General features: G+C 26.1%; 1 protein-coding gene across 1 annotated transcript; it reads left to right on the top strand.

Moving 5' to 3' along the window:
- The first annotated feature begins 8,549 nt into the window (after positions 1-8,549).
- On the top strand, positions 8,550-38,625 carry LOC145839423 (alpha-1,3/1,6-mannosyltransferase ALG2-like). Its single transcript, XM_082946996.1, has 8 exons — positions 8,550-8,715; positions 8,846-9,035; positions 20,450-20,613; positions 21,827-22,033; positions 22,894-23,016; positions 23,447-23,595; positions 23,722-23,825; positions 38,099-38,625. The coding sequence occupies exons 1-8, from the start codon at positions 8,574-8,576 to the stop codon at positions 38,262-38,264; spliced, it is 1,245 nt and encodes a 414-aa protein (XP_082803122.1). The 5' UTR covers positions 8,550-8,573; the 3' UTR covers positions 38,265-38,625.
- Positions 38,626-72,089: the final 33,464 nt, after the last annotated feature.

Genomic DNA, 72,089 nt, shown 5'->3' on the forward strand with positions numbered 1-72,089 from the left:
AGGGTTCCCCCTCAAAATTTGCAATATTCTAAAAAATCCCTATAATTCCCTAGAAAAAATTGAAAAATATGTAAAAATCCCTATTAATCCATAGAAATTTGTAATATTCTGAAAAATCCCTTTAAACCCCAAGAAAAAATAAAAAAATATGTGAAAATACCTATAAATTACATTTTGCTTGGTGATTGAAATTTTTGTGATAATATAACAAATATTATTTTTTGGTTTTGTTTTATAAATTTATTTGTATTTCAGAGTTACATGCACTTCTTTTCAGAGTGCAAAACATAAAGTGCATTTTAAAGTTTTAGCATCACTTTCTTTATGAATTTATGAGTGGAAAAGTACTAAAGTATTCACATTTTTTTGTATGATTTTATGAGTAGAAAAGTACATTTTTGCATTAATATTGTTTAGTGACGTAACATGCTTAAGGTAAGGCTTAACTTACCAAGGCTGGCAGTGGCATTTTTTGTCTCAAAAAGTTTCAACTCTGTTTTTAGTATAAATTTTTATTTAATAGGAAATAAAGATTAAGAAATTATACAAACAGTTGATAACTAAAGAAAAATATTAAAATGACAACAGCACATATTTCATTACACTCGTTTTTAAACATTGTTTAGCAGTTTAGGAATTTTGGTTTACCCCATATATATTTTTTTTTTAAAGATTAAGCTTTAAAAAAAAATCAAGTGTTATTAGATTTTGTTCAGTAGCTACAACAAGCATCACAAAAGCTGTGTTGACAAACTGAAGAGAAAGTAAGTTCAATTCTTTGTTGCTGGCATAGATGTTATTAGGATATATGTTTATTTCTTAGGTTTTGTTAACATTCAAGTAGTTTTTAGTTTAAATTATATTTTAGTTTAAGGTTGTATCAGGTGATGCGTAATCAAAAGATTATTGTAGTGCTATTTAAAGTTTATTATTTTTAATACCTTTTAGTGTACTTATCTAGTATATTGTTATTCAGAAATAAAAAAATGAAGTCTTTTTAACTTTTTAATCTGCTATATAAAATAAATTTGGCCTTTTACAAACTTTTTAAAATGCTTCTTATATCTTAGTATTTTATTGATCTACTAGAATACTACTCCTGCATGTAGTTTAAAACTGTCTATAGAATAAAGTTTTTGTTACATGCTATAAGCTAAAATAGACATAAAGACTATGAAACATGAAACTCTATTCTATAATAAAAGTTCAGGGCATAGGGGGGAGGGGGGTAAAACACTTTTTTTACAATTTGATCTTATTTTATATAGTTTTAACTAAACTACATGAAGCATTTTACATATTTAAAAAAATTCACAACAACTTTTGAGATAAATTTAATTTAAAACGGCTAAAGTAGACTATTTAACTAAAATTCTATTTTCTACTACGTTTTTTGAGATAACTACTTCAAAATTTCAGGAAGTGTTCTTTGATACATTTAGAAAATTCTGTATGAATGATTTTTTTTAAATTTTGTTCCAACAGTATTCTTTAAATATTGCAAGGAACATTTGACAGGGTTCAAGCGTCAGGCTAAGTCAGGCTAAATCAGTTTTTTTGAATAAAGTTGAAAAACGTCAGGCTAAATCAGTTTTTTATTTAAAAGTTTGAGAATCTCAGTTTTTCTCAGTTCAAATGCTTGAAAATTTTTGATAAAAAAAAATTGAGAAATCTTTTTAAGATCAAATTGAAATGTGAATTTATTTCTAAATAAAGATTTAGTTATTAAAGACAAAATCAGTCAGTATTTGTAAATATAAATGCTTAAGACCTTTTTTTGAATCTCTAAAAAAATTTAAGAATCTTCATCATTTTGTTTTGAGTAGATTATATACGTCATAATTATGAAACTTCATAAAAAAATACAGCTTAAACATTACAGTTTAGTTCAACAACTTAGCTGTTTGTTTGAATTTGTTTACGTCAGCTATGTTCAGGGTTGCCACACACTCAGGGAATTTTGGAATTTTTCTTTTAACTCAGGGAAACTCAGGGAAGTTTTGATTTTTTCTCTAAATTTCAGGGAAGTTTTTGAAAATCTCAGGGAAATTTTTTTCTAGATCTAGAATGAGGTTTAGTTAATCCAGTTTCAATATTTTGTTCAAAAGTAGTAATTTTTATTATTTAAGTGGTTATTTAGAATTTTTTTAGCCTTGCGGCTAGTTCTTCAATATTCTTAGTATTAACATTGTAGTTTTTTTAAGTTTTAAATTTATATTTACTTATGTAAAATCAAACAGTTTAGAGAAATGAAAGTTGTTGTTAACTATTCATTGAAAAGTTCTAATAAACTTTTTATTTTTAGTTACTTATTTAGTTTAAAAAACACTATGTTGTACTATTAGTTCTTATTTTTTAAATAATAAAGTTATTTGTTATTTGTTTACAACTACTTGTTTTCAGTAAAAAAAATTAAAATGAATACAGATTAGTGTTGTATTACTTTTGTTAAAAAAATAGAGGTTAAATTTTTGTTTATAAATAATAATTTCAAAAGTAGTAGCAGTAATGGTAATTAATTTTTTAGTGTGAATGTTTTAATATACTTTACAACTTTTTTGCAGATTTAATTTAATTCATGTGAAATTATTATTATAGTATAATTAAATTTTGTCAATTAAAATGTCAAACAAATTAAACTTTATTCTTTTATGTAGAAAGTTAACTAACAAGTTTACACAAAGTTGTGCAAAAATTTAGTTTTTAATTTTTAATTGGTTTAAACCTTTTAAGATTGAGTTTTTGAAAACAGTTTTTTTCATAAATTTAATGCAGAAGCATATACATACAACCTTCCTTTTATTATTAAAGAAGAAAAATGAGAATGAGGTATTAATAATTTGTGTTAGATGAGAATTTTTTTTTTTAAGATTTGAAAAATACTCTGGGAAACTCAGGGAAATTTAAGGTTACTCAGGGAAATTTTTGGTCACTCAGGGAAGATTTTTTGGCTCAAAGAGTGGCAACCCTGTATGTTTTTCAGAGCTTAGTTGAACTGTTTTAATTTCTAATTTAAAGGCTTTATACCAAATCCTTTTTAGATTAAAACTCCTAGCAGTTTATTCATATATTTTACTGTTTGTTTAAAGTTATTAGAGACCTTCACAACACTAAAACTTAGTTTTAAGATATAAGTACTAAGTTTTGTGGGAGTACAAATTTTAGGTACAATTCATTTTTCTTTGCAAGAACAAAACATTAAAGATTTTTTTTATTTAAATGTAAGCTTTTTAAATCTGATACGACGTCAACAATCACTGTATTTATTTAGAGTTTAGGATTTATAATTATGTATCAATTTTAAGTATTAGTCAAAATACTATAATAAACATTTTTGCTTATTTTAATACTTTATACTCATGTAAGCGTTTCATTTTAAATTTTATTAAAACACAACAATACACGTCAATTTATTATAAATCTTCTGGTTATAATGTTTTTACTTAGTGCTTAATTAAATTGAACAATTGTGTTTAGTAATATATATTAAATTTTTTCACTAGTAATAGATTAGATATAACACTTATTTTAAAACTTATCACTGAATTTGATATGTTAAGGGCATAGGGGGGGGGAGGGGGGGGGTAAATCACCTTTTTCACAATTTAGTCTTATTTTATTGAGTTGTAACTAAGCTATGAGTTGCTTTTTGCAAATTTTTAATGCTCAAAATATTTTTGAGATAATGCTTGTTGAAGTCACAGACTACAGTAGTACTAATCAAGACCCCCCAATACCTAAATTGACTTCTAAAGGGGATTTTCCTTACTTTGAAAAAATGTCAGGCTAAATTGGTCTCAGTCAGGCTAAATGAAAAAAAAATTCGCGCACGAACCCTTATTTGAGGTAGTTATCTCAAAAAATGTAGGAGGTAGATTTTTACAGATTTATGGTTATTTGCTGTTTAAGTTTTTTTAGCATGTTTTTAAAGTAAAATTTTTACAGTTTTGTTTTGTAAAAATATGATACTAAGTTTAATAAAAATTTTGTAAAACATACCTTTTGCGGGCAGGCCATTTTCATTTGTGGGCCTTATGTTGCCCACCCTATTCTAGTTTGTTTTACAACTTTTATGCTAAGTCTGACTTTAGTTTCTTTTTTAGTTAGATAAATAGGCTTATCACTGATAGAGATTAAATTTATATTTCGTATTAAGGTGTTAGATTAGAATTATTTGTACAGAAAACTATTACTTTATGTATTGGGTTTTCAAACTCAGACTAACCATTGTTATTTTTACAGATCAATATTTCAGATCGTTTATTTAGATACATTTATGCTAGGAAGTTCAAAAAGTTGTGTTCTTTATTGTGTTAAGGTTTCAACTGTCAAAGCTCTTTATTGTTTAGATTTTAGTTGTGAAAGCTCGTTATTGATTGAAGGTTTTAATTGTAAAAGTTCCTTGTATGTTGTTTTGTTTCTTTAGATACATTTATGCTAGAAAATGGTAAAAAATGGTGTCTTTTTTCAGACAAGCTGTGTTTATAAGGTAATAATACAAGTATTTTGCTGATATGCCACTTAATGGGTTCCCTATGGGAAGGGAAACCTAAAACAGCGAAAAAAGACTATTCTATTTAAAATCTATCTCCTACATTTTCAAGCAATCTTCTTCAAACTTTGACAGTCTAATCTTTATACAATAAAAAAAACAGTACTTTGGAAATTTGAAAAAATATTGTAAAAATATTTTTTTTTTGAAAAAAAAAACTTTTTTTTTAAAACTTTTGTGATAAAATTTTTATTTTTTCAAATTTTTAAAATTCATAAGTAATGTTTTTTTTCTTTTAATCTACTGAAAATTTGAAGATGATTGCTTGAAAAATAAAGGAGGAGATAAATTTTTAGTAAGTTTTAAAATTTCTGAGAAAATTGACCTCAAAATATTTGCGGTCGATATGTTTGTATCAGAAACTTTTTACAAAAAATAAAATATCTCAAAAGTTAAATGATATTTTTGAATTCTGTAAAATCTGGCTTGTATTTTGTATTTAAAGCCTTCATATAAAAGCCAAAGTTAATTTTTGTAAAAACAAGTGTTGGACCCCCTATGGCCTTAACCTGTATTAAATCTAGATTGAAAGCATTATATAGTTTCAAGGGTTAGATTATGTATTTTAGAATAAGTTTAAATTAAGAGTTTGATTTAGAAAAGTCAAGAAAATTTTGGTAAAAAGTCAGGAAAAGTCAGGAAATTTTTCTCAGCTTGATCTGTGGCAACCATGCACATGATAACTCAGGATATTTTAAAACTTATGAAAATCTCAGGATGAGTCAGAATATTATGAATTAAAAAAACTCAAAATGACTCAGCCAGTTTAGTTGTTCTTATAAAAAACTTATAATAATTTTAAGATTACCAAAAATCTTAGGCCATACTCTGCAAATTTAAACTCAGTGTTGCCATGAAAAGTTTGAACAAAAATGACTAAAAACACAAACAGAGTAGTATTACAATACCTTTTTAATACCTGAAGTTCTAACAATATCTTGAATTTGAAAAAATCCTTATAACACATATAAGTACAATTACAATATCTTTTCAATACCTTTTTATACTTATACTATTTAAGACATTTTTTTCCTGTAATTTAAACTTTATACTAAAAATGGACAAAAAATCTTGTATTTTTAAAAACCTGTAAGAAATTTAAAAAATCTAGAAAAATAATCTAAAACTTATGGAAACTCAATAAATAGTGATTTTAAAAGGACAAAAATAATGCACAAGAATTGATGAAATTAACATTAACTACAAAAACACTATTTTAAATATATTTTTGCCTTTTCAAAGATTATTCAAATACTTACTAGTTATTGTGTAAAAATATACTATTTATCACAAGTAATATACTATTTTCAATAGAGCTTCAAATGAAAAAATTACAATAAAATCTTATTGACTTGAATAAAGTATAAAACTTACAAAAAAAAAAGAAAACAATTATTTAATTGTAAACATATCATAAAGTTTTTGTCATATTTTGCTTATGTTTTATGTAAATTAAAATACATTACTAATAATAAAGCTTGGTTAGATCACCACAGCGGTTTCTTGAGACTATTCCTGCCTGATGAGTCTTAATTATGACAAAACCGGTTGTAGGATTGTCTCGGATGCTGTTGTTGTTGATTGTGCGGTGAAGTTCATTGTTTATTATAATAATAAAGCTCAAGTTATAATGATGAAAATATGAAACAATGAGTAACAAAATATGAGTAACAAAATGTATTCAAAAGTAGTTAAATTTTTTTTACTAAAAAATATAAGTATTTTTGTTCTATTTATAAATTAATTTTGTGTTTAATACTTGATATTCTCTCTGAATATTATCATATTTAATTTAAGTTTGTACTTAAAGGGACAAAGATTTAACTTGGTAATGATTAATTAATTTTTTTATGCAGAAATTAAAAAGAAAAAAAAAACTAGAAAACCTGGAATTCTGAACAAAAATCACAAATAAATCTGTAATTTTAAACCATTTTTACTGGGAAGGGTCAGAAAAGCGTGGCGTCACTTTAGCACAGAGTGATACTTTAGCACAGAGTGATACTTTAGCACAGAGTGATACTTTAGCACAGAAGGACAATTTAGCACAGAAAGTTACTTTTGCATTGCGTCACTTTAGCATGGAGTGACATTTTTGCACATAATTTATTTTGTAATTTTTTTTCTATGCTTAAATAACATTTGTACTTAAATGTTTAAAAATCTAAAAACGAACTATGAATCATGTGAACTATAAGTTAGCAAACTTCAAATGAGTTTGAAGTTTAAGCTTTAATTAAGACTAAAGCAAAAGTAAATTTGCAAGTCATTTTATTTACTATATAATTTTAAAGGAAAATAGTTTTATACTTCTACTTGAAAGTTTTTGACAGAAAACAATTTTTATAAAGCTAGCAATATATACAAGCTTACAAGCTCTAATATTCTTAAATCTTTTTAAAAAGGCTTTAATTAATTTTGATAAGGTTAAACTTAAAGCTTAAATTTTAAATAAAAAGTGAGATATATAAAGGTTAAAAACTTTTTTTTTCTTTTTTAAAATGCATATAGCTTTGAACATCACCATACATAAAAATTTTAAGTTCCTCTTATTTCTACATGTTCGCATCTGGCAACTTTTTTTACGTTTATTTATGTGTTATAAAATATATATATAGACTACTACAAGGGTAAATAAACTTAAGGCATAGGGGGGGTAAACACCTTTTTTTTTTAAATTTGATCTTATTTAATATAGTTTTTACTATGCTACAAGATGCTTTTTACAGATTTAAAAAGTTCAAAATAGTTTTGAGATATAACCGGTCAAAGTTATTGTTTGTTTGAATTTTAATACTCGTATAAGAGTTTTATTAAAATTTTAACAAAACATGACAATGCACGTTGTTTTAATATAAATCTTCTGGTCATAATGTTTTTACTTAGTACTTAATTAAATTGAACAATTGCGATTAGTAATATACATTAAATTTTTAAACTAGTAATAGTTTAGGTATAACATTTGTTTTAAAACTTATTGCTGAATTTGTTATGTTAAGGGCATAGGGAAGTCAATCACCTTTTTCACAATTTAGTCTTATTTTATTTAGTTGTTACTAAGCTATGAGTTGCTTTTTGCAGATTTTTAAAGCTCAAAATATTTTTGAGATAAAGCTGATTGAAGTCTGAGACTACAATAGTACTAATCAAGACCCCCAATAACTAAAATGACTTCTAAAGGGGATTTTCCTTACTTTGAAAAAATGTCAGGATAAATTGGTCTCAGTCAGGCTAAATGAAAAAAAATTTGGCACAAACCCTGATAAAGGCTTAAAACCTTTTGGTGAATCTCTAAGATTTTTTAAGAATTTTCATCATTTTGTTTTGAGTAGATTATATACGTCATAGTTATGAAGATTCATTAAACAAATACAGTTTAAACACTACAGTTTAGTTTAATAACTTAGCTGTTTGTTTGAATTTTAATACTCGTGTGTAAGCGTTTCATTTTGTATTTTAATAAAACACGACAATGCACGTCATTTTAATATAAATCTTCTGGTTATAATGTTTTTACTTAGTGATTAATTAAATTGAACTATTGTGTTTAGTAATATATATTAAATTTTTACACTAGTAATAGATTAGATATAACACTTATTTTAAAACTTATTACTGAATTTGTTATGTTAAGGGCATAGGGGGGAGTCAATCACCTTTTTCACAAATTAGTCTTATTTTATTAACTTATAACTAAGCTATGAGTTGCTTTTTGCAGATTTTTAAAGCTCAAAATATTTTTGAGATAAAGCTGGTTGAAGTCTGAGACTACAGTAGTACTAATCTAGACCCCCAATAACTAAAATGATATCTAAAGGGGATTTTCCTTACTTTGAAAAAATGTCAGGATAAATTGGTCTCAGTCAAGCTAAATGAAAAAAAAATTCGAGCAAAACCCTGAGTGTTGCACCTTAAATTTGTTTTTTATGATTATTTTATATTAAACACAACATTTTATAATATAAAAAATTATTTCAGAAACTATATATCATTGAAATATTATTATTGTAGATTTTTAACAATGAAAATAAATTTTATTCATCCTGACCTTGGAATTGGTGGAGCTGAGAGGTTAATAGTAGATGCGGCTGTTGCTCTTACAAAAAAGAAACACCGTGTAAATGTTTATACCGGTTATCATAATAGAAATCATTGTTTTGAGGGTTTGTTTGTTTTACTTTAAGCTTAACTAGACTGTAATCAATTTTTACAACTGAAAATCTTTAAAGTTTGTGTTTTTTTTTATATAGTTGTATGTATTGTTGATTTATATGTAACTAATTTTATTTAAAGAAACAAAAGATGGTACATTTTATGTGAAAGTACTTGGTAGCTTTATTCCTAGGAGTTTGTTTGGTTATGGACATGCCTTTTTTGCTTATATTAAAATGATTTGGATTGCATTCTACCTTTGTTTTTTTCACCATAGAAAGGCTGATCTAATCATTTGTGATCAAGTTTCTGCTCCTATTCTTGTTCTCAAGTTAGTTTTATTTAGAAAAAATACTTTATTTCTTTATTATCGTTTTCAGTTTTATTTCAATGAATTTAAAATAATTACTGTAATGTAAGTAATGTGTAAACATGTTTGCACCTACTTTATTCTATGCTTCTATTCTTACATTACAGTAATTATTTTTTACGGAACCCAGTTGAAGTGTGTTGATTAATTAACACATAGAAACAAATGTTGGTACAATAAAGGAAGATTACTGTATAATTTCAAAAAAAAAAATAATTAATATAAAAAAAACTATTTTAGGTAATTATATGTTATTAACGGTTAGAATATAATTTTATAATCTAGTATTTATTTTTATTTATATTATAACCCTCAGCTGTTATAGTTGGATCTGATTGCACACTGTGCTGGTCAGAGACTGTATTGAGCTCAGGATTACTTTGTTTGGTGCGACTACTAGAGCTTGCTGCCTTATCAGCCGAATGTGCACGCTTAGCGTGCTTTGTAACCAGCTTAGTGAGGCTCGTGGCTGAAAGGGTTTTAGGTTTCTTGCTGGTAGTACTCATCGCTTACCAAGGTTAAAATATCGATTACGGTGTCAACTAAACCGTAGTTGGTTTTAAATGTATTCTTGAAGTAGGTTGAAACGTAGTTAGTTAATTTAGTTCTTGATAACTTTACTATTTATTTGAAATGTAGTATTAATTATGACTAGAAGTAAACAAGTAGCTTAATTAAACTAATCGTAATATATTGTACTATACCGAGGTTAAGATCTCGGTTACGGTGTCAACTAAACCCTAGTTGATTTTAAATGTAATAAACCGTAATATATCAAAGTTAAGATCTCGGTTATGGTGTCAACTAAACCGTAGTTGACTAGAAGGTAAATAAGTAGCTTAATTTAACTAATCGTAATATATTGTAATATACAGTAATATACCGAGGTTAAGATCTCGGTTACGGTGTCAACTAAACCGTCATCTAATATAATCTAGTCTATAAATAATTGCTAGATATATAATTTAAGCAACTAGGTTAAATTCTAGTTAGTAAACAAACACGAATTAACACTCAATGTTTATTGTACAATATAAGAAGAGTCTACGATCTTAAAAAAGAAACTAAGTGACTCGCTAAACGAATATTAATGATATTAGCAAGAATTTGAGTCAATGCCCAATAACAAATAATGCTTAGTTAATGATTCAAAAGTACGTCTTAAACATAGTCAAAAGTAGTGCTCGAAAACTAAACACATACGCCTTCCCCTATAAAAAACACATTACGCTACCACTACTACAACTGCGCTACCACTACTACGACTCAACACCAACTACGACAACTAACCACGCTTGATCTCTCTCGCGGTGATTTTTATACTGTTTTCGCTTTTTTTGCGTTTTTTATACTCTCTTCAGAGCGATATGTGGAGATATCGTTGCAATATAATTTTTTTTGATTGATTTTTTGTTTAATTATTTAATTTATTCATTTTGACTGTTTTAATTATTACTATTTCTTTTAAATTTATTTAGTTTTTTAATTTATTTATTTTATTGATTTAAAAAAAAAATATTTATTATTTAGTTACTTGATTTTTTTAATTCTGAATTTTATTATTATTTTGTTTTAATCTATTTAACATTTAATTTAATATTTTTTACTTAAATTTCTATATTTATTTATTTAGTTAATATTATTATTAATTAATTAATTAATTTATTATTAGATTTGATTTTTTTTTACTTAACTTTTTTTATAACTTTTGTATTATTTAGTTATTAGATTTTTAAATTCTGATTTTTAATACTTTTTTAAATATTATATAAAGTTTTTACGCGCAAAATTTTCTTTGTGCGAAAGAGTCTTCTCGTGCAATTTTGTCCCCTCGTGCAAAAATGTCTATGTGCAATTCTGACCCGTCCCTGGGTAAGAAACAAAACCCATGCAAATTGACCCACTGTGCAAAATTGTCACTCGTGCAAAAAAGACCTTTCGTGCAAAATTGTCTGATCGTGCAAAAATATCCCCTTGTGCAAAAGTTAACCTTCGTGCAATTTTGTCTACGTGCAATTTTGTGCTCTTGTGCAAAAGTATCTTCGTGCAATTTTGTAATTTCGTGCAATTTTGTAAGCTCACGCAATTTAGACAGCTACCCAATATAAAGACATAAATTTTCATGCAGTAAAGTTATAAAATATAAAATGACATAATTATAAAATTAATCTCAAACAAAAAATGAAGGTTTTGACTTCAATACCATTTTTTATCAAAGGACCTCAAAATTGCTTCATAAAATTCAAGTTAAAAATTGTAACTTTAATGTATTTAGAAATTTTTTGAATGTTATACCTTTAAAAACTTTCAGAATCATGAGAATAATGAAGGTTATTTTGGTTATAGTTTTAAGCCTAAAAAATAAAATAAAAGCAATTAAAAGGAACTAAACAAAATTTAGGTTGAATGATTTTTGCTTAAAAAATAATATTTTTCAAAAATAAGCAGAAAAATTTTGTCTGAACATTTTTATTTTTTGTATGTTAACTTTGTTACAACAGATTTTATAAGTTTTTCAAGTAAAATTTCCTGAAAACTTAGTATTTATCTAGAAAAACCTAAAATTACATCGATTTTTATTGATTTTCTATATTAGTTTCCTCCTCCCACAAGGAATTATTTGTACTCTACAACATTAACAGACTATATTTTGAAAATAATTTGAATGTTAAAAATCTATTGAAAATGTGATAAATAAATTTAATAATATATACACCATTTGCAACTAAGAATATATGAATTCAGGTTACTCACTTTATTTTTTCACAAACGTTTTCGAAACTACACAAAATTTCTTTTTCAAGTTAAAATTAATTTGAAAAATATTTAGTTAGTAGACGGTGTAAAAAATAAGTTTAAAGTATTATGAAGTATTAGTATAGGCTTTAAATAGATATGAATTTTAGAATGTAGTAAGCAAAACTTAAGTAAACGTATGTTAACTAGTAAATTATTAATAATTTTGCTTTGTAATAGAATATCAGTTTCACTTTCATTTGAACTCAGTTAAGTTATTAATTATATAAAATAAATTATAAATAGTAAAAGAAAATAAATAGTCTGAAGCAACAAAAAGAAAGTTACAGTTTTAAGAAAATGAGTATGGTGTAACTTTTCGTATGGGTCATATATGCACGAAGACACTTTTTGACGAAGAGTCAAATATGCACGAAAAGACACTTTTGCACGGAGACTTTTTTTCACGGAGGACCACTTTTACACGAAAGTAAAAGAAAAAAAAACAAGTAAAAAAAAATAAAAAAAAGTTACCAACCGAGGGTGAATAAAAGAGCCTAGGGGTAAGAGTGATAATAGTAAAATAGATAACAAAAAAAAACTAATAAAAAAACAATTTCTAATCGAAGGTAATGGTTAGGGGTAACAGTAATAAAAAAAACCTAATAAAAACTATTTACAGGGTCGTCACTTTACTTGGAAAAACCTGGAATTTGACAATTTAGGCAAAAAAAAAACCTGGAATTTTAACAATTTACACATATTCAGTTGTAATATTTGGATTTGACTCAAAAATATATCATACAATTAAAAAAAAATTTGTCATCAAATTTTTTTTTTATCAAAAAATATTAAAGTAGCTTTACAGTATCTTTTCAATGTTTTTATGCTAATTAACACAGTTTTTTACCTTAAACTGACTTTAAACTAAAAATAGACCCAAAAATGAGCACTTTTAAAAACCTGGAGGAAATTTTGAAAACCTTGAAACATTTTTGAAAAAACGAGTTGCAACTCTGAATTAATTCTCATTCTATTTCAAACAATTCTTAAAACATCTGTCTTTGAAATATAGTTGTGTAAAGGTTTTAATTCCATTTTAAGCATAAAGTTTTTGATATTATTTACAGGGTTCCTTTTCCCTATAAATTTGCAGTATTCTGAAAAGTCCCTATAAATCCCTAGAAAAAATTGAAAAATGTATTAGAATCTATATAAAGCCCTAGAAATTACGTTTTTTCCTTGGTGATTGAATTTTTTGTGATAATATAACCAATATTCATCACATTAGGTAAATAAAATTATATGTACAATGCGATGCTATTATAAAGTTATTTAACAAAATTTAAAGTATAAAGCTGAAGTACTAGAAATTGAAAGCATTAATAGCAATTTTTATAAGAGGAAACAAACTTATTTAAACTTTTTTTGAAAATAAAATTAAACAACAAAAACGAAACTTAGTAAAAAATTACAATAGTTTAAACAAATTTGAATTATAAACAATTTTTTGTTTGCTTTAACTTGGCTAATTTGTTTTTATAAAAAAAAGATTCTAAAACACTTCAATGATACATATTACGTTCTTTACAAACAATGGAAAGCATATTATCGTTATAGATTTTGAGCTTTCTTAGTTATTTAACAAATGTTCACCTATTACTGATTGAATTTTTATTGGCTTGTTTGAACCATAGGTCATCCAGTTTCTTAAGGCGTTGGTAACATGCTAATCCCTTCTTATGTGGAATCGTTGATAGTGTGTATATAGGGAGAAGGCATGTTTTTTAGAAATTGATCTTATTTGAAAGATTTTTTTTAAGCTTTAACATGCTTTTTATTGTTTTAAAAAATTCGAATTATTTTTTGAGATATGACCAGTCAAAGTCGGGCCGCATAATAGGTTCCCTATGGAAAGGGAAAACTAAAACAGCGAAAAAAAGACTATTTTATTTAAAATCTATCTCCTACATTTTTAAAGCAATCTTCTTTAAACTTTCACTGTCTAATATTTATACAACAACAAAAAAATGTTACTTTGGACTTAAAAAAATTTATTTAAATTTTTTTTAAAATTTTTGTCATAAAATTTTTATTTTTTAAAATTATTAAAGTTTATAGGTAATGTTTTTTTCTTTTAGTATAAGGAACATTTCCCGAAAATTTATTTTAAGAGGATTGCTTGTAAAATGAAGGAGGAGATAGATTTTTAGTAAATTTTAAAATTTCTGAGAAAATTGACTCCAAAATATTTGCGGTCCATACGTTTGTATCGGAAATTTTTTATAAAAAATAAAATATCTCAAAAGTTAAATAATATTTTTGAATTCTATAAAAACTGGCTTGTAGTTTGTACTTATAGCTTTCATATAAACGCCAAAGTTAATTTTGTAAAAAAAAGTGTTGGACCACCCTATGGCCTTAAAATGACAACATTAAATATTTCATTACACTCGTTTTTAAACATTGTTTAGCAGTTTAGGAATTTTAGTTTACCCGAAATAATTTTTTTAGAACAAGTTAAATAATTATAAAGATAAAGTGTTAGATTTAGTACAGTAATTACAACAAGCATCAGAAAACTTAAGTTAACAAACTGAAGAGACAGTAAGTTCAATACTTTGTTAAAGGGATAGATGTTATTAGGATATATGTTTATTTCTTAGGTTTTGTTAACATTCAAGTAGTTTATAGTTTAGTTTATATTTTAGTTTAAGGTTGTATCAGGTGATGCATAATTAAAAGATTATTGTAGTTGTCAAAGTGTTATTTAAAGTTTATTATTTTAAGAATCTTTTAGTGTACTTATCTACTTTATTGTTATTCAGAAATGAAAAAAATGAAGTGCTTAATTTTTATACTTGCTATATAAAATAAATTAGGCCTTTTACAAACTATTCAAAATGCTTCTTATATCTTAGTATCATATTGATCTACTAGTTAACTACTTCTGCACGTAGTTTAAATCTGTCTGTAGCACAAAGTTTTCATTATATGCTATAAGCTAAAATAGACATAAAGACTATCAAACATCAAACTCTATACTATAATAAATGTTAACTTAATAACTTTGATGAGAAAAATATAGTAATATTAAAATATAAATTGATACTAGGATTAAATTAAAGAAAAATATTAACAGTAGCTTAATATAGTTTTCTCTAACACTATCTATCACGCATAACATTTTCGATAATTTCCCTATAAACTAACTATATTTTATGAACTTCCTTATAAATTAAAAAAAAAATTTAATTGGGAACCCTGTATTTTTTCTGCACGGATCTTAATTATTGTTAGAATGTGTATTTGTTCTAAAATATAATATAAACAAAAACTTTCATTCTTAGTTTATATAGAGAAGAATATAATTGGCTTCTTAAGAACTATTTAGTTTTAATTTCGTTTAAGTTTTATTGTGGACAATAGTGTGGATGTAAAACATACTGCAACCATACAATTCTCATAATCGAAATAGCCTAAAATCTTCATAGGTTAAAGATTTTCCCTTTTTGTTATTTGGGTGTTTAACCTGGCTCTTTTTTCCTCAACCAATATTTATTTAAAGCGGTAGAGTTCATACTGCTTATATTGTTTCAAAATGTTAAAGTTTTATACGTCAGAGTTTCGTCAGTGTGTGCAACTATATAGATCAGGGTTTCCCATCTATTTTTCAAAAGGCTCCTTTAAAAAAAAACCTCCATAAAAATTCCCTAAGACTTTTTTTTTGCTCCTCATCATCAACTCAAAAATATCTAGTGTATGTTTCAAATAATGAACTTAAGCCCCCTCCCCACTTGCAGCTTATGGCCCCCTAATTTTCTTAAATGGCTTACTTTGGAAAGCCCTGGTTAAGTTAAAATTTCAAATATTCCTGTAATTTCTAGTATAAGTTTTCAAAACTACCCTTTAATACGCATAAGACCCTTTTTTGCTTTTTTATCATCAACTCCAGATTTATCTAGTGTAAGTCTCAAATTATGGCTTTATGGCAACTTTAATAGTTTTGGCCCCCACTTTGGCCCCTTTGCAGCTTATGGTCTCAAGGGAGCCATATGCAGGGCTGCCGCAAGGCCAGGAAAAGTCAGGATAAACTAAAAAAAAAAGACAAAAGTCAGGAAAAAAAAAGGGGTATCTGAAAAAAAAATCAGGAGATTTGATAAAATTTGAAAAAACATCAGATTTTGTCAGTTCAAATTTACAAAATTCCTTTTTTTCCAAAGCCTTCACATGGTAGAAAATTGATTAAAAATCCTTCAAAGTCAGGCTAAAATTGCAAAATTTACCTAGAAATTCACAAAATTACTTAATTTCCAACTCCTTTATCTGGTAAAAATTGATAAAATAACCATTATAAAATTGCTAAGTTTTTCTATTAACATATTGATCAACTACCCTACTTAAACAAGCAGTCTTTGTATGCTTTTTAGTATTTATTATCTGTGGCAAGGACACTTCCATAGTGAGACTGTGATATATACACAGAAGTTTATCTTGCAGAATTTCAGGATCAAAGTAATTTTGTTTAAGTAAATAATTAAGTTCTTTATAGTTAAGCACTAAGTTTAGTATTTTATGTTACAAGTTTATGTGAATACTTTACCTTATTATATTTATTTAAAGTTGTTTAAGTTTGAAAAATGACTAAAAGCAGATTATGTTATTAAATTGTAACGAATCTACTGCATTTTAATTTTTGTTATATAGTTTGAATATGTAGAGCGAGACAACAATGATTATATATGGAAGTGAACTGTTATAGCATCCAAATGAGCCAATGAGAAACTAGGGTTAGTCAGGCGTAAAATACTGAAGAAATATTTCACAAAAAACATAACAAATATATTTTATGTTTGCAGTTAGTTGTGTTTTGTGTAGTGGAGAGAAGGATCTACTGAAAGAATTCTATTTGAACTTGATTTGATTGTATTTTGTTGATAGACCTGTTTATTGCAAATACATCAATTATTTACAGATGATTCAAGTGATGTAATGGAAGTTAGATGATTAAATTTAGCAAAATTACTGTTAATTTAACCTGTATAAAAGATTGAAAGCTTAATATAGTTTTAAATGTTTGTTTATGCATTTTAGAATAAGTTTAAATTAAGAGTTTGATTTAGAAAAGCCAGGAAAATTTTAGTAATAAGTCAGGAAATGTCAAAAAAAAATTTTAGCTGGATCTGTGGCAACCCTGCATATGGTCCTAATTTGGAAATCCTGATTATGCTGGTTGCTGAAAATTATATTTACCATTCAAAAAATATTTATATAAATACTTTGATTTCGTAAACTAGACTTCCGCACTAAAATCACCATACATTTATCCATTACATATATGTCATAAATTAACCAGATAAGGTTAAGGCCATAGGGGGGGGGTCCACTTTGTTTTTTACAACTTGATCTTATTTTGTAGAATTTAATCTGAGCTATCAGACACTTTTAACCGCTTAAAAAAACTCAAAGTAACTTTTGAGATATAAGCGATCAAAGAAAGGGCGTTGAATAGGTTCCTTATGGAAGGCGAAAACTAAAAATGCGAAAAAAGACTATTTCACTAAAAATCTATCTCCTCCTTCATTTTTTGAGTAATCTTTCTCAAATTTTTACAGAATGTGTATCATTAAACTTTAAAGAGATCTATTGTAGGAATTTTTTTAATTTTGAGTAAAAAAAAATTATTGTCAAAAAACTACCCTTTTTTTTAGTTTTTTGTGGATAAAATTTTTATTTTTCAAAATTTCAAAAATTCCAACATTCAGATTCTTCAAAATATTAAAAGGAACATTTCCTGAAAATTTGAAGTCTCTAGGTCAAAAAATGAAGGAGGAGATAGGTTTTTAGTGAATTTTTAAATTTCCGAGAAAATTGACCCCAAAAAATTTGCGGTCCATACGTTTGTATCGGAAACTTTTTACAAAAAATAAAATATCTCAAAAGTTAAATTATATTTTTGAATTCTATAAAAACAGGCTTGTAGTTTGTATTTAAAGCTTTCATATAAAAGCCAAAGTTATTTTTTGTAAAAAAAAAAGTCAGACCCCCCTATGGCCTTAATATAGTTGGTTAGAAAAAATTCTTGTTGAGGCCTGAGCTTTCTAGATAAAATTTCAAGCTGAATTGAGGTGACCTGACGGTGATCTTACCCAAATGAAAACAGTTACACCAATGATATTTATCTTTTAAATTCTCATAGGACAAAAACTAGAATGCTAATCAAACTGAAATAAGTTCACATGCAAAGATAAAAAACTGTAGTTATAAACTAAATGTATGATAAATAAATAAGAACGCTTATGCAAAGGGCTAAGATTAAACCCTTAAATCAAGTACCTAATTTTAATTTGAGAGTCTAATAAAAATAATTTATCACAGTTTTATACCGTGTGCAAAACTCAAAACCAAAGGTCGGAAGGCTTTTATAAAAGGTTTATAAGTGACTGCGAGCCTAGAAATTTTCGGAAAAGTTGACCTCGGACCGCAGTTATTAGAAGAAATAATAATATATTACTAAATAATAATATAATTTAATTTTTGACATACTGCATTTAAAAAACATTTCAGTTAATTATTTCTAAACTTTCATATTATTTCTTTCTAATAAAATCATAAGTTAAAAACTATTACAAAACTTAAATCTGAACTTAAAACTTAAAAGGAATTTAAAAAATATTTTAGTTAATTATTTCTAAGCTTTCATATTATTTCTTTCTAATATGATCTTAAGTTAAAAAATATTACAAAACTTAACATTTTATAAAGTTTTTAAACTACATAAAGTATATAATGTTTAATTTTGTACCTTCTTTATTTCCTATTTATATTAAGTTTTTAATTTTGTTTTCATATTGTATATGCATTATTCTATTAAACAAGTAAAACTTTAAACTAACTTTAAAACTGTAAGAAACAATAAGCAAAGTGATTTTTTTTCAAATACTAAGGCAATAAAGAGATGTAGCACTTTTACACTCTGGAGTTTTCTAAGCTATAAACTAGTATTTTGGGTATATAATTTAAAATTGGTAATTAAGTATTGATCTACTGGATCCGGTTACTTTTTCTAATTAATATCCGACGGGGTTCGTATAATATTTTCATACTAGGATCTAGACCCATAAAGCCTTTACTGTTCGGATACCTAGATCCAGTAGATCACTAGTGGCAATACATTTATGTAAATTTAACTTCCGTATATTGTAAATTGTATTGTTGACATCAACTCTGCACCATATTCCTTACACTCATCAACAGACTTATCACACCAAAAGAAGATCACACCTTTCCTTTAATTGAGCCTCAACAGTTATTTTGAAAGAATAAATTGTTTATTTATTGAATTGAGCTTTGTCAGATCCAAATCTTAAATCCCATTTAAAATTTAAAAATCAAGCCTTGACCAGAATCGATTTTTTTCAATTTTTTATCTGGTTGGATTTGGATCTAATTTCAAATACTTATGATTAAAAGTAAAAAGACATTAGTATCAAAAGTATCATTACATAGTGTTTAAAACACTATTTTATTACAGAATGACTAGCAATTGTATGTACAGTATTATACAATAACTAATACTTTTGTATATATATAAATAATTTTAGTCTAATTAGTTTCATAGATTTTTATACAATAAATGTTGTGATTAAGTGTTTTGTTTTGAGTGTGTTTACTATGTATTAATAATAAAGTTTTAGTTAAAATACCATTAAATAGCTGTCTCAATTCTTAAAACAAATACTCCAGTAGAAATATTTTGTTGATTAAAACATTTTCAATTCTTGTTAAAATACTATGTATGATTGTAAAACTGAATTGTTTATACAGCTTTTTTCCGGTGCATAACTTATTTAAAAAATAGAAGAAAACATATTTAATTTTTTCCTTAAATTTATTAGAGATCTTTCGTAGTAAGTCTTATCAAAAATTGTATCTTATTAAATTAAACTGAATTGAAATTGAAATAAGATTTTACTGTAGTTAAAGTTTTAAAATATGAAGTATAAAATGACGTAATAATTGAATGTAAAAAGTAACTAAGTGCTTATACTGTTGAACTTTGCTGTACTAATAAAACTCGTTAGATTAAAATCAAACTAAAATAAACTAGCGATAAAAATGATTTAAAACAACACTTAAAAAAAAAAGAATTTAAAGTAACTAATTTCTTGTATTTTTTATCTTTAAAGTGTAGTTTTGTTTTCATGTTTATTGCTAGTTTATTTTAGTTTGGTTTTAATCTAACGAGTTTTTAATCTGTACAGCAAAGTTCTACAGTATAAGCACTTACTTACTTTTTACATTCAACTATTACGTCATTTTATATTTCATATTTTAAAACTTTAACTACAGTACAATCTTATTTCAGTTTCAATTCACTTTAATTTAGTAAGATACAATTTTTGATAAGACTTAGTACAAAAAATCTCAAATAAATTTAAGGAAAAAATAAAATGTGATTTTTTATATTTTTTAAATGATTTGTTTGTTTATGTAAAAATATGAGTTCATTAATTTAAAAGTGTAATAATGATATTTTTTGTTTACAACCAAAATAAAAACCTGAAAAATAAGTAATTTGTTGAAGATTTTAAATTTTTTTATTTAAGCTTTATAAAGTTTTGATTTTATGATTTTAGGTGGTTTTCGTCTGCAAAAGTAATTTTTTATTGTCATTATCCAGACAAACTTTTAACTGGACGAAAGACTTTAGTAAAAAAGGTCTACAGATATTTTTTTGATTGGCTTGAAGAACTTTCAACTGGAAAAGCAGATTTGGTGTTTGTCAATAGTCATTTTACAGGTGAGATTTGTTTATAAAATAACAAGTTATATTGACAACAAATTCTATTCGAAAATTGAATTATTGTAAAAGTATGTTATACTCAAAAATGTTAAAATTCGACCATGTTTCAGAACTAAAATACATGTTTTTTGATTAGTTATAGTTAACTTCAATATATTAAATTAGTTAATTTTTTTTTTTTTTAAGTGATAAGTAGTTATAGAATAATATATAGATAGATGCCGTATATTGTATTTTAAATTAATTGTGTACTCAGTTTTTAAGTTGAAAATTTTAGCAAATTAAAGAAATATAACTTAAATATTTTTCAACTTTTTAATAAGTCAAAAAATTTTGTTTCTCAAAGCTTGTAGATTCTTAACTAATTAAGTCTCTGTTTAATTATACACCACTTCTTTAATTTTAAGGTAAATACTTTAAGCAAGTGTTCAAACACTTTAAAAAATCTGCATTGTTAAAAAAATATTTACATGAAACATTTACTATTCTGGTTTTGTATATATTTCTCTATAACTAACTTGTTAGATAAATAAAATCCAATGCTGTATTCAAGAATCACTGCAAACTTTTCTAAAGTAAATATAAACTACATTATCCTTTTCTTATATGTGCCTAATTTTTTTTACTTACATTATTTTAATATCCACTCAACTATTTTATAAAATTTATTAAAGAAAAAAAAATATAGGTTTAAAGTTCTATAAATTTTTGACTGAGGCGTCATTATTTATGTTAAGATTAATTTTATATAGAATGATAAAAAAATAGATATAATTAAATTTTTTATTTAACTAAATTAATGGTTTAAAAATTCCTAAAAAACTAAACCTAAGTATTGAATATTGTTATTAATATTTTTTTAAAGTTTGTAGCATCGATAAAATTATATTGTTTGATTGCAAGTGGATGATTTTGTAAGGTATTTTAACTAATCAAATAAAACCTTAAACTTTATATCAACTAAATGCGATTATTTATTGTAAGAGTAATTGACAAGTTCACTTAATAGAACTTTGCTAGACTTAATTTTATAAAGTTTTATAAAGACCTTGAAAAGTTGGTACTAATAAAATATTTTATTTAAAAACAATTAAAACTAAGTTATTAAAGCTTCCAAATGTCGCCTTCAACAAAAAAAGTGTAAATAAACATTTATAAAAACTTGAGTTTTATAAATTTTTTCATTAATATTCTTTATTTTTTCGTTTAGAAAGCAAAGTCTATGAAGCTTTCCCTTCATTGAGAGACCGTGAATTTCAAGTTTTGTATCCGAGTATGAACACTGAAAAATTTATACGAAATGAAAAAAAATCAAGGTCTATTGAACCAAAAGATGAAAATGATCCAAAACGAATTTTTCTTTCGATAAACAGATATGAAAGAAAAAAAAATTTGAATCTTGCTATCGAAGCGTTCGGTATGTTATTTTCTTATACTTTTATTAAAAAGTTTAATCACAAAAAAACTGATTTTTTGTAATTTTTGAAGTTTATTGATTAATTTCACTTAGCGCATAGTCGGAATAAGCTTGCTAAAAACTGATAAGAATATGGTATAAATCTAATATCCAAATGATTTTTAAATATCTAGCTAAGAATAGTTAAGTCATAAAGATTTAAATATAAAAATTTGTTGAAAGGTTTAAGTTATAATTAAGTTATATTTCACTGATTTGAAGTTGTTTTTAAGATAAAATTGTTAGAATAAAACTAAATTATAAAGTAAATAACAAAGTTCATTACAATTAATTTACTTTTTAGTTCAGTTTAAAGTAAAATTTTTACAGTCTTAAATGTTTTATTCTAACAGTTTTATCTTGTATATGACTTCAAATCAGTGAAAAATTAAGTTAATTCTAATTTAAACCTTGAAATATTTTTCAAATTTAACTTTTTATCACGTAACTATTTTTATCTTGATATTTAAAAATCATTATGTATAACTAAATTTTATGCCATATTCTTATCAGTTTTTAGCAATTTATTTTGACGATGTGCTAAATGAAATTAATCAATAAACTTCCGAACTTTTACAAAATGAGAAATTTGTGTTTAAACTTTTTAAAAACAACCAGTACCAAAACAAAACCTTTATACATATTTTTTATAAACAATAGAAACTATTTTATGTGATTTTTAAATTCAATAATAAAATTTTTACTCAGTAGACCTCTGAGTATCTTGATAAAATATTAAGACTAATTTAGTGTTTAGATTTATATTGTACACAATTATGTATAATAACTAATAGTTTATAAGTCTAGTTATATATTTACAGCTCAACTACGAAGTAAAGTTACCGCTGAGAATTTTTATAATTGCTCTCTTGTAATGGCTGGTGGTTATGACAAACGAGTGAAAGAAAATGTTGAGCACCTTGAAGAGTTAGAAAAACTTACAAGTTAATAAAAAGAGTGTTGGAAAGTTTTATGCTATAAAACTCCTATGTTTAAAACTTATACTTAATGTTTTGTCATTTTAAAATTAAACTTGAAATTTCAGCAAGCTAGAATATTTAAAACTAACGAATAAAAAGTATATGTAAGTAAAGTATACAAAAAGTTAGTGTTTTGTATCTTTTGTGTTAGACTAATTTATAGCATACTGTACTTTTTGCATATTTATTAAAGTGAAAAGATCTTGTTTTTAAATATTTAAGTAAATCCTATTTATCATCTTTTAGATTTGTTTATGTAAGTTGTATGAGTCGTAACTTTTAAAGTTTACTAAATGTTTTCTTGATCATAATTTTATTCTCAACAATCTGTAGTTTAAGAAGCTGACAATTTTTTTGTAAAGCTTTAACTTATTTTGATTTTTTAAATTTTTAGAAAAACTTAATCTAGTCGACAAAGTGAAGTTCTTTCGGTCAATTTCCGATGAGCATAAGGTTATGTTGTTGCAAGGTGCGTCTTGTGTTTTGTACACTCCCTCACATGAGCACTTCGGCATTGTTCCTCTCGAAGCAATGTTTGCAAATGTAAGTAAACTTTGATAAATAAATTAAAGTTTTGAGTTTCTGCTGATTTTGTATTTTTAAGTATTTCAAATATTTTATATTTTAAGAAATTTTGTTCTGGTTTTTAAATGTAATTTGCTTAAACAGAATCCAGTTATAGCGGTAAACAATGGTGGGCCTTGTGAAACTGTTGAACATAAGGTTACTGGGTTTCTATGTGATGCTGACAAGAACAGTTTTTCGGATGCTATGTTGGTTTTTAATCTTATATATCATTAACACTATTTAAATGAATAAGTAAAGTATTCCAATTTTGATAATTTTACTTAAGAAGTAGTACGATTCATAAAAGATAAATCCTTTCAAACAGTATAAATATGACTCAAATTTTTAGAACAATATATATTTCATGCTTATTTCGTCAGTTGTATACTAAGCAATAAAAAATCAAGTTTCAAATCTAGCTTATATAGTGAAAGTGCAACCAACGTAAAAGTAATAATGATAAAGCATAGGGTTATTAACAATACATAAGTACTTCTAATTACAATGCAACTAAAAAAATTAATACAACAGAGCAACATTACTACTTATAAAACAATTTAAGAAAACAACGAAACAGTATAATCAAAATCTTTATGTTTACACAACTTAGGTTTTCTTAACAAAATACAAATAGCCTCAAGTTTAACTAAATCAGAAATGTTAAAACAATTTTTAACAATTTTAAATCTTTTTAAATTATAATTACTTGCACAATCAAGGTTATTTATTTTGTGTTCAGCATTAGCAGATCTTTTTGAAGCATTTATTACTCTAATAGATTTAGTTTTCTTATTACTGATACAAAATTCGTCGATACTTTTTGGAATATGTTCCTTTATTCTTTTGCCAAATTGTCTTGAGGTCATCCCGACATAACTAGCTTCACAGAAGTAGTTAAACTGATAAACTATCATACTTTGTTTAAATTCTGCTATCGGATCTTTGCCCCAGGTCTAAACATTGGTTTGGATACGAAAATAACGATCGGCTTTGCCAAATGATAAGTCCTACTAACTAATTGACAGATATTTCTTTTTAAAACTCTTGAGTTCTTATTGACATAAGGCAGACAAAAGATAAATCATAAGTTTTAAAGTTATGAATTACTATAGTTGTCATCTATAGGTATTTATATAGCTCTAGTGCATATTCTGTTGACAGGCTACATATTACCTTGCATATAAAAAAACGTTTGTAAAATTAATTTTATGCTGGAGTATAATTACTGTTGCATTATTACATACAATTTATTTTTAAGTTGTCACTTTAAAATTTTTATCTAGTATTTAAGATAGTTTTAATAATTTCTTTGATTAAATTTTAGCTTTCAAGTAGATTTAAATTATAAGTTTTTAAAGTGTTATTTTTAAACATTAAATATATTTTGAGTGTTTTAAGTGCTAAAAATGTTCTACAAAAATGTTAAGTATTGTTATAAATAATGCTTAGTTATCATAAACAAAGAAGTTTATTTTTCCTTGTTTTTGTATTTTTTTCTTAATAGTTTTAATAATTTAATAACAAATACTAATGTTGTAAAGAGCATTTTAAATATGTTTTTTAGTTAGTCTTTATAACAGGGTGGTCACTAAACCTGCAGTCCTTAAAAACCTGGAATTTGACAATTTAGGCTGAAAAGACCTGAAATTTGAGAAATTGTAAAAAAAAACTGGAAAATCTGGAATTTTAAACAATTTTTACATGTTCATTAGTAAAATTTCGATACAACACAAAAATATATCATATATAAATAAATATTTTGTCAGATATATTAAAAAGGGGTAGTTGTCTAAATTGCGCGAGCGTACAAAATTGCACGAGGGGACAACATTGCACGAAAACACAAAATTGCACGAAGATACTTTTGCACGAAGACTAATTTGCACGAAAGCACAAAATTGCACGAAGATAAAATTGCACGTAGACAAAATTGCACGAAGGTTCACTTTTGCACGAAGAAACTTTTGCACAAGGGGATATTTTTGCACGAGCAGACAATTTTGCACGCAGACACTTTTGCACGAAAGGTCTTTTTTGCACGAGTGACAATTTTGCACGGAGGGTCAATTTTGCACAGGTTTGTTTCCTTCCCAGGGGCGGGTCAGAATTGCGCGTAGACATTTTTGCACGAAAGGACAAAATTGCACAAGAAGACTCTTTTGCACAAAGATAATTTTGCACAATTTTTTTTTTTTTTTAATAAAAAAAAATAAAAAATCAGAATTAAAAAAATTATTAGCTAAATAATAGAAAATTACAAAAAAAATTTGATAAATACTTAAAAAAAAAGTTTGTATTAAAATATTAAATAACTTAAAAATAAAAAAATTAAAGTAATAAATAACAAATCAATAAAAAAAAATATTAACTAAAAAATAACAAATCAATTAAAAAAAAACTAATTAAATATTAAAAAAAAAAATTTAGGTAAAAGAAAAAAAGTATTTTTTAGTAAAAAATAATAAACTAACTGTTAAATAGATTAAAACAAATAATAAAAAAAGTCAGAATATAAAAAATCAAAAAACTAAATAATAAATAAATTTTAAAATAATCAAAAAATAAATAAGATTTATAAAAATTAAAAAAAAAAAAAAAAATACTTTACATAAAAGTCCAAAATAAAAATTAATAAAGTTAATAAAAAAATTAAAAATAAATGAATTAATAATTAAATAAATTAAAAATAAATTTAATGATTAAAAAAGTCAAAATGAATAAATTAAATAATTAAACAAAAAATCAATCAAAAAAAATTTATATAAATAAAAATAGAAACTAGATTATAAAATAAGATTCTAACCGTTATTAAAATATAATTACCAAAAATAGTTTTGTTTATATTAGTGAAAATTTTTTTGTTAAAAATAGAAATTAACTAATTGTAGTTATTGTATTATTTTGTTTGTTTCATTTTAGTCAAAAGCTTGTATCTCCTTTATCTTCTAAAAAAAAAGTAAGAAGAAAATAGCTTTTGACAGTGCTTTTTCGCAAGTCTGAGTTAGATAAAGAGAAAAACAGAGCAGGAGAAACTTAAGAGCTAATTAGAGGAAAACGCGTGCAAGTAGTGATGCAACTAAGATAAAGTTTAGACAAATAGAAAATCATGATATATAAATTAGGTTTAAAACTTTCATATAAAACAAAAAAACTATTTTAAGTACAATTTATAGAAGTACACAGCCATAAGAGAACTTTCTGTACAATGCACAATAACAATTTCATCAGACGGATTTTCTCCTTTCTAAATTTATCTAATTGTCTCACTATTTTGCATGCTCGTTTTTTTCTGTGCAAAAATATTTTCGTGCAATTTTGTCCCCTCGTGCAATTTTGTAAGCTCGTGCCATTTTAACACCTACCCATGTAAATATTATTTATAATTTTTTTTATCTTGTTTTGTTTCATATTGAAGTATAGTATAATTTTAATTTAATTTAAGTTTACATCAATGCATGTTTATTTTTTGATGAGGGTTATTTTTATTAAAATGAAATTTTAGTTTAATGTTTATTAAAAACTTTTCTAATTTATATTAGTTTTTAAACACAATAATTTAGTTTCAATTAAAAAAAGCTTAAAAAATAAAAAAATAGATGAAATTAATATTAACTTATTTAAATAGAAATTAATTACACTAATACGTGCTTTATTTTGAATAAAATATAAAGGTTTTAATATATGTTTTATTTAGTTATTTTAAATTAGCATTTTTTGTTCAAAATTGACCCTCCGTGCAAAACTGTCTGTCGTGCAAAGTTGAGCTTCCGTGCAAAATAGTCGCGTGCAAAATCATCTTCGTGCAATTTTGTACACTCGTCAATTTAGTCCCTACGTGCAATTTAGTAACCTCGTGCAATTTTGTCTTTGCGCAATTTAGACCTGTTCCCATTAAAAACAGATATAAAGTAGCTTTACGGTATTTTTTCATTGTTGTAAAACTATTTAACAAAGTTTTTACCTTAAACTTAGTTTTTAACCAATATTTATTTTCACAGTTTATTACAAACAAAACAATGTTTCACTCCTATACTTGCATATAGGAGATCCTCAGTTGTTGAAACAAGTTACATTATTATTACTTGGTTTTTAATTAAAATAGACCCAAAAACAAATACTTTAAAAACCTGAAAAAAATTTCTCAAAAACAGTTTGCCTCCCTGATAATAGTAATAGTCTATCAGTATAAGTAATTTAAATCTATGAAAAAACACTTTTTTTAAGTTAAGATTAATTGGCTACTAAAAATGGTCAAAAAAGATGTCTTTTCAAAAACCTGGAAGAAGTTTTGAAAACCTATTTTAAAACCTTATAAAAAGCTAAAATATCCTAATAAACTTTATTGCAAACTTTTATTTTATTTAAAAGTTTGAAGATTATTAAAGTTAGGCTTAGTAAATAAACTACTGTCTAACTTTATTTGAATACAACTGTACACTTTAATACTCAGTATTATGTGAAGTAGATTTTAACTAATAGTTATAGTTTGTAACTTTTGTTACTTCTTGTAATAAAAAACAAATTACAACTTTAAATTTTACGAAAGCTTAGATTTAGACCATTCAAACCTAATTATTAAAATTTTGGAACATAAGTGACCAGTTAATTACAATAAGATACACAAGACACACACTTTCAAAAGCACTAAATTATTTCAAGCAATTCTCTTCAGTAGAGTACAATGCTAACAAAAAAAAAGATTTTACACACTTATATAATCACCAAGTAATCAAGAGATAAATAAAAGACAAAAGCAATTAGTAAAAGTTAAAACCAAATAAGTCCATTTTCGTTATAATTAATCTACAGTAAAACCAAACATAAATAAATGAACAATTCTTATAAATTGTTACCAAAATAAAGAAACAGTATAGTCAAAATCTTTTTGCTTACATAAAACAGGTTTCCTTAACAAAATACAAATGGCTTCTAATTTGGTCAAATCAAAAACATTACTACAAATTTTAATAATTTTAAATCTATCTATATTATAAATGTTTGCACAAGTTGGATTATTAATTAAATGTTCTGAAATAGATGACCGTTTAGATGCGTTTAAAACCTTAACCGGAATATCATCTTTCTTATCTGACAGGCAAAAATTCTCTACACACTTTGGTATGTGTTCTTTTATTCTCTTCCTTAGATGTCTAGTTAACTAGTTAAAAGTTTATTTTTTATATAAAATTTTTATTTTTAATTTTAAAGATTCTTTCCGACAGAATTTTATAAATATGTCAAGGAATATTTCCTGAAAGTTTGAGGTAGTTATCTCAAAAAACGTAGGAGAAGATAGATTTTTAGTGAAATAGTCTATTTTTGCCGTTTTAGTTTGCACCTCCCATAAGGAACCTATTGTTGCCTCCAACTTTGACCGACTATATCTCAAAAATTGTTTTGAATTTTTAAAATCTTTAAAAAGCATTTTGTAGCTTAGTAAAAACTATATAAAAAAGATAAAATTTCAAAAAAGGTTTTTAACCCCCCTATGCCCATAAACTACTATTTTTCAAATAACAACTTATACCTTTTCAATATATAATAATGTTGACAAAGTAACTAAAGTAGTATACTTGCCCTTTTTTATTACATTTCTCCTTATATACTTGATAAACAAAACCAATTTTTCTAAGTATATTTTCTTGGTCACATTTATTTTTTTTTCTATTACCAATAATTAGATAGCCATTGTATCTAAAATAGTAGACGATATTTTCTAACCCACCATCATTTCAAAATCAATAATTTTAAGCTTAAACTATTTTAAGCTTGATCATAAAAGACTCAGTTGTTTTAAACTGTCAGTCGTTATAGGCATAACGAAAGCCACAAGTTCCTTTATAAATATCACACCTTTTTTGTGTTCAAGTTCAAAAGTAATTATAGTGAAATTTAGGTTTACTTTATTTATTTTACTGTTAAATCTGCACACTTTGAAACTGTTTATACCCAATTGAACAGCTTCTTACTCAAGTAAAATAAACTGGCTGCTTTTTATATCTTAGTTTGCAACAACTAATTTTGACTGTTTTGTTTTGAAAAGCTCAATTTAGCTTTATGAATTTTTTATAAAATTACACTATTCACATGGACTTCTTACAAATGAACAACAGTTAAAGCAGTTTTTTTCTTTAAGTTGATAAAAACTTTTTAATATTCAAGCAATTTACTAATTAAGTTTAATCAACAAAACTTTTAAAATTTATAAACAACCAATAAAAAAATTAACCAAATAGTTAAAGAAAAAGGTTTTTTCTTTTGTTCTGTCTTAATTTTTATTTTAAAGATGTATTAAAATCTAAAGCTAAACCCTTTAAATGATTTCGCTCTAAGTGTCTTTTTTTTAGAGTAATCTTTTTATTTGATTTAAAAATATAAATTAATTAGATAATTGGCTTTCTAATTACTAAACATCAAAGAGAGATTAAAAGAATTCTTTTGATTTCCATACGGCATAAATAGATTAGGGTATTTTTTCTAAAATTTTTCATTAGTTTTTATGAAAGCATTAGAGTTTAAATATGTATTTGAAATTCCAAGCTAGTATCAGGGTGGCCACAAAACCCGGAATTTTGTACAAAAATTATGAAAAACCCTTGATTTTTTTTGAATTTTAGTTGTTAACAATTTTGTTAAAAAAGATTGTAAATTTTATCATCTTTAGAGTTAAAAATTAGTTTATTACAAGTTTTTAATAAAAAATTGATAATTTGTTAGTTAAATTATTACTGTTGAAATGAAACTACTTTTTTACTTGCATTTCCATTGTTTTGAATGTCATGTAAAGCCAGTCAACAAAAACCTCTCTCTAACTGATTCAACTTAAAAGAGTTAAGATTTTAAAAGAAAACTAAGAGCAGAGCCAAATAAATATATCTGATTCAATGTCTAATTCCCAATGTATTTAACTTTGTAGTATGTTAGTTATTAGTTATGTCTAGTTTTTTTTAAAGTAGCTATAATAAGTAACATAAAGGTTAGGTTTAATTTTGATTTAATTATGGTCAATATTTTGATTTAGAGTTTGATAAAACCATGTAAATTTTTTTTTAAAGAAGTAATCTGATATTTTTGTGTGGTTATAAAACTTTTTGATAATTTTTTTTTTACCTTTTGTTGGTTAGTTTATTTTTTTAGTTTTATGTCATCTTACATTATACACTTTAGGCTTTGTTGTTAGCTTTTTCATGAATTCTATTAATTGACACTGTAAATTAACAAAACATGCATCATAAGTTTATCAAAGATAAAACTAAAAATAATTTTCATGTTGAGCAAAAGTTAATTTTGTTTAAAGCAATAAATACTTTAGAGAGGCTATCAGTATCAACAACTTAAGGATTAAAATTTTAAAACACTATTTAATTAAAAATAGTTGATAAATAATAACAAAGAATTAACTATTTAAAACTAACAACAAATTTTAACTGGATTGTATGGATATTTATGTTATATATCAACATAAAGGCTTTTGAACAGTAATATGAGAAAAACTTTGAAGAAATGATTCAAAATAATTTTACAGGTTGTAATAAACATTAAATAATAGTAATAATGTATCATTTTAGTAGTTTAGATATACCAAAAATCACCTTTATTTTACTTTGGATTACTTAAGAACTAAAATGGTCAAAAAATATGTACTTTCAAAAACCTGGAATAACCAGTGGCACCCTGTAATAGTTTATTAACACAGATCCTAGCGAAGTAAATTCGCTGGAATATGTAATAAAAAGAATTTGCACAGTACTTATCTTTATTGAACTAACATATGTTTCTCTTTTTTAAACAAGCAAACACAATTTCACGGAGTTCTGTAAAAAATAATATGTTTTGTAAAAAAATAATAGAAGATAAAGTAGGAAATAGATATGTGTATTTACTAAAGATAAGTTATATATATATATATATATTATAGATTAATAATTAATAGTAGATACAATATATGTTATACATTTTGACTATTAAAAATCGTGAAAGAGAAGTAAATCACTAAGCACTAAGTAGTTAACTTATAAATTTAATAAATAAAGTTAAACCAAAGTTCTATGATATAATATTAGTGCTGTAATATATTGGGCAGCTTCAAAAGATCAAAAGAAGGAAGTGATTATCAAAATGAAACTGCATGAATAATCATTAATCAACACATAGTTTAGTTAGACCTTATTATGTAAAAGTTCTTAAAAGGTGTTTAGGTATTAAAATAGTCCATAAAATTTATTATTATTGACTCTCAACCATAGTTTTTGTGTAAATTACCGTTAAAGATTAATCTAGTCTTTGTGGATTTGAAGAAGTTTTAATAAATTGTACTACTGTTAATTTATCAACCACTGGAGTTGTGAGAATTTCAGTTGGAAAGTTGTCCAAGCTCTTTGGTTTTTGATCAGATTCTTTCTTCTTTGTATTGAATATATTCTAATTTCAGATTTGTTAATACAAATTTCAGTTTAGTTCCAAGCTCTAACATCTGACATCCAGTTTTGATATTACTTTTGAAACATATAGTATCTGCATTTTGGATTTTCACTCAAGTAAAAGTTTTTAAATTGCTTTATTGCAGTTTGTGTAAAATTTATATTAATTTTGTTATTATTGTAATACTAATTTTTATAGCTGCTTCACTGCAACATATTTGATAATTGTACATCAAACAGATGTGTTTGTTTTAATTGTACTTGAGTGCTTACAAATATTTACATACAAATAGTTATCAAAATAATAGATCCTAATTATCAGCCTTCATTTAGCTTAGATGTAACCAAGTTAAGTAGTATGAAAATATCACCGCGGCTAAACCCAAGCAATAATGTTACTAACAGTGACCCTAAGGTTATACCCTAGGCTTATAGAGCTATTTTATATGACATTTCATAGTACAAGGTTTAAATAAACAGTTTATTTTAATGCTTAGTGATTTACTCCTTTGTATATACTCCTTTACAACTTATAAAAGTCGGAACATAGAATATATATTGTATTTACTATTAATTATTAATCTGTAGTAATTGTAACTTATCATTAGTAAATACACATATTCACCTTCTTATGTTTTTAATGTATTGAAATTAAAAGAAATACATAAAAAGGGTGGTATTTAAATAAAATCAGAGACAATATTTTTTTGAAACTATTTCAAGGTTGCTACTAGTTTAATATTTTATTTAAAAAAGTTTGCCTGGTTTTTGTGTAGATTTTAAATAAGTTTGAATGAGTTGTGTTGTAAATATTTTGATCTTTTATATTAAATTTAAGTTGTTGTATTTAATTCTTGTTAGTTTATTATATTTTGAAACTTACAATAGATATTCTGGGGTTAATGATAAAGAGCAAATAAAGTCTTAAACGTATTTAGGGGAAGTTTTGAAACTTATAATAGATAGTATGGAAAATTTTCAGAAATTTAGGGAGCCACGAGGTTATAATTTTAAACTTACACTAGATATTCTGGAGTTTATGAAGAAAAGCAAAAAAGGTCTCCTACGTTTTTAATGGTAGTTTTTTGAGAAGTCTTGTCGGAAGAAGCCATAGTAATTTTTTTATTTCTTTAAAGGGGGCCTTATAAAAAAAGTTTAGGAAACCCTGTTTTGAATAAATTTATAAAAAAAAGAATCTTTTATATTCCATTTATAGTTGAATAACATATCATAACATCTTGAAAACTATAAAAGTTTGAACAAGACTGGTTGTGCATGCATTTAAGCATACTTTTTACCTTATAGATAAGTCTGTGCATGTTAGATGTATATAATATCAAGGTTTTCCATCATACGTGTCAGGCTAAATCAGTTTTTTTTTGGAAATATTGGTAAAATGTCAGTTTTTTTCAGTTCTTAATAAAATTCGAGAATCTTTTTTTTGGGTAGATAATTTAGTTGTGATTTTATTTCAAAATAAGTTTTTATACCTTTAATTTCAATAAATATTAAAAAAAGTCATTTCTTGTCATTTCAAATGCTTGAAAGTTTCTGAAGTTCTAAAATAATTTTTAGAAAATGCTTTTTTTTTAGTAAACCATTAAATCGCAATTTCTTTCCTAGTAAGTAATTAGTTTTTGTAAGCAGTATGTCAAGTATAAATACTTAAAAGTTTATGACTTTCTGAAATAAATATGAGAATTTTTTTTTTAAAGATTATATTTACCTTCCTACCAGTAATGTGGTATACAATTGACTTGTCATGGATTATTTGCAAAGAGGTAAGTACATTTATTAGCGAGAGGAAAGTATCAGAAAGTGAGTGTTAAAAGTTTAAGAGCAAGTGAGCTAAAACTCTAAAAATGAAATTTTAAATGTGTCTGTAGCAATTATTTAAACTTAAATTTCTAAAACTAAAATTTTTATGATGTTTTCCAGGGGCCATATTTAACTAAATAGTTTGAAACTATAAAGTTCTATTGTTAGTTAGCTACGCAGCAAGTAATTTAATAGGTTAATTTTATCTGGTTATAAGCTTAACTGGGTGCTGACCAACAAAGGTTAGGGAAAATATCAGTCTAAATCTAAGAATGTCAGTCTAAAATTATAAAATTTTACGTGCGAACCCTGAAAAATTCATAAGTTTTAACTTTTTTCTTATAATAAAATCTAAAAAACTATTGAATAAGTTACTAATCTAACTTATTAAATAAAGCTTTTAAGTCTTTTTTTATCATGTAACAATGAAAAAATGTATATGTGAAAGTATTTTTTATAGTTTTTGCTTTTGCTATTGATTTTTATTTTATAAAGACATCAAAACTAGCAAGACTAAGCAAAAAACCCTTTAAACCGCCTCGCGCCCACTGGAATAAATTTTATTGTAGACAGAGTCTTTTATTCTGCTTGAAGCTCTAAATGCAGTAGAGTTTTTGCTTTCTTGCTACTAATTTTCGAAGAAAAATTCAAAATTGTGTGTCACTTTAAACTAAAAAAAAAAAAAAATTAACATAAAAAGCGTTGTTAAGCACAGTTTAACTTAAAATGTCATTATAACAATCCCACGGATATTTGTTTTCCCTTACTTTTAATCGTAAGGTTTTAATATGTTCAAATTTTTCAAAATTTAATCTAAATTGTAGTGTGTGATACTTTTAGGTGTCGTATAATGAGTTTTTCGTACAGTCATCTTCCACTTTTGCGCTGCATTCAAAGTGCGTACCCAACCGGCAGTGCGTACCTAGAAAATTTTGGTCTTAAATTACCTATTCAAAAACATAGATTTAAGCATTTGTTAACAAGAGATCGTAGCGAAACAAGTTCACTGGTGTATATAATAATAACAAATTATACAGTATGCTTTCTTTATTACACTATCACATGTTTCTTCAACGGAGTTATGAAATTAAGTACTTATAAGTACTTCCTAAGTTTCATAGCTCTGTTGAAGTATTTTAATCCGTTAACACACAGAAACATGTGTTAGTGTAATAAAAAAAGGATATTGTATAATTTCGTCTTAAATTACCTACATTAAGCCTTATATAAAATTTTAAAAACCATTTAGATAACAAATGACTATTAAAGACCCAAAACAACAACTCTTACCAAAAAAAAAACATATTTGTTGAAAGAATATTAGTAGACTTGACTATTTGTTTAATATATGTATGTACTTACATGTACTATTTATGTAATAGGGTGCTTATTTTTACAGCAACTTTTAAGTTTCTTGCTAAAAAAATTGTTTTTGCCATAAGTTTATCATTAAAACACCCTGTACAAAATTTTAGATGATTTGAAGAATTTTTCACTTTGGCACCAACCAAGTTTCTAAAAATCACCCCAATGTAAACTGTATGGGACCAAAAAAGTTCAAGTTTAGAATTTTCAGCTGAAATTTTTTTTTACATATTATCACAAAAACACATTGTGCACAATTTAAGACGATTTAGAAATTTTTTTTATTGAGGCAATTCTTGATTTTATGTTATTTTATATATGTTTGTAAGGCTTCTTTAGTTTCTGTTTTTTTTTTTCAAAAAACAAAAATGTTTTTTAAGTAACGCGTTTACCTTCGTTCATATTTTACTAAGTTATAAAATTTGAAAACAGTTTTATGATGTTTTAAAACTGTAAAATACGCTGTAAAGAACTCTTTGTAATTAGGTTTGAAAGAACTATGTTTTAAAATTTAAAAGTTCTATACAGGGTTGCTAAAAAACTTAAATCCTGAAATTTGACAATTTAGACAAAAAAAAACTTTTTTAGTATACAATTAAACTTGAGTAAAAAAACTGTCTAAAATAGTATATTACATTGAAAAGATACTGTTAAGGTACTTTAAATGTGTTTTTATTGAAAACATTTAATTACACAAAAAAAAAGTGTTATAAAATGTTCGTACCTAATCAAAATTTAGTTACTTTACATGTTAAAATAGTTTAAAACTTCAGGTAATTTAGTGATTTTTGATCGAAATTCTAGGTTTTTTTCACAATTTTCAAATTCAAGGTTTTTAAAGTATCTTAACAGTATCTTTTCAATGTAATATACTATTTTAGACAGTTTTTTTTATTAAGTTTAATTGTATACTAAAAATGGAACAAAAAAATATTTTTTTTTAAACCTAGAAGAAATTAATTAAAATCTTTGGCAACCCTGCCTGAAGCTTACTAAAAATATAAATATAAATTTTTATTTTTAAACCATTTCGACTGAGTTTTGTTAAAACTAAATTTATAGTTTTGTTTTTCCTTAAGATTTTTTCTTCGGATAAATTAAAAAAAAAAGAAGATTTCCATAGATTTTACTTATTTCTGCTCAGGCTTGACCAATATTTTTTACTCATGCATTTGTTTTCTGACAAAATTGATTTGTTATGTATTAGGATAAATAAGGTTTTTAGTTCAAAAGAAACAATTAAGAGATCTAAATTTGATTTAATATAAGAAGATGGTAAACAACATTATTTTTGTTAATGTATTACCAAGTTTTTATTGTTTTAAATAAATTTTTTTTTTTAACAAAAAATCTACAAATTTATTAGTATTCGTTATATTGCCTAAAGTACTTTAAAAATCTTCTTCAGTAGGCAATTAGAACTGATTAATTCAAAATTTTCTTGCATATAAAAATTTAAAAAAGGATATTATTACGTAACTATAAATCAAGTTTTAAGGTAAACTTTGTTTTAAAAGTCTGTCTTTTAAAAGTTTTTCAAATAGTAAATCTTATTAGTATCGTTTAAACTCGCAAAAACTAACTGAAATAAAATAAAAAATAAAAGAATATGAAATAAAATCAAAGACAAAGGACTAAATGAAATTAAATTGTTAAACTTTGATGTGTTTGATTTAATGTTTTATAATACTTTAAAAATTAAAATCAAAATAAAAATAGTAATCGAGCTTATTGTTGGTTGAAGTTTAAAAATCAAAAATAAATAGAGTAAATAATCATAATAAATAAGTCGATAAAAGTAGTAGTGCGTAAAACCTTAACTTATTAGGTTATTTAGAAATGTATAATCAAATAATCATTAAAACATGTTAAACAATAGTAACCTAGTTAATTATCTGTAAAGTGGTAATATAGTTTTGTTTATATTTATGGTTGCTTCGAGTTAATTGATCCATTTACTTTCTAAAAAATCTAAGTCTGAATAATTTTTAGTTGTGTCTACAAACTTGTTTAACATGTTTTAATGATTATTTGATTATACATTTCTAAATAACTTAATAAGTTAAGGTTATACGCACTACTACTTTTATCGACTTATTTATTATGATTATTTACTCTATTTATTTTTGATTTTTAAACTTCAACCAACAATAAGCTCGATTACTATTTTTATTTTTATTTTAATTTTTAAAGTATTATAAAACATTAAATCAAACACATCAAAGTTTAACAATTTAATTTCATTTAGTCCTTTGTCTTTGATTTTATTTCATATTTTTTTTTTTATTTCAGTTAGTTTTTGCGAGTTTAAACGATACTAATAAGATTTACTATTTGAAAAACTTTTAAAAGACAGACTTTTAAAACAAAGTTTACCTTAAAACTTGATTTATAGTTACGTAATAATATCCTTTTTTAAACTTTTATATGCAAGAAAATTTTGAATTAATCAGTTCTAATTGCCTACTGAAGAAGATTTTGAAAGTACTTTAGGCAATATAACGAATACTAATAAATTTGTAGATTTTTTGTTAAATAAAAAAAACTTTTTTATTTAAAACGATCGATAAAGACAAAAAAATCACGAATAACATCACACAACCAAGGGAAGATTTGAGACACTTAAAACTAAAATATTCTTACTGCAAGTTTTTATTGTTCAGTTATAGAAATATATTTTGAGTAAAATTCTAAGTTTAATCGAGAACAAACGTCCAATTTAAAGTCTTTTTTCGAACATTCTCTTAAATGATTGCAGTAGATTTAACTTTTTAGTTACTAGCAAAAACATTAGGTCTTTTAAAGTATTAAGAAGGCCTAAGTACAAAGCGTGAAAGTTTGATTTGTTTCTTTTTATTTTTCGAATTTTTTCACAGGTTTCGCTGTTTGGATAGTCAACTCATCAAGGAAATGGGTAGTGCTGGTCATGAAAGAGTTTTAAACAAATTTTCCTTTGAATCATTCACTGAACAATTGAACAATTTTGTTGTATCTCTTGTGCCAACTCGTGCTCAACAAAGGGCTGAAAGGCGAAGACAATGAAAAAAAAAACAAATGTTGCAATATAGCTAAAATATTGTAACGCTAAAACCTTAAGCAGCAGACCCTATTTTAAATATTATTTATAATATAAAGTTTATCATGTTTTTCTTTTCTAATTTATGTACTTGGCTTTTCTTGAGTTTTAAATATAAGAAAATTTATGAATAAATTATTTTTATTTAAGATATTTAAATTAGTTATGTAATTTTAAAATTTACACAATAGTGTAAAGTTTGTTTTTTTTTTAATTCAGAAAATTGGGTTGAGATTTTCGTTAAAATATTGTACTCATACTATTATTTTGTTTTTGTAACGACTACTTAAGTTATTGTTAACTCGTGAAGTGTAAATAAACATAATATTAGTGGTAAGCTATTCGTAAGTGGAATAATCGATTTATTGTATTTTATTTTAAACAAAAATTAGGCAATCTGAACTTATACAGATTGGCGTTTACAACAAAATATTAAAAATTAAAAGTTATAGAGCAACCTATAATATCTACTTTTTGATGGTGAAAATGTTTTTTAGGCTGTTTTATTAGTAAATTATTTTAAATTAAAAGGTTATTCAATGAACTTTTAGGCTTACAGTAACCTCTCGCATATTTACGCACTCTCGTTAAGTTACGCATTTTAGAATTCTAAAAAATTCAAAAAAAAAAAATTTTAATATTGCACAAATTAGGTTTATTTTATATTTTTAATGTAAAATATGTTTTTAAATGCTAACTCACTTCACTATATCTTTAGACTTTGTAAACTTATCTTCCTTGACTAACTGATAAACATTTAGTTTTACTTCAGTATATCAGAAATTTTGTAAGCAATAAGAGTTTAAATTAAAATTCTGAAAGAAATATGACTGTGAGAAATCTTATGAAAGTTCTTAGCAAAAAGTAGCAGTGATGCTTAATAAATATAGAGTTTACATTTAACACAAATGCTTAATTATAAATTGAATTTTCTAAGTAGAATAGAAAATGAATGTTTAGTATCAAATAAATCACATATAATAAAGATAAAATCTACTTATCATTAAAATTAGTAAAAAAATTCTAAAAGTATTATTATTTTATATAATTTTAAATCCTTTTTTTAATATATGTATAGTTTTATCTTATGTTTTCATATTTATAAATAAATTAAACAAATTTTTAAAAAAGAGAAAGTCCCCAGTCTGCTTTTAACTAGAAGCAATATCAAAAAATAGCCATTATAGTAAGTATATTTGGTACCTCTCGTATCTTTACGCAGTTTTTATGTGGACACAATATGCGTAAATAAGCGAAAGGTTACTACACTTTAAAAGAAACCTTCTAAGTTATCTACTTGAATCTAAGAAGCTGTACATAAGTTTTTATTTATTTTTTTTAATGTGCGTCTATAAACATAGTATAAAATACTTTGTGAACCAATAGTTTATTGAACAACAAAAAAATTATCGCTTCAAACGTTTAGTACAAGGACCTGGTGTCAGGGGCGTAGCGTGGGGAGGGACGCTGGCGCATGCGTGCCACCCAAAAAAAAATAAGTAAAAACAAAATGCAATATCTTTATCCTTTATTATTATTTTTTTTTGCTTTTTTTGCCTTTTTTCAACTATGTTTTTCTACTATTCGAAAAGTAAAACGAAATTTCGAATACCAATTAGTGACAAGTTATGGAAATTACCCAGTATACTGATTCGGTGCGTAATTGCAATTGCGCACCGATGTTGATGAAAAACTCCATAAGGAAAAGTTTTATAACTTCATTAACTTCATAAGAATTTAGACTCAAACAGTACGCAACTAGTTAGTGCACCGCAGTAGTATAACCTTATGGCAGATTTTTTTACAAGGACAAATGCTAACATATTGTTAAGAAACCATAAAGCTAAACCTGTTTTATAGTGATAATGATTCAAGAATAAACAAACTGTAGTAAAAATAGCAATAAAAAAATGCTAATAAAATAAAAATAAATTGATAATAAGATTAAAAAATACTAACAACATAATTTAAAAGAAAAATATCAAAAAAAATAAATTAAAACAAATAATAAACAAACAGTTCATACTGTGTTTACAGTTTTTATCTCACTATAAAAAAAAAGTATTGTTTAAAATAACTAAACTTAATTTTTTTTTTAAGTAGTTTTTTTTTATTAAGTAACAAACACATCAAACTTTGTTATTTTATCAGCAATAAAGTTTAAAAATTAATCAATTTTTGTAGTAAGTTGTTTTAAAATTTCTTTAGTCACATCATGAATAAATTTGTAGCAACTTGTAAAACAGAATTTTTTACAATCAATTTTTAGTCTAAAAGACATAATTGAATAAATTCAAATTTTGTTTTAAATCAAATTTTAAATGATATTTAAAAAAATTTGTTTCTACCAACTGTTTGTAGTATTTGAAAAAATGCTATTCCCTAAAGATCTTAGAAAAACTGAATTTAAGATAAGTGAAAAGTTATATTTGTTGTGAATTTTTAAAAGCATTGAAAAAGTTAACCTTAAAAAAATTATCTTTCAAACATTTTGTTTTGTATCAGAAATATTTAGTAAAATCTTTCCACACACTCAGGATAACTCAAGATTTTATGAAGTTTTGGAAAACTTTAGTATGACTCAGTAAAAATCATGATAACTAAGAATGTTTTAAGTATTTTAAGCTCAGGCTGACTAGGGATAGACTTGTTTTTTTTTTAACTCAGGGTAGATTTAGTGGTTTTAAAAGCTTTGTTATAAAGCTTAGTTTCTATTAGTTTGGAACAATAAAAAAATCTGTAAAAGAATTTAAAATGCTTATGATGACACATAACATTTTTAAACTAACTCAGGACAGTTATTTTGACTCAAAGAGTGGTAAGGCAATCCTGATATCTTCAAAGTTATTTTTATTTTTTGTAAAATATGTTTTATAATACTAAAGAAAAAGTAAGCATAAGTAATATTGTATCGAATGTTGCTAGTATAAAGATATGTCAGGTAGGAAAATTATCTGAAGTTCCAAAGCTTGAATTGAAAAATAGCAGACCAACACCAGATATTGCTATTACTCAAGACTGCAGTTTAAGTGGTTTAAAATTTTTGATTTTAATTTTGTTTATATTTCAGATTTTCTTCATTTATTAAGATTTAGTTTTACAGTTTTGTAAAACTATTTTACAGATTTGTAATATAGGTAAAAATGTAGAAGTTAAAAAAAACTAGCTCTTTAGATTTCTCCAACAAAAAATTTAAAACTTTCAATTTTAATACTAAAGATTTAACATTTTTATATAAAAGATAAAGATAGTATATTAAAAGCTGCAACAAACTAAAAGTATGAATTATTTTGAGTTTAATTTTAATACAATTCTTTTTTGTTGATATAAAACAGATATTGAACATTATTTAGAAATTGCACAGAGAAAAATGCTTTGAGGTATTAATTGTTATACTTAGTTGACTATTTATTTGTAGTTTAAGGCCATAGGGGGGTTAAGCCATGTTTTTTAGAAATTGATCTTATTTGAAAGATTTTTTTTAAGCTTTAAGATGCTTTTTATTGTTTTAAAAAATTCGAATTATTTTTTGAGATATGACCAGTCAAAGTCGGGCCGCATAATAGGTTACCTATTGGAATGAAAAACTTAAACAGCGAAAAAAGGCTAGTTTGTTTAAAATCTATCTCCTCCTTCATTTTCAAGCAATCTTCTTCAAACTTTAACAGTTTAATCTTTATCCAATAACATAAAAACATTACTTGTAAATTTAAAAATTTGTAGTAAAAACATATTTTTTTTGAAAGAAAAAGACTTTTTTTTTTATAAATTTTTTATTTATTTTAATTATCTAAATTCATCAGTAACATTTTTTTTCTTGTAATTTAAGAAACATTTTCTAAAATTTGAAGAAGATTGCTTGAAAAATGAAGTAGGAGATAGATTTTTAGTAATTTTTTAAATTTCCGAGAAAATTGACCCCGAAAATTTGCGGCCCAAAAGTTTTAATTTAGGTGATTTTTTGAAAAAAAATTTGCGCACCCACTGACCAAAATACCACGCCACTGATATTTACTACTTACAATACAACTTAAGCAGAATTTCTTAGTGCTTAATTTTTGAAACATTTCTAGATGTCACAGCTTTTTATGCGCTTTATAACAAGCGCTCAAAAAGTTTGATTTAAGAACCTGTTGTATGAAAAAAATTTCGGTTATCGATTCACACACTAACGGGTACAGTTTAAAGTCTTGTCCAGGACAGACAACTAGCTAGGGATTAAAAATGGTGATTACAATACTTTGTAAAATTTTAATTTTTATGTTGTTTTATGAAAAATGTTGGACGTAAATGTTTTGCACAAAATCAGACAGTGTGTCATTACATAATTTAGTAAGAATTTAGAATGCACATAACTTGATTTAAAATTATTTTGTTGCCTTTATTCTAGTTTTTCCCTTGATTTGTTATAAATGCAAGTTTTATTTTAAAATAAGTAGATGCTTGTAGTGTAACCAAAATTGTTTTTTTTTTATTAAAACTCCGCCAGGTGGTGCGAGAGGGTCAATAACTTAGCCACGTAATCTCTTACTAAAAATGTAAACAAATTTTAAAATGCACTTGACTTCTAATTTTCTAGCTGTAACAATACTGGGAGCCGATAATTTCTAACCCGCTATCATTTCTAACCCGTTCACTTCTAACCCGATCATTTCTAACCCGATCACTTCTAACCCGATCACTTCTAACCCGAACACTTCTAACTCGATTACTTCTAACCCGATCACTTCTAACCTGATCATATCTAACCCGATCACTTATAGTTATAACCCGATCATTTCAAACAAGATCATTTCTAACCCGATTATTTCTAACCCAATTTAGCCCAATCATTTCTAACCCGATCACTTCTAACCCAATCACTTCTAACCTGATCATTTCTAACCCATTTTACTTGTTTATTTTATTTTTTAATCTAGACTTTATTCTAAAACAAACTATTCTTAATAAAATTATTAAAGTTTTTTTTATTAGTTTCTTAAAAGCATTATGATTTTAATGTGTTACGTAAAAAACATTGTTAATATAAACTTTAATTTTAGTATTAGCTCAACAAATGTTTAATTTATTTATATCACCTTATTTTCTGATATTTCATTCTACAACTAATTTAAATTTTTTGTCATTATTTCATATTTTTTTGCGCTTTCAATCTACTTTAACAGACGTTTTTCGTTAATAATATACAATTCACTAAATTGTTTACTTTAAATTATTTTGAACTATTTTTCGTACGATTTTAAAGTAATCACTTATAACTATATCTAAGTTGGATCTTATAATATATTCACGTGACTATAATAATTTTAACATAAGCAAATTTTAAAAAGTAAACCTTTACAAAAGTATCCAGATACAAAAACTTTTATATTAGGTCAGAAAACTACATTGTAAGTCTGTTGTAAATGTTGTATTATTGCTGACTAGTGTATTAACGTTTATAGTAGGTTAGATTTAAGTTTCATTTTACTAACTTTTACAAATTGTTATACAACTTGCATAGCCTATTAAGATAATGGAATTCAAACAAACACTAGGAGAAATTAAATACTTTTGTCATTTTAAGTAAAAGCCTGATTTTTAGGTATAACCTAGATATTAAAACCGTTTTGTCATATACCAAACCGCAAAAGTAATTTACGTCGATTGAACGTCTTGATTTCACATCATTAATTAATTTCTACTTAGTCCTAGAGCATAAAAGTAACTAACAATTTAATAGACATGTTTATTTGTATAACAAGTCCGAGGTTAGTTAAATCTCGCCCAGGTAATCTTCTTTACACCCTTCACTTAAATAAATATAATATACAAAATGTTTTAATTACGACTTAAATTAGAACTTTAGTTGACAACTTTTTTTTTTAAATTTACTTTGTTACGAACAGTTAAAATAACGTAAGTAAAAGCAAAATAAGTACTGAAAAAACATTTTTAAATAGAATAATAAATTAATTATAGTTAAATTAAGTATAACTAGGAGCAGAAGTTTATAAAAACTACATCAAGTTTTTTGTTTCCTTTAATCAACTATTCATTCAGACAATTATTACACGCAACATATTTACTTTTTATTCATTATAGTAAAGCCAGCTTGAAATCTGTTGACTTTATTCTCAGTTATTGTTTGCACCTCTAAATTTCTATAAAAGTCATGGGTGTTTTCTTCATTATAAATTAAAACCTATACTACAGTTTTACAACACAAAGCAATTTTATTAAAAGTTTTTAAAATAGATAAATTTATCAAGTAACTTATGCTTATGTTTCATATTTAATTATCGCTAAATAATCTTAAGTTTTTGTGTTTTTGGAAACCTGTGAAACAATAACTTTTAAAAGATATCAAGAAATGTTTTAAAGAAGCATCTATTATTGATCGTGAGAAACCGCTTTAGCAATTTTAAATTTTAAAAGCTTTTAAATTTTCATGATAAATGTAAATTTGTTTTGCTCTATATACATCATATTTTGAAAAAAAAAGCAAAATAATAAGTTTTCGTTTCTTGACTTTTATACTTAAGTTTATTATATAATATGTCTATTTAATCTCTAAATATAATTTACCATTGGCTAAAAGAAAGAAAATTAGATTTAAGTTCTAGTAAATGACGGGTTCAAAATGTTTAAAAACATCTACCTCTACTTTTCACTTATTGTACAGTATACATTTTCGTTTTAAGAACTTAAAATTTTATAATGATAATTTTAAATGAAACGACCATACTAAATACTATAACTAAATTTTATTAAGTGTATTATTTCAAGTTTCATAGATACTGATATTATTATTTTTAAAAAGTTGTACTTCATATAAATTCGCCCTAAATTTGCCAATCTAATCTCCATAATTGAAAAATGCATATTAGTTAAATTATGTTTATATATATATACATAATTTATCTTAAAGTTTTGAATGTAAGTTTATTTTCTTTTTCTCTTTTTGTGTGTTCTGTTTAAGTGGCTCAGGTTTTGATGCCTGAGTCCAACATTGCACAATAAACAATATAATAAAAATAATTGTAAAAAATATAGAATAACTTCAAAAAAAGTAGATAGTAGTCTTTAACCGCTGCAATACTCATTATATTTCTTACATTGACGACTATCAAAACTTAATATTTAACTTTAGAATACAGAAGACATATACTTTTCCTAATTCTGTTTTAAAACTAATTAACTACAGTTTATTAATAATCCATTTTTAAACTTTTTAAAATAATTATTACCACGAAAATAAACCATTGATATAATATGTAGAATTTGGTTTATTCTATAGTTTGATTTTATTAGCAGCGGCTTTCCTCTTTAAATAATAAACGGTTTTTCAATATTTTCGATAGATATTTATTTAGCTTGTATTCCTAATGTGCTTTGGACTTTAAATTTAGTGGTTAGTCAATGCACTTAATTTTTTTATTTTTTTTTACAATTGTCTGTACCTTAATTCTAATAATGTTTATTTAAATTGGATCAAATATGCTTTGGCAAAGCGACAAAAACAATTGATAAAAAACCAATGAAATATCAAACGGTTGCAAAAATGTACAGAACCTAACTCTAAAAGTCAGGATGTGTATATCCGATTGATATTTGAACAAGAAGAAATTTTATTCATGAACTTTTGTAGTTTGTTTGAATTCTGACATTCTAGTACAGTGCTTCTGAAATAGGGTTCCGCGGAACCCTAGGGTTCCGCGACGTCTCTCAGGGGTTCCGCGAAGCCTTTCGAAATTTAAAAAAGAAATTAAAAAAAAAACATAAATCATAAAACTTCAAAAAAAATGGAGCACATAAAATGGAAAACATATATAATTATAGCATTTATTGATCTGCTTAGTGTGTATCAAGCGGTAGGACTTTAAATGGGTATTCATTATTAATAGGTGTCCTGGTTACGCAAATTTTTGCAAACTTTTGAATTTCTATTTTTAGTGAAGTCATGAAAATACTGGTATTATCACTAAGCAAACAATGTAGGAGCAATGAACTTACGCATGCAAGGGAAGCAAAATTTCATTTTTGTCATGACAGACAAGATTGAGTTGTTTAAAAATAGAATTAACTTTAATAGAAAAGAAAAAGGTTAGCAATGGTAATTTTGCGATGTTTCACCGGTTTGATGAGGCCCATGAAAAATGCATAGAGTTCATCTTCTCTGACGAAATATACAACCACTTTGATCTTTGGTCTATAAAGTTTCAACATTATTTTCCTGAAGATGTTCGCATCGGAAATTTATGGATTTTGAATCCTTTTATGTTTGATATTGCTTCAGAAGAAGTGAATCTTCCTACAGATACAAAAGACGAATTGCTGCAACTATCTGAAGATAGCAATTTAAAATTGAGTTTCAAAGGGAAGGAGCTTTTAGATTTTTGGATATGTGCAATTTCAGAGTACCCCGTTTTAGCAAAGCGCGCAGTAAAATTTATTTTACCATTCACCACCACTTATCTTTGCGAGTCCGGCTTTTCGCATGTAACAAACATTAAAACGAAGCAAAGGAACTGTATGCTGACTCCAACCTTATCTACCTGTCTCCGTATCAGTCTATCCAAAATCCAGTCGCGCATTGACATGCTTGTTGCTAAGAGACAAGTTCAAGTTTCGCACTAAATGTTTTTTATTCAATTTTTGTTAGGCATTTTACCTGTTTATTACAGTAATCTGTGAATTCGATTAGGTTCATGTTTATTTCGTTATTGTTTGTAGCTCTCATTTTGTTTTTATTATGGAAGGAATGATTTTTATGACGTTGCGATTAATCATGTTTGCTTTCGTTTATTTATTATAGAATCATAAAATACCTATTGCCTCTGGCGCACTTTGAGTTTGACACGACTTAATATTATTACAATTGGTATAATTTCTGACAATGATATAGTTTTGCTAAAAAATTAGTTTTTCACTGAAATTCTTTTGGTTTTGAGTAAATATTATATTAAACATTTATGTAAAATTAAATTAGGGGTTCCGCGGAAAAGTTGAAATTAGGAAAAGGGTTCCGCCACTAGAAAAAGGTACAGAAGCACTGTTCTAGTATGTTCTAAAAGAATTTTTTTAAAGTATCTTTGTAACTTCCTTTAATAAAGAAGTGCGTAATTCAGACTATTTTGTTGATTGCTGCACTAAATCGTTGAAATAATTTACTAAATTGTCTCAATATGTGTTGCTGAATTTTTAAGAGAATTTTTTTTGTTGAAAAGAATTAGAAATTTAATTCTAAATTGAAAGATTGTGCAACTGTGTTTGGTTTTATTGGAGCTCACTGATCGATGAAAGAATTGATGTTAAACTTGCTTATTGTGGAGTTAAAACTAAATGTTTTAAACTCCTTTTCCTTCAAATCATAAATAAGTCAACTAGTATTATACTAAAGTATACATGTTTTTTGCTGTTAATCTATAATTATTAGATAATACTATAATTTTTGATTTTAAGATATTTATGATATAAATTTGCGTCTCTTTGTTAAGTGTCATTCAGTTTAAGTGGCTTAGCTTTGATGCCTAGTTCAAGCGTAGAATAAAAAACTTCCAACAGCAATGAATATCAAAAATTTAATTTTAACAAAAGCTGTCTGAACATTAAATTTAAATTTATACAAAACTAACTAAATTTTATTAAAAAACAACTTTGTTGAGATTAATTTGTTTTTAAAACAAACCCTAATTTTAAAACAATAATAAACAAACATATTAATACAGATCGGGTTAATAATTGTCGGGTCAGATCGGGTTAGAAATGATCGGGTTAGAAATGATCTGGTTAGAAATGATCTTGTTAGTAATGATCGGGTTAGAAGTGATCGGGTTAGAAATGATCGGGTTAGAAGTGATCGGGTTAGAAGTGATCGGGTTAGAAATGATCGGGTTAGAAGTGAACGGGTTAGAAGTGATCGGGTTAGAAGTAATCGAGTTAGAAGTGATTGGGTTAGAAGTGATCGGGTTAGAAGTGATCGGGTTAGATATGATCGGGTTAGAAGTGATCGGGTTAGAAGTGATCGGGTTAGATATGATCGGGTTAGAAGTGATCGGGTTAGAAATGATCGGGTTAGAAGTGATCAGGTTAGAAGTGATCGGGTTAGATGTGATTGGGTTAGAAGTGATCGGGTTAGAAATGATCGGGTTAGAAGTGATCGGGTTAGAAATGATCGGGTTAGAAATGATCGGGTTAGAAATGATCGGGTTAGAAATGATCGGCTTAGAAATGATCGGGTTAGAAATGATCTTGTTAGTAATGATCGGGTTAGAAGTGATCGGGTTAGAAATGATCGGGTTAGAAGTGATCGGGTTAGAAATGATCGGGTTAGAAATGATCGGGTTAGAAGTGAACGGGTTAGAAGTGATCGGGTTAGAAGTAATCGAGTTAGAAGTGATTGGGTTAGAAGTGATCGGGTTAGAAATGATCGGGTTAGAAGTGATCGGGGTAGAAGTGATCGGGTTAGAAATGATAGCGAGTTTTAAATGATAGTAAACCAACAAAAACACCTATTTTTGTCATCAGAATTTATTTGTTTGTTATCGTTTATTCGCAGTTTTGTCTATTCACTATTACAGATTTAGCTGTTTTTTTAACTTGAATAAATTCACATTACATTTAAACTATATCAATTAAGTTTATTAATAATTTTATTAAAATTATAATTAACGATATGAGTTCAGGAAACTCAGGAAACCAATTCCCTAATATAGCAAGTAACTTACTAACACCAGGTTTAAAAAGGTCCAAACGCTTAGCAGAAAAAAGAGACGCAGGCAGAGCATCTTCTTTACCTAGTAGCTCTCACATGGAACCTACAAGTTCTAGCTCACTTCCCCCTAACTTAGACGTGCAACCCTCCGTAGATATTAACAGTAGCTCCTACAGGCCCTTGAGGACTACAAATGGTGACCCTGTGATTAACATGAGTATTCAACCTTCTGATGCTGCTGAAGTAGATAGATGTACTAAACTCTTTAAATTTAAGAAATGCCAATAGTACCATGATAGCTGACCTTATACCACCACAACATATTCCTTCCACCGAACCATCTCGTTACACAGAAACGCTAAGGTATGCAACCTGCCCAAAAGGCCATAACACCTTGCGACACAGTATGCTTCAGACGGAAAACTACAACATGGATAATAAATCATTTTCAGAATCAATTGATTATGGAGACAGTAGACTCAAATAGCTGATGTCATTTAAATTTGATATTGATGATTCAAAAGCACAATTTATTTATTTCGAAAAACGCGCTTAGCTGACCATGGCACTATTGAAAATGCTGAAAAATACTGGGTAATTTGTGAATTTTGGCCAAACAAAGACATGTCAGACGGCGCCTAAAGATAGAAACTTTAGAAGTTTACGTAAATATCTCATGGAAAAAGATGGAGTTTTGCTACAGGTTTGACTGCCAAAGAAAAAAAAAGAATGTGTTAGTGGGTACGACCTCAACACTGAAGTAAGTAAGTGTTTACTCGACTTGAAAAACGACGAAGTACTGCAAAATTTTTTATCTTTACACTTAGTATTAAAACACTTAAAAAACAGGGTGTCCAGTAGCCTTTCACTAGGATTAGCAGATTTCAAAAGGTATGTGATGCACATTTGTGAAATGGATTTAAGGCAAACAAGGGATGAAGCAAAACATGTAAGTTATAGTTTTAACAGATTTAATAAAGAACGATCTAAATTAAACTACTATGTTAACAACTAAAGAAATATTAGTCCAAACAATGAATACAACAACATAATTGAAAATGACAACCATCATGTAAATATCTACACTCAAAACCAAAGAATTTCCGTACATGAAGATAATGATAAAATTGTAAAACACTGTTCGTCTGCTACCAGGAAAACTCCTTTAGTTAGTACATTTAGAACGCTTAAAACAGCTTGACATAAAAACTCAAGCGCTAAAAAGACTTTAGAATCTGAATTACTGGCCGAGTGGTGTGGTTTAATGTTTGCAAAGGCTACGGCTTTATTTATCATGACGATCAAAACACTGACATTTTTATGCATCAAACTGCCATTACCAAAAACAACCCTAATAAATTATTAAGATCAGTCGCACAAGACGAAGTTGTTCAGTTCGATATTGTTATGGGTATTAAAAACATGCCAGAGGCCTCAAATGTATCAGGTCTGAACGGCAAACCAGTCCAGGGGTCCAAGTATGCCCCAAACAGGTGGCCAAGCTATATCCAACAGAGACCTCAACAAAACAATTACATAAGTAATTGTTATTACACACTAAGAAACCATCATCAGCATAGGAGGAGACCAAGCAACTACAAAAGAACATACATATACGAGCATGACCCTAGAGTAACAAATAAATATTATGAAATGTATGAACAAAACTCTGGCTGCTACAAATCTTCAGAAACCAGTGAACCTGGATATGAGTCAGATAACAACGAATTTTAAGATATTTATGATATAAATTTGCGTCTCTTTGTTAAGTGTCATTCAGTTTAAGTGGCTTAGCTTTGATGCCTAGTTCAAGCGTAGAATAAAAAACTTCCAACAGCAATAAATATCAAAAATTTAATTTTAACAAAAGCTGTCTGAACATTAAATTTAAATTTATACAAAACTAACTAAATTTTATTAAAAAACAACTTTGTTGAGATTATTTTATTTCTAAAACAAACCCATATTAAAACAATAATAAACAAACATATTAATACAGATCGGGTTAATAGTTGTCGGGTCAGATCGGGTTAGAAATGATAGGGTTAGATATGATCTGATTAGAAATGATCGGGTTAGAAATGATCGTATTAGAAATGATCTAAAAAAACAACCTAAAAATTTTTTTGAAATCTATTGAAAAACTTTTAAAAACAGGATAAAAATTTCATTTAACACTCATTAGAAAGTTTGACTAAATTTTATTTTAAAATCAATTAAACAATATTCTATATAAATTTAAAAAGTAATAAAGCAGCAAATTTGTTGGTTGTGACATTATGTTGTATTTAAAAATTTTCAAAGACTTATGTAAATTAAAACCTTCTGTTGATTAAAAGCTTTAGTCTTATTTGAACAAAAAGCTTAAATAATTAAACTTTATAATTTAAATGCTTTTTGACATTAGTCAACTTAATTGTAAACTTTAAATTTATTGCAGCTTAAAAACATTTTACGCAAATTTCATAAGTTCAATGTGATTGAATGTAAAAAGCTTTTAAACAACAATTTCGAAATTAAAAATCAATTTTGAATATTTAAAATATTTTCTTATACAACTATATTAAGAACAATATTATCAATTAAAAAGAAAAAAATAAGTTTCGTTAACATATTTTAAATAACTTAATGTATTCTTAAGATATCTATGTAAATTTACAGAATTATTTTTTAACGTTTCTAAATTTTATGATAATAAGTTTTATAATTTTTGTAGTCAGAGATTAAAATTTTTTTTTTGGATTTTAAGTTTGTATGTAATTGAGCAAGTGTGTTTTTGAGAAAGAACGTTTAATAAGAACAATGTATGAAGGAAGTTTTAAACTTTATTGTAACTAAAAGATTAATAACTGCTTACAAGTGCGAGTAATAATGCAGCTAAAAAAAATTTTTCAAAAAATTTTCCTCTAAGATTTTATAAAACAGCAACTCGGTTTGAAAAGCAAAACGGCTTGAGAAAATGTGTTTTGAGTGTAATTTAGGTCAAACTTTACGACTATAAATAAAAAACTTTTTAAAGCTATTTTAAGAATAAAGTTAAGTTCAATAGCGTGTTTTTCTTAAAAAGTAAATCTTTTACCTAATTAGACTTTGGCCTTTTAATTTTTTAGGTCAATTTTTACAACTTTGAATAAAAACATGTATAATATTATTTTAAACACTAAACTGTTCTCTTAAACCAATATCTTTTTGACCTATAAAATTTAAAATGATTTAAAATAAATTCAAACTTGGTTGCTAATAACTTGCTCAAAATTGTTTTGTAAAGTGTTGCTTTAAAATTAATTTTTAAAGCTAATTGATATTTTGCTTAGAGAACTAGGAAAACTTACAGTTGGCTAATCACGTATTTTAAACTCGGGTAATTAAACTTAATTAGTAGCAAAGTTTTACGAAAAGCATGAAAAAATTTGCGATTTAAGAAAAAATAATGTTGTTTATTTTGCATTATGCATGGAGATTAAAATTATTAGCTTTGCAACAATATAAATTTGATTGCTTTCACATATTGCTTTTATATCTTGTTGTTATTAAAATCGTTTGTTTCAAGCAATACGTTTAAGAGTTTAACTGTATTATGTTCTAATAAAAAGACGTTAATGGCTTTAATAACTTAATTTTTTTTGACAATTAAAATTTTAATAACGTTGTTTTTGAACAAAGCTGTTAGCTATTAATATTAAAAAAATATTAACACTTTTTTTCCAAATTAACCCAAAACGACTTTTGAAATATTAACAACTTACACTTTTATTGATATCACCATTAATGTTCTTTTATTGCTTGCCTTGTATGTATATAACAAAAACTTTTGAATTTGATTTTATTTTGAACTAATGGTTGAGCAAGCAATACTATTGGAAAAACATGATTATGTTATATAATATTCACAAAAATTGTAAGAAAGTTACAAATTGTCTCCTAAGCAAGACATTGTTTTATATTAAAGAAACAAATACTTGCTCTTGGGTACAGCCTAACGGAGAAAACATCACATACGTCATCAGATTATTGAAAAGACGCGAAGCAATGTTTCTGACATTTGAAGTCACTGGTAGCTATTATACACCACAGCTGATGTTACAAGGAGATCAAACAGAGTTGAAGAGAGGTGTTCAACGGACAGTGGTAATTAGCGCCTAAAAGTGGTCAGATTGGAGAGACGGGCAAAAACAGCAGTAGTTGACGGCCGCCGATGGAGTGAACACTTATTAAAATGTCTGACAGACAGTATTATCTACTTTTCATTATTGTATAAGCACTTAGAAGAACCATTTTGAACTTAAAAATAATACTATCTAACGATTTTGTACATTTTGAAGATTAGTATTCAAAAATTATGCATTAATATTTGTAAGAAACACTTAAAAATGTTGCAAGACCCCACCAAAAGACTTCAATTGAGGAATTTTAGGTGGGAAAATGTAACAAAATATGCATTTTGTTGTTTTTTAAATGACCGCCAGGGGACCTTAGACGATTGTTTATAAAATCAACACACAAAAAAACTTTAACAATGTTTGTTATTACGCTCATTAGCCTCTAGCTCGCGCACTACGCGCAGCTCGATTATGTTGTTCGTTATTTTTATTTTTGGCTCAGTTAGACATAAGATCGTGCAGAAAGCACACTAATTTTAAGAATTTAAGACACTGATTCAATTTAAGAACTTTGTTATGATTATCATTTTATAAGAACTTTATGTTTATTTGTATTATTGTATTTGAATAGCTTTTTTCCGGTGCATAACTTACTAAAAATATATAACAGAATGCATTTCATTTTCTTTAAATTTATTTAAGTACTTTCAAGTAGGACTCGTCAGAAATTGTTTCCTACTGGATTGGAATGAATACAAATTGAAATAAAATTATACTGCAGTTTAAAGTTTTAAGATATAAAATGACGTAATAATCAAATGGTAAAAATTAAATAAGTGCTAATGTTAACAAATTTTGTATACTAATAAAACTCGGTAGAATTAAAACAATCTAAATAAAGAAGCGATAAAAAATTTAAATTAAAACTATGCTTAAAAATAAAGTTTAACAAGAAACTAATTACTTTAAAATTACTAATATAAGGATTCAAAAAGTCTAGTTTGGTAAACGAACTTTTTTTGCTTACATAAACTGGGCCTTAAAGATTGAATACATAAGGCTTCCAGAATATGCAATTCAAAAGAGTTCTCCGCTCTCACTAAGACTGAAAAATTGTCCTTTTTATAATTTTTAACACACTCAGGATTGTCCAACAAATGTTGCACAATCGCCGAGAAGTATTTTTTAGTTGGTTTCTCAGAGCGGCCATCAAACCACTATCTTAGGTCCTATCTTGGCTAATATTTCTGTTGTTTACCTAGAAAGTAAGTTATTTTTGAACTGTAAAAGTCCTCTCATGTATCTTCGATACGTAGATGACACTTTTGTTATGTTTGAAAATAGACAAGAGAGCTCCAGTTTTCTTAATGATCTTAATAATCTTCACAAAAATCTTAATTTTACAAAAGAAGAAGAACACAACAATTCGTTAAACTTTTTAGATGTTTGTGTCCAACGATCAGTTGAGGGGGAACTTTTAACTAAAATTCATCGTAAATTAAATTCAGAAGCATTATATGTTCCGTGGGCATCTTTTGGTCCAGTCAAACAGAAGTTAGGAGTTTTAACGGGTATGGTGAAGCGTTTCACCAGACTTTGTTCTCCTTGCTTTCTTGAAGGCGAGTTGAAAACACTTCAAAACACTTTCCTTTCGCTTGGTTATCCAGGTAACTTAGTTTCGAAAGTTATAACAAGAGCTAGAAGTTCAACATCTTTAAAAATTATTGGCCCTCAGAAGTGTCCAGTATACTTAAAACTTCCTTACCTTGGAAATATTTCTGAGAGGTTTTCTAAGAAAATTTCAGAGAAAATAAGCCACGTTTTCAGCTCTGTTCATTTAAGAACAGTTTTGTATACTGATCGACCTCTAAATGGAATTTACAAAGATGTTTCTCCCACCCATGAAAAAAGTAACATCATCTATAAAATTAGTTGTCACTGTGGTAGTGACTACGTGGAAAAAACATCTCAAAGGTTTCATGTAAGAATCGATCAACATGTTCCGAAAGTCTTGAAAAAGTGGTTTGATGGCCGCTCTGAGAAACCAACTAAAAAATACTTCTCGGCGATAGGGCAACATTTGTTGGACAATCCTGAGTGTGTTAAAAATTATAAAAAGGACAATTTTTCAGTCTTAGTGAGAGCGGAGAACTCTTTTGAATTGCATATTCTGGAAGCCTTATGTATTCAATCTTTAAGGCCCAGTTTATGTAAGCAAAAAAAGTTCGTTTACCAAACTAGACTTTTTGAATCCTTATATTAGTAATTTTAAAGTAATTAGTTTCTTGTTAAACTTTATTTTTAAGCATAGTTTTAATTTAAATTTTTTATCGCTTCTTTATTTAGATTGTTTTAATTCTACCGAGTTTTATTAGTATACAAAATTTGTTAACATTAGCACTTATTTAATTTTTACCATTTGATTATTCCGTCATTTTATATCTTAAAACTTTAAACTGCAGTAGAATTTTATTTCAATTTGTATTCATTCCAATCCAGTAGGAAACAATTTCTGACGAGTCCTACTTGAAAGTACTTATATAAATTTAAAGAAAATGAAATGCATTCTGTTATATATTTTTAGTATTATTGTATTGTAATGTGCTCAGTTAAGCCATAAGACCGTGCGAGAGGCACACTAATTGATTATAAGAACTTTTTTATTATTTTCATTTTATAAGATCTTGATGTTTATACATTATCGTATTATATTGTGCTTAGTTTAGCCATCGTTGTGCATGAAGCACGACATACTTTAAGACTCTGTATTATTATTAGTATTATTAGTAAGACCTATTTTGTATTTAAGATTGTGACATTCAGACACTATAAGAACATTATTAAGACATTTTAACTTGTAGAATTTGGTGTTTATTTGTTGTGTTTATATTCGCAGTTTTATTGTACTTATAAATTGGCCGCTTTATCACTTCTACTTTCATTCACATTTAAACCACATATTTAATAAACTCTATTCATTAAAGAAATTATTTATATTAACTTTATTACATACTTATTAATTACTAAGTTAAACCTAATGAGTAAGGTAAATTCAGTAAAAGCCTTAAGAGCTAAACGAGCTAAGCGTTTAGCACAAATAAGTGGACTTCCCCCAAATAAAGGTAGTTTCTACCACAGGCCTAGGACTACAGTAGCATAGATTAGATCACATTCAATTTCCACGGTGGTTTAATTGTAACCTATAAAATACAAATACTAGCAATTTGAGTAATAAGCTTCCTGCTTGAAGACTTCAAAACACTTCTGTTTTTGAAATTCCTGTCGATTTACATGCATGTCTCAAAAAAGTCTACCTTCGATCAGATATTATTCTTTTTTCTACCAGTTATTTAAACAAGCAATGAGGTTTTCATAGTAAAGATTAATAAATTTAAATGTCTGCAGTACCGAAGTACATTGATTATTTATTCGATTTAGTATACTTTTGTTTAATAATAAATATTTATTTATATGTAACGCAATGCCAGTTTCCTCGGAACTTGAATTTTAAAAAGTAATTACCGAAAGTAGAATAATTAATTCACATAAAAATTGTGGAAATAAACAATTTAGAATTTTTCAGCCATTTTTGTCGTGTGTTAGCGGTCAATGTTTTTTTTATTGAAAGTTGTAAATTATAAGCTGATTTTGCAATAATTTTGTGCATATTGTTTATAAATTGTTATTTCTTTTTGTTTTTATTAATTTAAATCAAAAAGATTAAACTTTGTGTAACTGTAAAACTAGTTGTTGTGATTTCTCACCTAGATTTAAATAACAAAATTAAAATAGTTAAGATTTATTATGTTGTATATAGTATTGACTTTCTTGAACTTTTTTATAACCATGGAGCAGAAAAAAGTAGATCTTGCCCCCAGCACCAAATGGCTTTTGAAAAATAACAATAAGATTAAGAGGAACTTTAGCTCTATGTATAAATTTAATCGCTTAAGGCATGCCTAAAGGGTAACACTATAACTATACTTTTTTGTACTTTTATATTAATATATTTTCAGGGTTGTCAATAAACCTGGAATTTGACAATTTAGTCAAAAAACCTAGAATTTTAGAAAACTGAAAAAAACCTAAAATTTCAAATAAAACTTTATGAAATTAAGACTTTTAAACGATTTTTGCTTAAAATTTTATGAAATTAAAACTAAAAAAAAAAAAAATACAGTAACCTTCCTTTATTGTACCAACATATGTTTTTGTGTGTTAACGGATTAACACAATTCAACTGGGTTCTGTAAAAAAATAAATACTGCAATGAAAGAATAGAAGCTAAAGTAGGTGTATACATGTGTTCATTAGTATAAAAATAATTTCTACAGATTTTTAGAGGTTAATAGCTAATACTAGGTAAAATACTTAATGTTAAATCCGACTGTTATAAAGCTATATGATATTTGTAATTATTTAGCCTAAATTAAGTAAATTACAGTAAAAACTATCAATTCATTAGCTTGATAATAATTTTATTTTTAAATACTTATACATGTTTTCCAAAAAACCTGAAATCCTGGAATTTGAAAATTTAGACTAAAAAAAAATCGAAAAACCTGAAATTTCATAATTTTTTAAAATACCTAGAGTCCTAGAGTTTTGAAATTTACCAAATAGATATAAACTTTTTGTCATCATCTGAAATTTATTTTATTGAAAAACACATTAAAAGTAGCTTATAGTATCTTTTTAATTTTATTTTACTACTTAGCACAGTTTTTTACTTTAAACATAGCGTTAAACTAAAAATAGACCCAAAAACTTGTAATTTAAAAAACCTTGAAAAAATTCAGAAAACCTGAAAGAAATTGGCAAGCCTGTTAATAATTTTAGCCGTTTATATGACTAACTCGCAAAATCAATATGACTACTTAATATAAGTAAAAAACTAAAAATACATAGTAGTTTAAAAGTGTTTAAAACGTTAAAATAAACGTAAAAAATTAATTTTGTTTTACATCGAATTTTAAAGATATAGTAAAAATCTTGTCTACAAGTTACAATAATCAGACAGTGAAAACTAATTTAACAACTTATTTAAGTTATTGGTTATATTTATAAAAATCTGTACACTTAAATTTAAATGTCTGCAGTACCGAAGTACATTGATTATTTATTCGATTTAGTATACTTTTGTTTAATAAGTTTAGTTTGACAAATTTTCAATTTAATTATTTATAAAAATAGTATGCAGTAAAATGTCAGTAAACTACTTGATTAATATGGAATATTAAATTGCCGACTAGGTTAGTATCAAGACTTTTTCAGTGGGGTTGCACATTCATTTTTTGTTCAATAATAGAGTTTTTCTGTAATAGCTTTTAATTATACACTTAAAATTACATAACTATTTAAAACTTCTCAAAAAAAAAATCTTAAAATAATTTTAAATAACAATAAAACAGAATGTGAAATCTTAATACGTAATCAAGTTCTTAAATCTATGGTAAGTTAAATCTAAGTATAAACCTAGGTTCTTTTATTTTAAACTGTGTAAAATTTTTGCCTTACATTGTGAAGCTAACTTGAAAAACAAAAAAAAATATACATAAGAAAATAAAAAGAAGTACAATTCAAAATTAGTAGTTATTAGTCTTAGTAGTAGAAAAACATATATTCAATGATAAGTAGATAATTCTTTTAGTTAAACAGTTCCAGTTAAATAATTTAGCTAAAATTAAATCTAGATCAGAATATACTATTAAAAACTAAATAGTGATAGAAGATGTGAATAATTATTTTACAACTTGGTTATATAAAATAAATTGAAAAGTTTCAGTTTTTCTTAAGTTAAAAAAATAATTATGTGGTTTGGACAAAAGTTTTCAAAGTTAAAAATGAGACACTCCAAGTTTTACAGGGTTGCCACTCGGTCAGGAAAAGTCAGGAAATCAGGAAAAGTCAGAAAAATTTTTAAAAATGCCAAAAGTCAGGAAAAGTCAGGAAAAAAAATTGGGGGTTTTGAAAAAAAGTCAGGAAAAGTCAGAATATTTTATAAAATTAAAAAAAAAAAGTCAGATTTTGTCAGTTTAAATTTACAAAATTCCTTGTTTTCCAAAGTCTTCAAATAGTAAAAATTAATTAAAAGTCCTTTAAAGTCAGAAAAATATTCCAAAATTTTCCTAGAAATTTACAAAAATATTTAATTTTGTTTCCAATGCCTTCACCTGGTATAAATTAGTAAAATATTCTTTATAAAATTGCAAAAATTTTCTATTAACATATTGAACAAGTAACTTACTTGAACAAGCTGATTTTGTAAGCTTTTTAGTATTGATGATCTGTAGCAAGGACACTTCCATAGTGAAACTGTGATATATACAAAGTTATCTAGCATAATTTTAGAATCAAACTGTTTTTTGTTCAAGCAAATAATTGAGTTCTTTATAACTAAGCAGTTAGTTTAGTATTTTATGTAACAAGTTGATGTGTATACTTTACCTCTCAATAATTTATTAAAGTTGTTTAAATTTATAAAATAAATTATAAGAGAGGTATATGCCAAAATTAAGTTTACTTATTATTTGTATTTTTTGTAGAGTAACTTAAGTTACTCTACAAAGTAAATAAGAGTATATTATTTTGTTACAAATTGCTACAAAGTCAATAAGAGTATATTTATTTGTTACAAATTTTATACTAAATGATAAGAGGAAATATTTTATACAACAGATATATAGTATACTTTTTTATGTCTTTTTTTTGCAGTTACTTAAGTATATTCTTTTTTAATTGATTTTAATTTTATGGATTTTATATTAAATAGTTTGGGTAGTATTTTATTAAACTAAATGAAAAATTTATATAAGTAAAGCATGTTTTGGGTAAATACATAATGTCGTTTCGTTTATTTAGATACATTTATGCTAGGAAATTCTAAAAAAATGTGTTCTTTATTGTTTTAAGGTTTCAACTGTAAAAATTTGTTATTGTTTTAGGATTTTACTTGTGAAAGTTCGTTATTAACTCAAGGTTTTAATTGTAAAAGTTCCTTATATGTCGTTTGTTTATCTAGATACATTTATGCTAAGAAATGCTTAAAAATTGTGTCTTTTTTCAGACAGGCTGTGTTTATAAGGTAACCATACGAGTATTTTGCTGATAGAGCTGTTTATTACAAACACCAATCATACACAGATGGCTCAAGTGATGTACTGGAAGTTTGATGATAGAATTCAGCAAAAAACTGTTGTTTTTAACCTGTATTAAAATTAGATTGAAAGCTTTATATAGTTTCAAGTGTTAGATTATGTATTATAGAATAAGTTTAATTTAAGAGTTTGATTTAAAAAGTCAGGAAAATTTTGGTAAAAAGTCAGGAAAAAGTCAGGAAATTTTTCTCAGCTTGATCAGTGGCAACCATGGTTTTAAGACCATACAAAAATATTTTTCTAAAAAACTTTTGATTGGCTTATTTTAAATAAAAAAATTTCTTCATCAAATTGTGCAACATTCGTAGTTATAAGATTTTTATATAACTAATATTTTGATTTTCTACAGAAAAAATTGTAAAACTAGTGCATTTCTGACGTAGTTGTTCAAAAATTATAAACTAAACTTTATTAGCTCGGTCTTTTTATGTGTTCCCTTTTATTAAAAATATTAATTATTTTATTAAAATCGTGTTGCAACTAAAGGTTACCTTTTGTTTTTTTTTCATTTCTATGTGACGTATGTTTTGAAACTTTTTTCTAAAAGTATTTTTGTGCAATCTTTTCAACGAAAATTATTTCAATTATTCAATATTAATATTTAAGTGAAGTAATTTTTAGAACTTTATTATATGATTTATTAAACTATGGGTTCCCAAATTTAGCAAAACCTGTAAAAATCTAAATTTAATAGGTTTCGTTTTTAATAACATAGCGAAGAAAAAAGTAGTTGATTTTTCGGTGTTTTGTTTAATATAAAAATAATTTAAGCTTATATAATTGTTATATAACTGTTAAAACTTGTTCATATTAATTTTTGTAAAAATATTCATATTAGTATATTTTTTTTAACTTTCAATAACCTGCTCAGATTAGTAAAACAGTTGTAACATTTAAGCATTTAGTTTTGTTTTTGTGGCTACCACTTTGGTATGATTCAGGGAAGTAAAATTTTACAAGTTTTTTATTGATTTAACTATTAGAAATAAAATTTAAGTGTTATAGCAAAATTTTTGCTGCTACAACTAGGAAACCCATAAAAATACCTACATTAGATATAAACTTCTACAAAAGTTATGGAAATCCTATTTTAGCAAATGCTATAAATCTTTTAACCTTATAATAATTATAACAAGAAAAAAAATATTTTATTTTGTTTTAATTTGAATCACATATATTTTAACTTTTATTTTCTAAATATTTTTTTCAGTTATGTCCAGTTAAGCCTAAAGTACTTAGTAGTTTAAAGTAGTTTAAGTTCAGTTATTTTATTTTCATTTAAATTAAAAATAATCATACAAGCACCAAGTAAGAGCGAATTTTAGAGTAAACTTATGGGTTTTTAACTCAAGAAATTGCTATAAAGGTTTAAACTTTACCTGTATAAGTTTTAAATTTTCTAAATCAAAAACAAGTGAGTGCTACAATAACCAGCAGTGAATGCTTAAACGTTACATCAATTTTCCTAGTCAAAGCAAGTTATAAAAATGTAATGACTTATTCTTTTTAGATTATAATAAATAAATTTGTTAAAACAACTGTTTAACAATGGTTTTAAGCTTTATACATTTAATAGTAAATAATTTGTAAAAAATTTTATTCTTTAAATCAAAACAAAGTGCTTGCTACAAAAATAAACTTTTTTTGTACAGTATTGTAAAGGAAACCCATAAAGTTTAAAGCTTTATAGCATTTTCTTGTGTAGGTGATCTATAAGTTTTATAATTTAACAAATCAGTTTGTCTTTTTATGAATTTTCTTTCAAAAATCGAATCCACTATTTTGAAATCACAAAACGTTTTTACGTTGTTTTACGTATATTTTATCTAAAAAATAAAAAATTGTAAGTGAAAAAACACTCTAACATTTCAAAGTCTATAAGAAAATTTTATGTTGTTTTATGTCTATTTTAATTCAAATAAATAGAAAAAGAGGTAATAAAGGATATAAACCTCAAAAAAATCGTTAAGAAGCCTTTACGCTGTTTTACGTGAATTCCAACTGAAATTTACTTTTTATGATTTATGTACTTAAACTTTACAAACTTCTATAAAACATTTTATGCTGTTTTAGGTGTATTTAAACTAAAAAAGAGATTTTTTTTGTATAACACCATAACACCTTAAGAGATTTTTATGTTGTGTATTTAAGAGATTTTTATGCTGTGTATTCTAAATCAGTGGTCGTCAAATTGTACACTGGTGCACATAGGTGTACACGAAAATAATTTTTGGGTGCACAAAACTTTTGTGGTACACAAAACTTATTTTTTGGTTCATGAATTTTTCAGTGGAACAAAATTTAGCTGTTATTCAGTTTATTAACTTTTAAAGATGAAATTTAACATTAAAGTTAATTACAGCCCTGATAACTTAAATATATTTTTCTTTTTTTGGTCATTTGTTTAAAAACGACCACTTTTGTACCTTTTAGCACCCTTAATGTAAACAAATCAATAACGGAAGAGCCTTCTATAGAATCTTCTCAAATTGAATTTCTAAAACTCACATATGGAAAAGGTTAATAAACAACTCTACTTAATTTCATGAAATCTTTCAGTTTAAGCTTTGTGCTATAATAAAAATTACCAAGTGTTATTATGATAAAATACGTAATATAATAATCAGTATATTATTTTAATATATTTACCAATAATAATTTAATAATAATAGTAATTTACTTTATAATTTATTATTATTATATATTCCAGTGAACTTGTTTCGCTGGGATCTTTTGTTAACAAAGCTTAAATTTATATTTTGAATAGTTACATAATAATTTATCTATATTTTTTGTGAAAAGTATTTTGACATACAGAATCATTTAAATAAAATGTATTCAATTAATTGTACTCTAAAAAGTTTAAAATTATGAAGTTAATAATACTACCAAAGTTTTCTTATACTCAAGATAATTCGTTGTATTCTTAAATTTCATAGGGCTGCCACACCTTAAGACAACCAGGGTTGCCAAAAAAACTGAAAAGTTTGGATTTTTACTATTTAGGCTAAAAACCTGCTAAATCCTGGAATTTGATTAAAAAAAAAGCTTAAACTTTGAACATAAATCGATAAACATCTGGAATAAAATATTTTCGAATAGTTTAGTTTTGGTACTAATTTTAACTAAAAAATCTTAACATATGTCACTCATTTAAAAAAGGTTTATTAATTAATTTCGTTTAGCGCATCCTCAGGATAATCTTGCTAAAAACTGATAATATTATAGTGTAAATTTAGTTATAAACAATTATTTAAAAGTGTCAAGTAAAAAATAGTTGCGTCATAAAGTATAAAAGCCTCTTTAAAAGGTAAAACTCAAAGATAGTTAAAGTTAAGTATTACTCAATTCTAATTTAAACCTTTTAAACAGACTTTTATACTTTATGACGTAACTATTTGTTGCTAGAAATTTAAAATCATTGTTTATAACTAAATTTACACTATAATATTACCAGTTTTTAGCAAGATTATTCTGAGGATGCGCTAAACGATATTAATTAACAAACCTTTTTAAAATGAGTGACTAATGTTTAAATTATTAATAAAAAATTTAAAGAATTTTCAAAAAATAGAATTAAAACTTCAATAAAACACGAAATCTTACATGATAATTAATGAACTCTACCCCAAGATCAACAACAACAGCATCCGAGACAATTCTACGACCGGTTTATTCCTAATTAGGACTCATCAGGCAGGAATAGTCGCGAAAAACCGCTGTTGTGATCTTAACCAAGCGGGTTTAAGTACAAAGTACTGAAGCGAACGTTTATGGGTAAAGTAGAAAAAATTGACAAAGCTAAATCATTAACAGCACAACGTCTCAGACATTGTCTGCCTATTGTAAGACTTTAGTCTGCGCTCGTTTGATCAGTTTTAACCAGTAGTTATTACGGCCATCATCAACAGAGTTCAGATGTTTCGCGCCATCAATAATATTTAATAAACTTTACCGCAAGATCTACACCAACAGCATCCGAGACAATCCTACGACCGGTTTCGTCCTAATTAGGACTTACCAGGAAGGAATAGTCGCGAGAAACCGCTGTTGTGATCTTAACCAAGCGGGACTAAGTACAAAGTACTTAAGGTACCGTTTGTGGGTAAAGTAGAAAAAATTGACACAGCTAAATCATTCACAGCACAACGTCTCAGACATTGTCAGCTTATTGTGAGATTTTAGTCTGCGCTCGTTTGATAAGTATCAATCAGTAGTTATTATATAACACAATAAGCTGACAATGCCTGAGATGTTGTGCTGTGAGTGATTTAGTTGTGACAATTTTTTCTACTTTACCCACAAACGGTCGCTTCAGTACTTTGTATTTAAACCCGCTTGGTTAAGATCACAACAACGGTTTCTCGCGACTATTCCTTCCTGGTAAGTCCTAATTAGGACGAAACCGGTCGTAGGATTGTCTCGGATGCTGTTGTTGTTGATCTTGCGGTAAAGTTTATTAATTATTATGGATGGCGCGAAACATCTCAACTCTGTTGATGGTGGCCGTAATAACTACTGGTCGAAATCTAACATGAAAAGATTTTTTTCAAAATCACAAAAATTAATTTTATTAAAAAACATTTGTAAAGTAGCTTTACAGTATCTTTAAAGTAGCTTTTTAATGTTGTCATACTATATAAGACAGTTTATACCTTAAACTTAAATTAAAACAAAAATAAAGTCAATAACTTGTATTTTTACAAAACTGAAATTAGTTCAGAAAACCTGGAAAGAGTTCCTGAAAAACATTTGGCTACCCTAGGTCATTTAATATATTAAGAATAATTCAATGTTTAAAAATTCTAAATATATTAGTATAACTTCGCCAAATAATTTTTGTTAAAACTCAGGGTAGTTTTATTTACATTTATTTAAATCTTAAATGAAATTTATCTGTTCAAGTTTTAATACTTAAATACTATAAAACCAATAATTTTGTAAAATTATAATTTTTAAATAACTATTTAATACTTTTGTATGTAACAAAAAATGTTATCTAAAGGACTTTTTAATCTCTGACACAGGACCGTTCTTTTAGTATAATTTTTTCTAACCCTAAAAATGGCAACCCTTATTTTTCAAAATCTCAGGTTAACTCAAATTCAGGGTTGCCTCTAACTCAGGATACACCGGATAGATAGAAAGTTTGAAAAATCTTAGGATGACTTAGTATAACTCTGGAAATTTGATTATGCTTTTTAATTCAGGAAAATTTGATTTTTTCTAAAAGTTTAATATAACTTTAAGATTTTTGAAAGTCTTAGTTTGTTTTTTTCTAGATTTAGAAAAAAAAAAAATATCAATATTTTGTTATCTAAAAAAAAAATATTTAAGAACACTATCTTCAATAGTTTTTTAAAGCTTTTAATTTTTTATTTCAATTTGAAACAAAATCTAAAAGACTTAGGACAGCTAAAATTCACTCAAAACAGTTTTCATTTAAATTAAGCTTATTTAACATATTGTTTCCATTCTTATTCTGTTTTTATACATAAATCAACCTAGGATATACGGACCGGAGAAATTCCCAGCAATTTTAAAACTACCTTATATTGGAGAAAAATCACGTATATGTGTAAGCAAAGTAAAAGACTTAACAAAAACATCTTACAGTCAAGTGTGTACAAGAGTTATATTTCTTTCAAAGCCTTTATTAAAAGTGCAGTTGAAGGACCCGATACCAGACCAAAACAAAAGTTGTATAGTGTACAAGTTTAATTGCTCTTGCGAAAGAAGCTATATCAGTCAGACTTCAAGGCACTAAAAAACCAGGATAAAAGAACATCTACCTGCTTGTGTTTTGAAATTCATTGAAAAGGAACCTGAATATAAGACAACAGCAACAAAAACCGCAGCAAAAGATCTTCAGTTGCAGAACATCTAATAAATAATAGAGATTGTGCTAGGAAACATGGCATATCCAGATTTAAAATAATCCATAATTGCAATAGTGTATTTGATCTCGTGAAGTTAAATGCTATCTCCATATTTTTAGTGAAACTAGAACTGTGCAAACAAAGGGAATTCGATTAAGAAGTGTCTTTATTTTTATTTTTTTTCCGTTAGTAGTATTTGAGTTTAATTATTTATTTCTTTACACTGCTTATTTATTGCAGTATCACTTTGTTAGTTTTAACTTTTTGTGATTTTGTTTAAAAACTATTCATAAATTTATATTTGTTCTGACGAAAAGTAGTGTAAAACGTATAAAATACCACAGAAAAACTTGGAAGAGTGTTTTATATTTCTGTTATACATATAAGTTTTAATGTATAAAAACTACTATTTACGTCAAGATCAGCTGTTTAAGACAAAATACTTGTACTAATCATTGTTTATCGTACACTATAAGAATTTTTTCGATTTTTTGTAATAGTATTATTCTAATATTTTGTACAGTTAATCTTTCGTATAGCAATTAGTTGCAATTATTTCGTCTTAAACAGCCGATTTTGACGTCAAAAGGAGTTTTAATACTTTAAAACTAATATTCCTAACCGAATGGGTTTATTTAATTAGCTGTACAATATATTACAAGAATACTATTACAAATAATCGAAATAATTCAAATAAAGTACGATAAATAGTGTTTATTACAAGTATTTTGTCTTAAAAAGCCGATTTTGACGTTGAAAGGAGTTTTTATACTTTAAAACTAATATTCTTTAACGAAGAGGTTTAATTAATTAGCTGTACTGTAAAATAGAAGAATATTATAACCAAAAATTGAAATCACTCAAATAGTGTACGTTAAAAAATATATTACAAGTATTATGTTTAAAACAGCCTATTATATCGTAATAGTAGTTTTTATATGTTTAAAGTTATATTCCTAAATGAAAAGGATTATTTATTTAGCTGTACAAGTATCAGAAAAATACTATTACATAAAATCAAAATAATTGTAATAGTGTACGATGAATAGTGTTTATTTCTTGCATTTCGGTTTAATAAAAGTAATAAAGGTTTAATAGAAGTAATTTGTTTAAAACCGCCTATTATAACGTCTATAGTACTTTTTATATGTTTAAATTTATATTACTAACTAAAGACGTTTGATAAATTGGCTGTACGAAATATTATAATAAAAAATCGAAAAAATTAAAATAATGTACGTGAACAATGTTTATTGCAAGTATTTCGTCTTAAACAGCCGATTTTGACGTCAAAAGAAGTTTTAATACTTTAACTAATATTCCTAACCTAAGAGGTTTATTAAATTAGATGTACGAAATACTACAAGAATAGTATTACAAAATCGAAATAATTCATTTAGTGAACGTAAATAAAATTATATATACAAGTATTTTGTTTAAAACAGCCTAGTATACCATAATAGTAGTTTTTACATGTTTAAAGTTATATTCTAAGTATTTCGTCGTAAACAGCCGATTTTGACGTCAAAAGGAGTTTTATTACTTGAAAACTAATATTTTCACCCTAAGACGTTTATTTAAATAGCTGTACGAAATATTATAAGAAAATTTATACAAACTATCAAAATAATTGAAATAGTGTACGATAAATTATGTTTATTACAAGTATATCGTCTTAAATAGCCGATTTTGACGTCAAAAGGGGTTTCAATACTTTAAAACTAATTTTCCTAACCGAAGAGGTTTATTAAATTAGCTATAAGAAATATTAGAAGAATATTATTACCAATAATCAAATTAATCCAAACCGTTACGATAAAAAAGGTTTTAATACAAGTGTTTCGTCTTAAACAGCCTATTATAGCGTCTATAGTAGTTTTTGTATGTTTAGAGTTAGATTACTAACTAAAGACGTTTATTAAATTAGCTGTACGAAATATTATAAGAATATTATAAGCCAAAATCGAAACAACTAAAATAGTGTACGATAAACAATGTTTATTGGAAGTATTTCGTCTTAGTTAGCCGATTTTGACGTTAAAAGGAGTTTTAATACTTTTGTACCGCTACGCGGTAATTGTCTCTTTTTTACTTTCTTCTTTTTTCTCAAGCGAGTATAAATTCAATAGTCTCGAGCAGACATGTTAAAAAGCTCTGCTTTGTTTACTCAAGCGTGAAATTATTAACTTAAAACAAACCAAAAATAAAACATTTCATTGCTGAATTACTATAGTAACTATTAGCATTTTAACATCTCTGGTCTCGAGTAATTTACAGTTCAGTTCTTTTTTAGTTTTTACTGCATGGCAGCGGTCTGAACTCAGTGCAGCTTTTCGCTGCACTTAAGTTTTAATGGTTTCAATGTTGTTGTCGAATTGATGTCGATTTTAGAATACTTTTTGAGTTTGGTTTAAACATTTAGTGTTTAGTTTCTTTTATTCGAGATTGTCGTCTTTTAAAAGAATTGATAATTTGGTTTATTAGTGTAATGTTGTGCAGTATTTTATCATCTTTTCGTTTCGCAAATTCATTGTAAATATAATCATGATCACAGATTCGAACTTAGTTTAAAGTAGTATAAGTAACTGATTTATTAAACATTTAGTAAATAGTAAGTAGTTCATATTAGTTTATTTCAGTCAACTATAATTTAAGCGTTATCTTGGGGCATCTACTTTATAAGTTAGAGCGCACGTTGCGTTGTAAACCAGGCCAATAATAGTTGTATAAGTAGAACCATTTTGTTGATAGCGACATGATGACCCGGACGTCCAGTTATTTATAGCTGGAATTGAACACAGATACCTTCATTAAAATTTCTACGCTTTTTAGATGGTGACATGGGGACAGAGTGGAATAAACCTAATTTAATAACAGTATAAATTCGATAAACTTTATGGCATTTATTTAACCTAGTCATCAGGTCTGTAAAATTTATAAAACTGAGTTTAAAATTTCTAGTTGAAAAAACAACTAAGTAGTTTGAGTTTGTGATAGATTTGAGTTGTTTTTTTCTAATGGTAATTAGTTTTATTGTGTTTAATTTTATGTTAAAGTGGTTTGGGGAAAGGCTAATCGACATGTGTTAGAACTAAAATGTATTTGTTGTGTAGATATTATTGCAATTCATTGTTGAAGCGTTTTTTCAAAATGAGTTTTAAACTTGTACGAGCAAGTTTAAACAAAAGTTAGTCTTGTTTTCAAGTTGTTCCGTGTTTTGTCAAATTAATTAAATATCGTTTAATCGTTTTAAACATTTTATCAAAAATTAAAATGAAATTAAAGGCTTCTAATAATAAAACTTTCTTATAACAAAAAGAGTTTTAAACGTCTATAAAAGTTAAAAACTGTAAAATTTAATTGTTTTGTTTTCAAACAATCGTTTTAATTTGAACTATAATGGATAATAAACTTTTTAAACTGCATGTAAAATCATTGTTGTTTTTCGTTCGTCCTTGTAAAAATATTTGTATGAGGTTATTAAAACTTGTTTTCGAGTGCATAATCGGTTATTGATGTGAAATTTCTTTAATTTATTAAACTTAATTTAGCTTTATATTTAGCAACAATGTCATGTTCAAACTTTAAACTATAATATTTAAAGTTTTTTTTTACAATTACCTTGTTAATTGCTTGTAACAAACTTTATTGGCATGTTTTTTGTTGTTTTAAATCTAGCCGTACTTACAAAAGATAATTTTTAACGAGGTCATTCGAGCTATTAAATGTCTTACCCGGTATTTAAAATCTGAAAATAAAAAACAATTTTGTTTAAAATTTGTTAGAATATTAAACTTTTCAAAATCAGTACAAGTTCACTGGCTATATTTTTACGAAAAGAAGTTTAAACTTTTGAGACGCATGTGAACGCTTGTTTTGTCAACTATTTTGTGTAAAATGTGAAATGTTTTTTATTTTAAAGCTTGTAGAGAATTACTGTATATTGATTGGAGCCAAAAATGTTTCTCAATTACTTTGAAACTTAACAAACTTTAAAGTTAAAATATAAATAGACTAATTGATTAAAGTAATGTTGTTGCTAACTAGTAGCATATAAGTTTGTAAATTGAATTTTTTTATCTTTTAATGTTTTAACTTGTTTTTAAAATTGATATCAAGTAGTGACGTACATTCTAATTGCACTTTCGCACGAACGGCTCGAGAAACGAATCGGCGAGGAGCGGTAGAGGAGACTTATGTACGAGGTGAAGAACGAGGAGATGAAAGAGGAGATGTATGGAGAGACGGATCAGAGGATTCCGTGGTGCCAACAGACCGCTGGGTGAGGCAAGGAGACGGTTCCGTAGCGCCAACAGACCGTTGGGTGAGGCAAGGAGACGGTTCCGTAGCGCCAACAGACCGCTGGGTGAGGCAAGGAGACGGATCCGTAGCGCCAACAGACCGTTTAGGTGAGGCCAGGAGACGGAATCCGTAGTGCCAACAGACGGTCAAGGTGAGGCGAGGAGACGGAATCCGTAGCGCCAACAGACCGTTAGGTGAGGCGAGGAGACGGATCCGTAGCGCCAACAGACCGTTTAGGTGAGGCCAGGAGACGGAATCCGTAGTGCCAACAGACCGTCAAGGTGAGGCGAGGAGACGGAATCCGTAGCGCCAACAGACCGTTAGGTGAGGCGAGGAGACGTATCAGCATAAACCGGTCAAACGACGTGGAGATGTACAAGGGCGGAGCTAGTTCCAGCAGCGAAGAAATTTTGTAAACTTTCTACATTTGTCTGTCATTTTAAAAACTGTATCATATTTTTATTAATTTTGTGTATTTTAAATTAATGCTTTTTAAAATAAGGAGATAAAAGTCGGCGGTCGTATTTCGTTAATTTTTCTATATAGGGAGTTTTAAGCATTCTTACAAGTGTTAAAAAATAAAAATTAATGTTTTTTTTTTCGGAAAACCAAGAATAAATTTTTAAAGTACGAAGGTGAGAGGAGAAAATGTACCGCTGCGCGGTAATTGTCTCTTTTTTACTTTCTTCTTTTTTCTCAAGCGAGTATAAATTCAATAGTCTCGAGTAATTTACAGTTCAGTTCTTTTTTAGTTTTTAGTGCATGGCAGCGGTCTGAACTCAGTGCAGCTTTTCGCTGCACTTAAGTTTTAATGGTTTCAATGTTGTTGTCGAATTGATGTCGATTTTAGAATACTTTTTGAGTTTGGTTTAAACATTTAGTGTTTAGTTTCTTTTATTCGAGATTGTCGTCTTTTAAAAGAATTGATAATTTGGTTTATTAGTGTAATGTTGTGCAGTATTTTATCATCTTTTCGTTTCGCAAATTCATTGTAAATATAATCATGATCACAGATTCGAACTTAGTTTAAAGTAGTATAAGTAACTGATTTATTAAACATTTAGTAAATAGTAAGTAGTTCATACTAGTTTATTTAAGTCAACTATAATTTAAGCGTTATCTTGGGGCATCTACATTATAAGTTAGAGCGCACGTTGCGTTGTAAACCAGGCCAATAATAGTTGTATAAGTAGAACCATTTTGTTGATAGCGACACTTTAAAACTAATATTTTTAAACGAAGTTGATCATTAAATTAACTTCACAAAATATAACTAGAATATTATAACCAAAAATAAAAATAATTCAAATAGTTATGATAAAAAAGGGTTTAATACAAGTATTTTGTTTAAAACAGCCTATTATAACGTCTATAGTACTTTTTATATGCTTAAAGTTAGATTAGTAACCAAAGACGTTTATTAATTTAGCTCTACGATATATTACAAGAATATTACAACCAAAAACCGAAAAAACTCAAATTTTGTACAATAAACAACGTTTATTACAAATATTTCGTCACAAACAGCCTATTATAACGTCTATATTAGTTTTTATATGTTTAAATTCTGATTGCTAACAAAAAACGTTTATTAAATTAGCTATACGAAATATTACAAGAATCTTATAACCAAAAACCGAAATAACTCAAATTATGT

This window comes from Thalia democratica, chromosome 6 (genome assembly GCF_965202585.1).
Source record: "Thalia democratica chromosome 6, ktThaDemo2.hap1.1, whole genome shotgun sequence".
Taxonomy (NCBI): domain Eukaryota; kingdom Metazoa; phylum Chordata; class Thaliacea; order Salpida; family Salpidae; genus Thalia; species Thalia democratica.

Coding starts and splice junctions, on each gene's coding strand:
- LOC145839423 (XM_082946996.1), top strand. CDS start 8,574: ATGAAAATAAATTTTATTCATCCTGACCTTGGAATTGGTGGAGCTGAG. Junction 9,036..20,449: donor GCTCCTATTCTTGTTCTCAA/GTTAGTTTTATT, acceptor TTATGATTTTAG/GTGGTTTTCGTCTGCAAAAG. Junction 23,017..23,446: donor AGAGTTAGAAAAACTTACAA/GTTAATAAAAAG, acceptor TTAAATTTTTAG/AAAAACTTAATCTAGTCGAC.